This window comes from Pteropus alecto, unplaced genomic scaffold (genome assembly GCF_000325575.1).
Source record: "Pteropus alecto unplaced genomic scaffold, ASM32557v1 scaffold79, whole genome shotgun sequence".
In the NCBI taxonomy this organism is placed as follows: Eukaryota; Metazoa; Chordata; class Mammalia; order Chiroptera; family Pteropodidae; genus Pteropus; species Pteropus alecto.
The window spans coordinates 6177684-6249772 of NW_006494612.1; the positions used below are offsets into that span (position 1 = coordinate 6177684).

At 36.1% G+C, this 72089-nt stretch overlaps 3 protein-coding genes and 2 pseudogenes across 3 annotated transcripts in view; 4 read left to right on the forward strand and 1 right to left on the reverse strand.

Moving 5' to 3' along the window:
* Positions 1 to 3001: 3001 nt before the first annotated feature.
* Positions 3002 to 3233, reverse strand: LOC102894877 (annotated as a pseudogene).
* A 5821-nt stretch (positions 3234 to 9054) lies between these two features.
* On the forward strand, positions 9055 to 30836 carry AMD1 (adenosylmethionine decarboxylase 1). Its single transcript, XM_006926073.2, has 9 exons — positions 9055 to 9515; positions 23786 to 23872; positions 24850 to 24976; positions 26209 to 26311; positions 27417 to 27459; positions 27574 to 27718; positions 27831 to 27923; positions 28045 to 28200; positions 28638 to 30836. The coding sequence occupies exons 1-9, from the start codon at positions 9406 to 9408 to the stop codon at positions 28773 to 28775; spliced, it is 1002 nt and encodes a 333-aa protein (XP_006926135.1). The 5' UTR covers positions 9055 to 9405; the 3' UTR covers positions 28776 to 30836.
* Positions 30837 to 55175: 24339 nt separating this feature from the next.
* On the forward strand, positions 55176 to 62975 carry GTF3C6 (general transcription factor IIIC subunit 6). The gene is made up of 6 exons (XM_006926074.3): positions 55176 to 55324; positions 55693 to 55773; positions 56797 to 56860; positions 56958 to 57002; positions 58480 to 58593; positions 61340 to 62975. Exons 1-6 carry the CDS (start codon positions 55268 to 55270, stop codon positions 61639 to 61641), a joined length of 663 nt encoding a protein of 220 aa, XP_006926136.1. The 5' UTR covers positions 55176 to 55267; the 3' UTR covers positions 61642 to 62975.
* On the forward strand, positions 58777 to 58895 carry LOC112474432 (annotated as a pseudogene).
* A 3210-nt stretch (positions 62976 to 66185) lies between the features above and the next one.
* RPF2 (ribosome production factor 2 homolog) overlaps positions 66186 to 72089 on the forward strand; it is a 30930-nt gene continuing 25026 nt past the window's right edge. Inside the window, 3 exon segments of the mRNA XM_006927072.3 lie at positions 66186 to 66576; positions 68549 to 68681; positions 70860 to 70897. Coding sequence (XP_006927134.2) covers positions 68625 to 68681; positions 70860 to 70897 — 95 coding nt within the window. The 5' untranslated portion in view covers positions 66186 to 66576; positions 68549 to 68624.

Genomic DNA, 72089 nt, shown 5'->3' on the forward strand with positions numbered 1-72089 from the left:
GCTGAGTGAAAATAATGCTAGATGTAAAATAGGTTGTAGAAATAATAAAGTGAATGGAAAAGTGTCACATTTCGTTTAGGTATGAAACTAAATAAACAGTATTGGGACTTCACTATTCAGAGTAGATAAGAATTAGATTGTCGTATATAGTTAAACTCATAAAATATTCTAAATTTTAATTATCCAATGGTAGAGATAATTTCCTTTCACCTAGATTGATGATTTTCATTTTTAGTCTACCTCACTTTCATAAGAATTTAATGATGATAAACAGTGACTGACTTACAAATAAATATATGCTTTTCATTATCTCAGAATTTGAAAGTCATTTAAAGAGGAAGCAACTTAAAAAGTGCATGCTTTATGATATAACCAGATATCATGGTACCCATAATTATCTGATGTTTGCACATAAAAATAGTTATCTATTTTATTATTCTTAACAATAGAATTTCCCTTACTTCAAAGTTTTGTAATTCTTAAATTCTGTGGGATAAAATTCATTAGCTGAGTTTTTACTGAAATATATAAATTCCTAGTTTCATGCATTTTATGAATGGTCCTTTGAAGTGTTCTGATCTTAAGCTTTCACATATTAAGTACACATTAGGCAGAATAAACTTTTGCTAAGTTGAAAACTACAGTTGTGGATTTCAAATAAATAATACTAAACTGGTTCTGTAAACAAAAATGTGAAGGTTAGGTATGTTTATGAATGACGAGGTTCTCTCATTCTCTGAGTGCATGCTGAAAATTCTTTATTTTGATAATATCTCAGCAAAGGCTCTCTCAAATGAGATTTCAATACCATATAATTTGTTAAAGTTTCAACAAGGGACCAAGAAGAAAACTCCATTCCCACACACACACAAATGTAATCTTACATTAAAGAAAATAATAACAACAAAAACAAAATAATTTAAAGGAAATATTTTGAGTGTGATGTGGAACTATTTTCAACACCTGGTGGTGAGGAGCTGTGAGTATTGTCCAGTGAAACATTATCAGTCCCATTGATTATGTCAATGTATGAAGGAGAATTTTATCTTGTTTTTAGACTTTAATTTACTGAATGTAATAAGGTTATAATTTTAAATGACTTCATTCATTGCAAATTCCCCATTGTTGTTTTAGAATCTGTGCTCTTTAGCAGAAAAGGTCTGTCTAGGTCGATACCTTTATTTTGTTTTTTGCAAAATTCCTTTTTTCCCCAGATTTTTTAGAATCCTGAAAAATTTCTAAAAATTTCTAAAAATATTCCTGTATACTTAAAACACTATATGTATTAAATATACAGAGAAACTAATGGTTAAAAACCTGCAAGATTTAATAGACTTATTTTACAAAAGACTACAACAAACCATAATAGAGGTAATAACTATTACATTTACTCACAAATTGTAGCTTGATATAATTATAAATAAATGGCATAAAATTATATAGATTATTCATCAGATGGCTGATCATTTGGTTTCTTCTAACATCTACTAGAATTGCCAAAGAGCAAGCTAAATCTTGAAGGTAACTCTTAAAGCACCTCTGAATCTTTGTAACTATAAGAATTCAGATGTCTTTTCAGTAGGACATTGCAAAGAAATGTCTTCTCTCTGATATTTCCCTATTCACAACTAACTTAAAACAGATTACAGAGGTTCTGTAGGATGTGGGTGGTACAGAGAGGTATGAAAAGGTCTAAGCCTGTTGTACCAAAAATGATCTTTTAAAAACTCTTGAGTCAGGGATTCGTGATTACATGCAAAAGGTAGCTATACAAATTAACTCAAGTGAAAAAGGGGGTGATCAGAAGTCGAGGAGAATCTTATGGATCCCAAACACAAGTATAGAGATCGTCAAAGTTGTCAACCACTACTCTCTCCATTCTCTAGCGCTGCATGATTTCTTCCTTTGAAACATCTAGGTTATTATGGTTTATCTCTGAAGATATTTCTGTTTATTTGAATGCACACAGCAAAAACTGGCTGCCACTCTTGAGTTTATTTGACCTTACAGTTCTAGTGTCCTTCATGGAGTTACTCAGTGTCTAAGTCTCTAAGTTCGAATGATCAAGCAATAGAATCTGATGGTAGGTGTTCTGCCCTGGTCCAGTCAGCGATGGCTAGGGAGACATGGTCTTAACGCAAAGAGGGCTGCCCCTTCCAGAGACTGTGGGTAGGGCAGATTCTCGCAGAAGGGAATTTGAGTGGGGGTGGAGCAATAGTATCTCAAGTTCCCAAGTACCAGATAGATTGAGGTTGGACTTTTTTTTTTTTTTTTTTTTGTCTCTTTAAAGTTGGGAGTTCAGGCTGTGGTTGCCAGGAGAGACAAATATCAGCATATTCTCCTTATTCCAAAATGAGGCAGGATTTAGGTATGTGGCAGGTATAGCTTAGTTTATTAAAAATGAAACAAGGGATGTACTAGTTCTTGGTTCCCAACTACTTCTCTAGCTTTCAGGATGAATGGAAGCTTTGAATGACCAACTAAAACCTGTTTCCACATGTCAGAATAGCTGTTGTTTTTCAGCTCCCAATAAAGATATCCTAAGAGAGATAACATATTGATAATGGTAGTTTATTGTTCCAATTATTCCATTTATTATCTTTCTCAAAGAAGAATACAAAAGAATAAGCCATGAATAGAACTTAGATAATTCTTTAATACTTTAGTTCCATTGTCCTAATCGTATATTCTATGTGTAATAAAAACAGAATAATTACATTTTACTTATTTTTAATAGTTTGTAGAGGTCACTTACTATTATTATTATTATTATTACTATTATTATTATTTTACCAAGAATTCAACATGAATACTTTTATATAACCAGGGGTAAACAAGCCACAAATTTTGAAGATAAATCCACTGAGAAGATAATAGCAAATTTAAAAAGATTTCTATGATCATGTGACTTCCATTCACAATAAAACACTCATAATTGAAGTTTTTATTTTATATACAAAGAGCTAGCATTGTTTCTGCAGTAGATGTCTGGAATGACCCATTCATGGAAGTTCATCTAGTCCAACTTAATGAAGCCTATGTCCTTCGCGTACTGACAGAAACATTGGCGGCACATATTGAGGCCATATTTCCGGATCAGACCGTGCCGGTTTGAGCAGACATGGCAAGAACGAGACCCCTGGCCTAATTTTCTCGGATGGCTCCAGTACAGTTGCTGATGACCCATCTTGCTCTCTTGGAGGCAATGAGGCAAAAGATTAATTAATTTTTGTAGGTTGTAATAAGCCGTAGTGACAATTTGCTTTTAACTAACACTTTGTGTAAAACATGATATATTCAGTTTAGCACAGTGCTTATCAAGAAACCTAGGTACTAATGCACAGCACGGTGACTATAGTTAATAATACTGTATTGTATATTTGAAAATTGCTGAGAATAAATTTAAAAGTCCTTATCACATACACAAAAAATTGTAATTGTATATGCTGACAGATGGTAACAAGATTATTGTGGTGATCATTTCACAATGTATATATTTAATCATCATGTTGTACCCCTGAAACTATAATGTTATATGTCAAGTGTACTTCAATTTTTAAATGAATCAATAAATAGATGAGGAAAAAAAAGAAAGGAAAGAGAAGGAAGGGAAGAGAAGAAAGGGAGGAAGAAAAGAAGGAAAGAAGGTAGGAAGGAAGGAAGGAAGGAAGGAAAGAAAGAAAGAAAGGGAAGAGAGAGAGAAAGGGAGGAGAGACAAAGGAAGAAGAAACCTAGGTACTGCCTGACACTGGGTAGAGTTCTGTTAAGAATACTTTTTTCCCTCAAAATTTTGAAGATATTTTTCCTTTGTCTTTAAGCTTCCAATGTTGCTTCATAAGGTATCTAAATGTCTAATCATTATGTTGTACACCTGAAACTGATATAATATCGTATGTCAACTGTAATTAGAAAATAAATTTTTAAAAAGCTTCCAATGTTGATGAAAATTCCAGTGTTCTCTGACTCTATCCTTTGATTGTGATCCCCCTTCCCTGCCTTCTCTGTGGAAGCTTTTAAAAATCTTTATCCAAACTGTTCTGAAATTTAACAGTTTTATGCCTTGGTTTTTTTTCTTTCATCCATTGTGTAGGGCAACTGGTGAGCCCTATCAATTAATGTCCTTCAGTTCTGAAATATTTTATTATATATATTTATAATTACCTCCTCTATTCTTTCTTTCTAGAACTCATTATTTGGTTATGGGGACTCTTGGACTAATCGGCTAATTCCCTTTTTTCTCCTATCTTTAATATCTGGCATGTCCTACTTTCTCATAGACTTCTTCAAATTTATCTCCACCCATCCCTTTTTTTAATCTCTGCTATCCTATTTTTAATTTTTAAGCATTTTTTTTCTTTAAACGTCTCTTGTTTATATGGAATTGTTTTTGCTTTTTTTTTTTATGGATAGACTATCTTATTCCTGTGGACCATAATTATGGGTGTTTTTTCCTTGAAAGTTTACTTTCAGCTTCCTACATTATTTGTTTCCTCTGGTTTCCTTTCTTCCTATTTACTTTGATCTATCTTTAAATGTCGAAGCCTTTCTTCAAATAGCTAAAACTTGGCTATTAATTTTTAAGGATGAAGCACTTCAAACCAGATGGTAGGCACTTGGCTTCTGGACTTGTGGGCCTCACCATAGGAAGACTAAGTTGAGTTCTGTTTTGGTTTTTGGAAATGAGTCTCAAATGTCAGAATGTAGATAGAAGTCTTTAACTTGTAGCTACTCAGTTTCTACACAGTAGAAGCCTCCAAACTCTAGGTGATATAAACTTTATTCTACTTTGTGCAACAGACATTAGACCCGGGGGGAGAGGAAGTATAGGGCTAATTTTCCCTAAGAATTATAAATTAAATGTTCAGTAAAACTCACTTTCTGTAATACTTCACTTAAAAATTTACCATAAGCAATAAACACAATAACTGCATTTCTGTAAATATTTGTTCTCAGGGAATGTGGGCTTTTTAATTTCAATCTGACAAGTTTTTTTTTTGAAATAGAGTAGTTGGTGGGACCCAAAAGATTAAAAATCTCTAAGAAATTTATGTCTACCAGTGGCATGGGAAGACTAGGGAAGAGTTGGGGGTTTGGGCCTTTAAACCACAGCTGTGAAAGGTTGTTAGAAGCTACAGTTCAGAAATAACAATTCTGTGAACTCTCAGAAGGGCCCTGCCTTGTACCTTGCATGTCACAAACATAGCTCACACTACATTTATTAAATAACATATGGGCACCTCTGTCACTTGAAATCTAGTGCACATCCAGTGGACTCATAAACATCTACACCCAGAAATTACTTCTTCACATCTCTTGCCGAGTCCATAATACAAAAGGCAACTGAATACGAATGCCATAAAGGTTTATGGTTTAGGGTGCTGTTGACATAGGATAAAGTCCTTGCTTTGGAATGTGGGGAGAATTTGAATAGCAGAAACTATTAGATTTTTAAAAAAGACAAAATAAGTAGTCAAATTATTTTTCTCATTGTGAATGCAATAGCTTTTGACCTAACGAAGTATCTTTTCCTACTGTCAAATATCCATTTTCTTGCTTCTCAGGACATCAGAGATGCTCACAAATTAGTGTGAAATTTCAAACAGTTGCGCGTGGTGGCTGAGGAACATTTTGCAATACTGAAACTTTTATATTATTCTTAAATTTGTGTATATCTAGGTGTAGACATAACAATACATGAAGTGTGATACTCTTTACATTAGTAGCAAAATGGACATGTTATACTAGAATTGCAGATAAGTTAATTTTCATAAAACATTTAATAGGTTTCATTAAATTTTCAAAAATTAAATTAAAAATTTATCTTTATATTGTAAACTTAAGAGTTGTGATTATTAATTTATACATGGTCTTTAATTTTAACAGATAATTATACATTTTGAAAGAAAAAGCTTTTAAAGTATCTGAAAAGAATTTTGTGATTTTTTTATATTTACTCTATATTTTAGATACATTCAAAAGAATTCATTTTTTAATCCTTTAGATGACACCATGGCTACAAGTGGAGATCATGATAAAGAGAGAAAATAGTAAAAAAAGGTCTCAAAACAGAAATATGAAACCTTTAAAAAGGCTGTCTCTTAAATATGTAAAAACTGAAAATAAATGTTCATGAACCACATGAAATTTGCAAACAGCACATTATATTCTTTGCTTACTGAATATTTAGTGATGAAAACAAGTTAGAAAATTAAGTTTGCGTATTTTGCCAGGACAATAGTCAACTACGTTGTTTATAAATGGCATTGTCCTTTTCCATTTATTAAGTTCGTCTCTTTTCTTATTTTTAACTTTATATCTGCTATTAAATATTTAATCCATCCTAGGAAACACCAGTACTAAATTTGTCTTCTTCTGAGTTTCTTATTCTGTTTAGTTTCACTTTTTCTCTTACTTGTCTTTCCTCTACGTCTGATAGGTTGAAATACAATGTGGGACATTCATAGGAGTCATTCCAAAGAAAATTGCAGTTTCACTTTTGGCATATCTCCTCTCATCCACATTAGTCATACCAAAGAAGCCAACAGCTTTTAGGACAGATCATATCTGGGCACTTTCATTTCACAATTTAATGTAAAACATCTTTGGCATTTCAGTGATGTTCCTTTCTTCAGTACTTCTGTGTCTGCATTTTATAGTAATAATAACATATCTTTGTATGTGGTTTTATAGTTTCCAAACCACTTTTATCACTTATAGTTTCAATAAGGCCCACAACAAACTTGGGTGGTGGAACTCACATTTACGTTAGAGAAAATCATGTACCTGAAGAAGCTCTGGCACATCATCTAGTCATTTTATGTGAAATCCAAAAGCATATGAAAACTTACATATGTGCCTTGTTTTGACATCAAAAGATATGGATGTGCCAGTTGGCAGGGTAAACTGACAACGCAGCTATTAAGTGGTAGAATTAAGAAGATGAAGAGAAAAAGTATAGACATGTCTTTATGTCTTTCAGGGATTTTTGCTGTGAAGGAGAGCAGAAAATTTGGGGGACAACTGAAAGTAGCAGTGGGGTTAAGAAAGCATTTTTAAAAATTTAGGTAAGATCTCAATAGGAAGGATTATTAAAGAGAATAAGAGGGGGAGGGGTATAATTAGAGATGCCTTATGAAAGCCTAGGGAATCGGGAGTCCTTACGTCCTTTAAGCAATCTTTTATGTACAAAGTGTAGAATATTCAAAAACATTAAGAAAAAAACTGATACAGTGAAATATTTAAATAAGATTAACTGACCAACCTAGTAGTATGTACAAGAAAGTTTGAGCTTCAAGATAGTAATGATGCTTAAGAAAAACAATTTATATTACAAAGACCAGTCCAGTTGGTAGACACTTGTAAAATTACCCTGTATTAAATTAACAAGGCTTACCTTGCCAAGATTTTTGGCACTTTTATATTAACTTAAATTGGGAAAAAGCATAATAGTAATTGAAAAGCAACTAATTATAAGCAATTATAAACCAAATTATGTTTATACCACAATTAGTGTTTGAGGTGGTTTAGCAGACTGATTCCTTACTTCAATAAGCAACATCAAATAACTGAACAGCTTGTAAAACACAAATACTTCCTTTATCTTTATTCCAAGTATAACCACATTCACTTTGAATTATTATTATAATAAAATAAGGAACCTTTATTATCTTTTGTCTCAATCTCCAGTTTGAGTTGAATGCTTTTTAAAAACATGGGAATAGTAGTTTATGTACCCACTGCACAACATAGCTTCTTTCAACAGGTTTTATGAAAAAATGAAATGTGAACAAATAAACTTTTTTGTAAGACAAGTTCTACCCTGCAGAGAATCTAGAGTGCAAACTCAAACCGTCTTTTTCATTAGGTTTTTCACACTTACATTATCTTATTTCACTTTTAGTTGAGAAAAGTCTTTCTCTAAGGATAACGAAAAGTCTGTCTTGTTGACAAGGGTATGTCAGTTTGGCTTTTTTCTCCAATATTTCCGAGTACATAACTTTGTTACCACAATTTGTCACTTCAGGTTAAACTGACGACAGCTGTTTTACATTTTACGTTGATTAATGTAAATATTAGATTTATGGTTCTTTAAATCCCAACAAGTGATAGCTTGGAATCCCTGCTATATTAATTTCCATGTAAATTCTGATGCGCTGAGATGATAGCATTGTAAATTTTGGAGGCGGTGGAGAGCTCTTTCAATTAGTTCATCAACTTGAGACAATTCAAAGACAAATATTATCAATTTTAGATTATATTTAATAAATCGGTTTCTAGAAGTAGTTTTTTTGCAGAATAAATTCCCACCAGTTGACCTAATGGAGTACGGAGTTGCCAGCGCTTCATAGCAGCTGCTGCGCTGGGCCAACTCCGAGGCTTGGCGAGCCACATGGTGGGAGGTAGGTACAGCTGGAGTACTCCAGGGCTGGGCGCCACGTTGCTTTTCCTTTCTAAAATAGGGAGACAACGCTTCTGGCTATTGTATAAAAGAGTCGCGAACTGTGTTCATTCGCACATCAACTAAGGCGTAAAGAGATAGAGCGCCTTCTAATCCGACCTTTGGCAACTTGTTCATCACAAATGCTGAGTTTTAATGCCTCTGGCTTCGTTCGCCTTGGGGAAACACACTTGGGAGAATGGCCAAGTATCTCAGCAATCGCGGCGAACTGCACAGGATCAAAACCACCATGCCAGCCCAGCAGTACTCACCGCCCTCGCGGAACCCCGCTAACCCCACCATATTTTCAGCTACCCAGTTGTTTTACGCAGCGCTGTACAGCCTTTCCTCACTCCGTTCGCGCTCTCTTCATCCATTCTATATTCGACCCCAGGTTCCTAATCCCCACCGGACAACACAGCGCCATCTCCCGCCTAGGAGACAGCGCGAAACCAGACCGCACGGCGGCGGGCATCTCCCCGCGTTCCTTGCAGATCGTCGGCCAGCCAGCCGTAACTCCGCGGCTGGTGATTGACAGGCGGCTGTAGCTATGAGCCGCAGGGGCGGGACGCCGCGTCACTTCCTGGCCTTTTGGGGGAGATGGGATATATAAACTCGCTGCTCACGCAGCTCCCTCGCTTCCACAGTATGGCCGGCGACATTAGCTAGCGCTCGCTCTGGTCTCTCTAACGGGGAAACAGCGGACTACAAGAGACTGAACTGTATCTGCCTCTATTTCCAACAGACTCACGTTCAACTTTCGCTCACACACACACACAAAAAGCCGGGAAAATTTTATTAATCCTTTTTTTAAAAAAAGTTAATATAAAATTTTAGCAAAAAAAAAAAAAAAAAAGAGGAACCTGAACTTTAGTAACACAGCTGGAACAATCCGCAGCAGCGGCGGGAGAAGAGATTTAATTTAGTTGATTTTCTGTGGTTGTTGGTTGTTCGCTAGTCTCACGGTGATGGAAGCTGCACATTTTTTCGAAGGGACTGAGAAGCTGCTGGAGGTTTGGTTCTCCAGGCAGCAACCCGACGCAAACCAAGGATCTGGGGATCTTCGCACCATTCCAAGGTGGGTGCTCAGGACTCTCGCCCACAGTCGGGTTTGGGGTCTGTTGCCGCCTGGAAGGCATCAGCCATGGGCGGAGATCGGGGGGCCGGGTTTCCGCAGCCTGTTCAGGTGGAAGCAGGTCCGCGGTCGTAGGCCGTTTCGACGGCCGTAGAGGGGGCCCCGGTGCTGGGGGGAGCGGCCCCGTCCACGCGGGGGCTGAGCCGGTTTCTCTTGCCGCCGTTGCTGGGCCGGGTACTGCCCGGGGGGAGGGGAGGAGGCCAGCACCACCGCGTGCTCAGGTAACGTGCCCCGCGAGGCGTGCGGGGCGGCAGACTGCGCCGCTCCGGGTGATTTGGCGGCCCGCGCCTTCCGACTTTCCCCTTCGGAGTTGACTGTCAGAGATCCCGGGCGGGGGTGTCTCGGGGGGCCCACGCGGGCTCCTTCCCAGCAGGTGTGGCTCGGCGGGCTTAGTCAGGCGCTAATTCGGGCGTGCCCGCGTTGGGGAGTGGAGTCTGAGCTGGACTCGTTTTCGCTGTGTGTGGCGGATAGGAGGGGGGCCCCCTCTGTGTCCTGGGCTCAGGGGCTGGCGAGCAGGCCTCTAGCCAGCGGTCCGCGCTTGCAGCATGTGGCGCCCGGGCGGCGGGGATTGGGCGGGAGCAGTGGTGTCGCATTGGCTGGGCCCCACCGCCGCTCTAACGTGCTTTGCACCAAAGCCTTTTCGGGGCGGCCCCAGGAGCAAGCCGTGCAGCCCGCCGAAGCTTGCTCCCGAGTCTCCTGACCTTGGGTTGTGTAACCTGTTACCGAGTCGGTGGGATCCTGACGAGCTGCAGGGTGGAGTAAGGTTTGCCTACATTTATGGTCTAGAGGCCGGTCCAGCCCAGGACATAATACCTTTAATGCCTAAGCCAGCAAAGGAATCTGGGGCCCTGGGTTCCCACCCGAGCAGTGTCACGCGAGAGAGCTGGATTAGTCGCGCAGAAAAGGAGAGGTTTTCTAGTGGTCTTGGGAAATGCAAACGCAAGTAAAAGCGCAGGTGATTCCGAAGGTGCCCGGGCCTATACCCGGCGGTGCTCAGACCGCTAGCCACCCCTTGGCTTTCTAGACTCCTTCGAGCATGAGTGCGGCGTCTGTGGCGGTGCGGCGCAGGAACCGGCGTGGCTGCTTCATTGAGAGGCGACGACCAATGAGCTCCTGGGCCCGACCGAGAGCCTGGCCCCAGGGTGTGGGCCAATGGGCGTTTCAGGAATGTTGGCTACGCTCGCCGCTGTCCCTGACAAAAAGCAACTGGAGAAGGGATTCCAAGAGGACACGTGCTGCCGGGACTTTAAGGCATTATTAGGTCTTGAAGGATTCTCTTGGAGAAAAGCATCATGATAGCTAAAATGCCACAGGTCTCATTTGTCGTGCTGTGTGCGACACTTAAAGTGCTTACTATGTGCCAGGCTCAATACAAAAGCACTTTTGTATATATATCCATATATATATACGTATATGTGTGTGTATATATATATGGATATATATACATGGTATAGGAAGCAGTTAACGTTTCTTACAATATGGGGAAGCTTAGTATTTCCTCCATTTCACAGATGAGGAAAACTCCCGGGTGTTGATGACAAGTATTTGGTAAAACGATTGTGATCGGATTATCTCTAAAAATTCTAAAATAAAATAAATAACACTGTTTCGCTCTGGCTCATTGAATGTTTTGAAGCTTTGTAAGGACACCTTATTAAAGGGAAGGGAGTTTTTACTTCCTCGACTTCTTGGGCAGAAATGTCAGAATTTCAGCTCGTGTGTTTTGGTGGTTAAAGAGTTCCCTGGGTCGAGGAGGGGAGAAAGGCTTATAAAAGGGCAGCTTGCTTTCTTTAAATATTTGAGAATCATTTTTACTTTGTACTGTCATTAGTAGCAGTTACTTTATTTGCTTCAGTGTGGCTCTTAAAGTGAAGGCGGAAGTTAAATCCTCAAGGACAGAATATTCTTTTTTGTCAAGTTTATGATTTAGTGCTATACATTTGTAGATAAATAACATTCATTAAACCATTATTTTGAGAGTCTTTCTAAAAGCAGCACTTATCTCCTGTTGTCCATGGAACAACTTAGAACTAAAAAGTCTATTGGTTTTAACTGAGGAGTCCATTGGGGACATTTCTGAAAATATTTTTCAATGACCTTATCTGTCAAGCAAGAGTCACTTAGTTGGGTTATTTACTAGGTTAAAAAGTACCTGAAAAAAATATCAGATACTAGATAAATCACCTAAAGTCAATACCTCGCAAGAGGGAATCTTTGGAGCCTGGTCTCTGGGAAAGTGGCGTGGGCCCCCAGAGACCTTGGAAGGATAATGGGTTATCCAGAAGAGTATGCATAGTGAAATGGTGTATGGCCTCTGGAATGTCTGGATTTGAATTAAAACAACATTTAATAGCTGTGTGATGTTTATTCATCTGTAAAATGAGACAATAAAGGCACCTACTTCATGGGGTAGTTGTGAGGATTAAAGTGGGTTAATAAACATGTAGTACTTAAAAACTGACACACAGTAGCCACTATACAAGAGTTACTATATTTATCTTTGATTCTTTGTTCTTCTGGACAAAATCTTTTTTTCCCCCTTCTTTTTTTAGCAACCAAGTCTGGAGAATGAAGTTTATCAGATTGTAGTCTAAAAGGCTACACGTTGAAGGGTACCCTAGCAATGTGATGTAGTTATTTTTATTCAAGTAGAGAAGGCAGTATCACTGGGGAATTTTAGATTGCTTCATTATATTAATCTTCTTATAGAATAATTAACGTTTAATAACTTTGTTTTTATTTAATGATATAAAAATTTGGAAGCCAGAAAATCATTGCTTGTCCTTGCCTCACATCCCCACCCTCAGTAATTCCATTACAATGTAAACAGGACAAAAAACAACAAATGTCTGCTAGAATGCAGAGAAAAGAGAACCCTCATACATTGTTGGTTGGATTGCAAATTAGTACAGCTGCTATGGAAAACTGTATGGAGGTTTCGCAAAAATTAAAAATGAATAAACCTTTTGACCCAGCAATTGTTCTTCTGGGTATTTATCCAAGGAAAACCACAACAATAATTCATAAAGATCTATGCACCCCAATATTCATAGCAGCACAATTTACAGTAGTTAAGATATGGAAGCAACCTAAGTGCCCATCAACACGATTGGATAAAGAAATTATGGTTCATACGTTCAGTGGAATATTAGCCATTAAAAAAATGAAATCCTACTATTTGCAACGACGTGGATGGACCTAGAGGTTCTTATGCTGAGTGAAGTAAGTTTGACAGAGAAAGATAAATACTACATGATTTCACTTACATGAGGAATCTAAGGAACAAAAAGAACAAATTAAGCAAAAACAGACAAATATAGTGGACAAGTTTGGTGACGAACTTGTCACCAAAAGTACAAATTAGTAATTGACAAATGGTCATGGGGATGGAGGGGGAGCACTGCATAGGGAATGCAGTTAGCATTAATACGATGGCTAGGTGGGGGGCCAGGGGAGGGAGGGATTAATTGGGGGGATCATTTTATGAACTAAATAGATGTCTAACCAATGTACTGTATACTTGAAACTAATTAAAATTAACTTAAAATGTAAATAGATGAAAGGTCACAGTTAAAAGACATTTCACAGACTGGATTAAAATTAAAAAATACACACAGTATATATCAAACTTATAAAACCTAAAGACTAAGAGTGAGAAGGCACAAATATCGTAACTGGGCATCACTACACGTGCTATAAAGACATTAAAATGATAAGGATGTTTTGGGAAAAGTCAGAAAAATACCTTTCCAACATTGATGCAAGAGGAAATAGAAAATTTAAATAGTCCTATAACCATTATGTAAATTGTGTTAGGCATTAATCATCGTACAAAGAATAGTAGGTCCAAATGGCTTCACTGGAGTTTTTCCCTAACATTTAAGGAAGAAATAATTCTAACCTTTTTCACACATTCTTGTAAATAGAGGGGGAAGACATTTCCCAGCTAATTTTGAGATTAGCATAATTTTGATATCAAACCCTGACAAACTGAAGGAACCAGAATTCTCATAACTGCTGGTGTGAATGAAAACCGAACAAACTACTTTTGAAAATGGTTTGACTGTTTCTTAAAAAGTAGCATATACTGTAAGATTTAATTTCTGTAAACTCTGCATACTAATCTGACAGATGAATGGTTGTCTGAGGATAGAGTAAAGGAAGAGTGGCTTATAAAGAGGCTTGAGGGGCCTTTTGGGGGGTGATCAAGGTGTTCATTATCTTGTGATAGGTTGTAGGGTGTGCACATATCTAGCGCAAAGATTTGGTTGGTCTGTATCTTCATCTAACACTTGGTATTGTCTATTTAGTTTTAGCTATTGTGGGTGTGTAGTAGTTTGTATTCTCCATCAGACTAGTGGAGTTGAGCTTCCTTTTATATCTTTATTGGCCATTTGAATATCTTTTGTGAAATGCTTGTTCAAGTCTGTTTGCCTGTTTTTCTTTTGGGGATGACTTTTTTATTCGCAAGAGTTTTTAATATATTGTCGATGAATTCTCTGTCCAGTGTGTGTTACAGATATACCCTCTGTGGTGTTCCGTATTATATTGATAACTTTAAAAATAGAAGCTTATGCGTTAAATTGTCCAATTTATGATTATTTCCCGTTAATGGTTAGCAGTTTCTACGTACCACTTAAGATGTCTTTTGCTTATCCCAAAGTAACAAAGATGTTCCTCCCCTGCAAAGTTGTTTTACCTTTCATATGTAGATCTGGATTCTACTCTCAAGTCAAACTGGAACCCTCTCCCTGAATGTTCACCTTTTCTATTAAACATTTTCTACCCTCCTGTAGACCATTGCATAGAATTTACTTGAGTATAATCTAAACAAATTACATAATACTGAGAATATTTTTTTTTTTTACTGATTTCTCAAGGGAGACAAAAAGGACACATGTAAAAAAAAGTTGATTTGTGTGTGTGTGTTTTGTTTTGTTTTGTTTTTTGTCTTTAATAGGAAAATTTTGTCTGGTATGGCTTGGGTTGAAGAATACTGATTAACAGTGTGTTGGAGAAAAGCAGTAGTCCAGACATGTCCACGTAAATAAAGGAATGGATGATGTGTTCTAAAACGGACGTGTTTCATGTGATATTTAAAGTTGAAATGTAAAGAGAGGGTTTTATATCTTAGGTTTAACCTGAAGTTTGTCTATGAATTTTTCAGATTTCAAAAGGATGTTGAATAGAAATCCGTGACCATGTATAAGAATTTCTTATAAGAAATGGCAGCTTTGGGGGGAGGGTAGGAGTAGGGGAGGGGAAGTCTGATAGAAAATAAGAAATTTCGGTGAGAGGAAAAGATAGTTCAATTTGATCTTTCAGAACAATAAAATAGGCTTTCCTTTTTGCATTTGAATTCATCATAGACCTGAGCTATCCTTAGTAATGAGGCGGGTTCAGATGGGAAGTTCTAGTGGAGGTGAGGAGGATAAATATTGTGAGAAAGTTTGAGGCAGTTTATTTTGTTACATGGAAATGTAAAAATTAAAATCTCTAATGTTAGTGTTGGAAAAGACATTTAGGACTAGTGAGATGTTCTATTCTCTCTTTCACTCATTTTATTAGCTAAAATATAATTTGCATTAAGGATTGGGAGCAGTTGAAAAGATAGTAAATCATACTTCAGTATTAACTTTCCCAGAACTCATGCCTTACTTGACTATATCATTGCACAGTATTGCAGTATTGATAATTTACATTGAAGGAATTTACAACCCATTACCATAAAACCTTTTAGTGTAAATGTTTTGGAGTAGGAAAACTTCTATTGAATTAAACTCCTCATTGCATTCCTAACAGCAGTTTCAAAAAAAGTTTGAACTGTCTCCAAACTACCTTTTTTTTAAGAAGTACACCTTGAATTATAATCAGCCAAATGTAGCAATAATTTTACTGATAGCAATTGAAATTTGGGGTAAAAATTTGAGGTTGAGAATACTGTGATTATAATTAACAGTGCATTCTGGGTTGGTTTCTTTAAACAAAAAGAAATATCTGAATTAACTGCCCTAGGAAGGTATGCACAGAATTTAACTTCTCGTCAGCTTTGTTGAAGAATAATCTTTATGTTTTAAGATACTTTTAACCCAAAGACTTCTACTTTGTATAGAGGCCTGAAAGCAAGGAGAGTTAAGACATAGACAAACTGGCTGTTAGCTAAGGGCACAGTTGAGGGAAGTTCCTTTTCAATAGGCTTATTTGAGTACATTACTTGGTAACTCTGAAATCAGCAATTTTTACCCCTTAAGGAAGTAATCCATTAGGGGAATGTAATTACATGGAGGGCTTTTAAATGCAGATTTTCAGGCACCATCTGGTGGAATGTCTGACGTGGACATGAATAGGACCCAGCTCAACTCTTCCTGTGCGAACAGTTCTTCCACATGCCAGCAACCTTCTTCTGTTCCCTTAGTCATTAATTTTTCAAATTGTGGTAAGATTTACCATTTTAAACACTTTTTAAGTGTACAGTTCAGTATTGAGTAAATGTACATTGTTGTGGAATAGGTCTCTGGAACATTTTTCATCTTACAAAACTGAAACTACCCATTAAATAATTTCCCCTCCCCCCATTGACAGCCACCTTTCTACTTTCTCTGTGATTTTGACTAGATATTTCATAGGGAACGTTTGATAAGTAGAATCATGCAGTATTTGTCCTTTTGTGACTGACTTATTTGTTTAGCATAATGTCCTCAAGATTCATGTTAAAAGCATTTGATAAATTTTCCTTTAAGCTGAATAATCCATTATATGTATACAGCACATTATCCATTAATCCCTTGATGGACATTTGGGTTGCTTCCACCTTTTGACAGTTATGCATAACAATGAACATGGGTGTGTAAATGTATCTTCCAGGTCCTGTTTTTAATTCTTTTGGCTATATACCCAGAAGAGGGATTGCTGGATCACGTGGTAATTTTCACCAAAGATGCACTATTACAGTTTCTCCACATCCTTGCCAACACTTTTTAGTTCGTTTCCTCTATTTTTCTTTTTCTTTTTTCTTTCTTTTTTTTTGGACATCTTAACGGGTGTGAGGTGGTATCTCCTGATTTTGATTAGCGTTTCTTTTATGAATAGTGACATAGAGCATCTTTTCATGTGCTTGTTGGCCATTTGCATATCTTTTTTAGAGAATTGTCTCTTCAAGTTCTTTGCCCATTTTTTGATTGGGTTTTTGTTGTTGGAGTTCCTTATTATATTCTGGATATTAACCTCTTACCAGATACACAATTTACAGATATTTCCTCCCATTCTAAAAGTTGTCTTTTCACTCTGTCAGGTATTTCCTTACTGTGCACAGAAGTTACTAAGTTTGTAGTTTTGTTGCCTGTGGTCTTTGTGTCATAACCAAGAAAATATTGCCAAATCAGGCGTCAAGCTTTTCCTATATTTTCTCCTAAGAGATTTGTAGTTTTAAGTCTTTAATATAAGTCTTTAATCCATTTTGAGCTAGTTTTTATATATGACATAATGTAAGGGTCCAACTTCATTCTTTTGTATGGATTTCCGTTTTTCCCAACATCATTTGATTGATACACTATTCTTTCCAAATTGTGTAGCCTTGGACCTTTGTCATAAGGTCATTTGACCTGAGGCATTTACTTTTTATATTAAAAAATGTAGTCATTTGGCCATTTCAGGTCTTAAGGAATCAGATGATGCCGAAGTCTTTCTTGTCATTTTAATTGTATGTTTTCCCTTGTAAGCACCCCAATTTGTTCTGTTTTTATTAGACCACAGACTCTTAAAGAAAGCTTTAAATATAAAATATGGTTTGCCATTAATATTTTGTTTTTCAAACCTACTGACTAAAATCTTCAGTTCATGTACTATAATTAATAGTAAAGAGCATATAATTTCTCTGGGATCATTTATCATGACCTAACTTAGGTTTAAGTTAATTAAGTTTTCTCAGCCTCTGCTTTGTTGACATTCGGGCTAGATAACTTTTTATCGTAGGTAACAGTACTATATGGAATAGCAGCATCCCTGGTGTCTATACCCACTGCATGCCAGCAACAATACCCTTTCCCCAGTGTGACAACCAAAAATGTCTCTAAATATTGCCAAATGTTTTCTGGGTGTCAAAGTCATCCCCAGTTGAGAACCACTGAGTTAGACCAGTGAGGAGATGGCGGCATTTAAGTAAAGAAAGTATACTTCAAGTTGGAATATTTTGGCGTATCTGTGAATTTTGTTGTGTTTTATAACGCCTTGCAATTGTGTAACACTTTGAGTACTTTTTGCATATTTTCCAACACTAAATCAGTAGTATGTAATACACTCCAAAATTGTCTGCTTTATCAGTTTATCATTTACTGAACTCATCTGTATTTTAAACTGAAGTAAAATATCAGTGAGTGACAAAAAGACCAATTTTATAAAATAGTTTATATTATTGACTAGTAATTCTCAGTCTAGGTGTTAGTGTGTTTAGCAACAAATAACAGACACTTTCCACCATACCGAGCCCTCCTGTGACATTCTAAATTGATACTATCTCACTTTGAAATCACAGATAAGTGACTTAGAAAATGTCTTTTTTTTTTTTTTTTTTTTAATCATTAAATTTGGACATAAAGCAGGGTACTGAAAACCTTTAAAACAGGAGTCAGCAAACATTCTGTAAAGGGCTAGAGAGTAAATTTTAAATTTTGCAAGGCAGACAGTCTGTTGCAACTACTCAGGTCTCCCCTTATAGGGAGAAAGCAACCACAGACAATATATAGATAAATGGGTGTGGCTAGGATCCAGTAAAGCTTTATTTACAAAAGGAGACTTATTTTCCCCACAGAAATGTGATAGAATGATTGGTTGGAATTCTTAGCTGGTTTGGTGTTGGTTTTTCACCATTCCATTTATGCACATGTATAGTATTCATTGTATTAACTTCTTTGGTTATGTCTCTCATGTCTTTCTTGCCCCTTTATGTTGTTGCGTCTAGCAGCTCTCCTAGGATTGTCTTTATAACCACTTGGTTGGTAGACCATCCAACTGTTTGTCCTAGGGTGTTTTAAAGCAATTGCTTTCTTTTATACTGTGACTTTGGAAAAATACAGACTGCTTGAGGGCTTCTATTCGGTAAGGAAGTTTGGTTGCGGAGTTTATTAACTAATGATGAATGGAGTTACAAGAGCATTGTGGTTTCCATAAAGGTGAAAAAAGCACACTCTGCTGTGATGCTTGCTAAATGCAACTAAAAGCTCTGGACAGAATGCATGGTGCAGCTGAGGATTCTGAAAAGTAAATGTTAGCAAGTGAATGGGAGAAGGAAACCAGAACTCAAAATACCACTGAAACACCTTGATTTCCTGTTTCTTTTTATCCTCTGACATCTCCTGAGGTGGTCTCAAAGGCTGCACACCAGGTGCAAACAAAAAGAGCTCTAAGGGGTCCTCTTTTTCTGGTCTGCAAAGACAGAAGAGAGCCCCTTTGGGGGAGGGGGAGAGAGAGAGAGGGAGTGTGTGTGTGTGTGTGTGTGTGTGTGTGTGAGAGAGAGTGTGTGTGTGTGTTGGAGGGGAGGATCCGTTTTTGTTTTTCTGGTGCTTTGCTTTTTTCCCCTTCCTGCCACAGTATTTATCTACAGTAGTTATGACCCGGCAGATACCTAAACTCTAAAGGAAAGGGAGGGGAGATCTTTTCTGACCAAAGGAACTGTGATCGTAAGAGGGATATATCCCTGTTGCTGCTTTTTCCCTTTGTCATTGCCCCATTTGGCCCGAGAGAGACAGTCAGTCACAGGCAACTTGCTGCAGAGCGGAGGAAATAAAGCCTTGGCTTTTCTAGCCAGAGGACCAAGAAGCTTCGCGGCTCTGCTGCTCCTGCCCCTGAGTTAGAAATTGTCAGGGCAGTTATGGAGAGGAGTAGGAGTGAGATGAGAAAGTGATTCTATAAAGATTTATATGAACATCCTCAGCTGGTCTTGTATGGGTCTGACCCTAGACAGCATATCAAAGGCCTTGAAAACTGATAGCTCACTTCCCAGTCTTAGATTGGGCACTGAGTGGCATATAAAGCAGGACAAATTTGAATACCAGTGCATGCATAGTCTTTCCTGACTAAACTGAAAACGCAACATAACCCATACAGAAGTTGGATAAGAACCTGAAGACTGAACCTTAACCATTTCAATTGCCTGCTAAAACAATTTTTAAAAATTGACATGCTCCAATTTTATAACATCAAAGTATTCGAGATACCATTATAAATTACTCAGTTATTCAAATGACCAGGGAATTCTCAGCATCTCTCAAAGGAAAAGACAGCAAGCACCAGCCTTGTGATGCAGATCAAGATTTAAAGGCAGCTATCATAACCATTCTCTAAGAGTGAATACTCTTAAAATGTAAAGAAAGAATAAAGTATTAGAGAAATAGAAGGTGCAACTTAAAAATATAACAAATAATATAACTACTGGAATAAAAAGTTAACTGTATGGGCCTTAGTAGAATGGAGATGACAGAAGAGTGAGTGAGGTCAGTCAGAATTATCCAGTCAGAACAACAGAAAAGACTGGGGGCGTGGGCAAGAATGAACAGAACCCGAGGGGCTTATGGTTCAAACCAGAAAGTTCAACATTTTGTATCAGAAGATTCTGAGAAAGAAAAGTGTATTGTATAAAAAATATTTGAGAAAATAATCCACATTTAGGTTCCTTATAATGAATGGGTTCTATAGCAACTAAGTTATTCAGCAGTGAAAAGAGTAAGCTTCATTTATATAGATTAAAATAGAATTCAGGTAGAATATATAATATCTAGTTAGTTGACAGGATAATTCTGTCAAATGAATCTTTAAGTCTATTCAAGAACGTGCCCTCTAAATACCTAAACTATTATGGTACCCATTTTACCAAAACAAACAGTAGTTTTAGATTTTTAAAATTTAAGATTGTTTATAGGTTTCCAGCAAGTCCATAGATCTAATTAGAATAATTACTTATTGCCAGATTCATATATTTGAAGGCCTGTTATGAACTAGGCTAGGCACTGAGGAAAGAAAAAATAAAAACAGTTCCTAACTACATGGAATGATTGATGTAAATACCAAAATAGTTGCACAAATAAAACATTTCGGCAAGTCTTATGAGTTTTAAAACCTTTTCATGACAGGTTTGATCTAGTGGGGATAGTGGAATAACTTGAACTGGAAGAAGGGGGCTGAGGACAAGGTTGAAATCCATTCCAACAGTACCCAGAACAGTCAAACATTGTTGTCTCAGTATAATTATAATGTTCTCTTTCACCCTCAAATGCCTTGATTTGAGTAAACAAGTTTATGGCACCTAAGTTTTAGGGAGAGAGAATAGTTTGTGGGAAAGTGTAGCTTGACTGAAGTACAGAGATTAGGGATAGATTTAGTTATCTATATATTTTTCAATATAGGTTTCATTTTATTATTAGATTCCTTTAATTTATATTATAAAATTTGTCAAGTCGGATGAAAAGGGGGATGCTGGGTGATCTGAAGATTAGATAATAGTTTATTCTCTGGAGAGAGTAAAACATGATCTTTCTGAAATCGGAGATCCTATTATTATTGTGGAGGAATACAGTCACCATCCCGAAAACAAAGTCAAAGCTTATACTGAGCGTGAGATCCCTAGCCTTTTATCCTCTTTTGTCTACCACAAATCCTAACGTTCTTCAGCCAAGAGAATGGAATATTTGGTGATCTTAGATGGAAAATGATGACGTTAGTTCCCCAGTGATAGCAGCCCAGTCAGAGGACTCTGTCCCGTATAGAGGCCCATAGTAAAACAAGCCCCATTCATGTGCATAAGACCTGATGAGCTAATTCTTAGTATCCTATTCTTGGCCTAGACTCACATTAAAGAAATGTTGAAAGACAGTTGGGGGAACACTTGAGGATAAATTCGGATAAGTGCATAGAAAACAGAAGCAAGTGAAAAGGCAAGACAGCTTTTAAATCCAGACAAAACAAAGTTATACAAGAAAGAAAAAGTTTGTTATCCTATCTATCTAGCTCAGCCAATGGAGCATATTTAAAAGTGCTAACATACCATAGTTAACACTGTTGTCTTGTCTGATGTATATGAATGTTAAGAGTAAATCTTAAGAGTTTTCACCACAAGGAAAAAGTTTTTCTTTTTTTTTTTTTTGCTCTTTATTGAATCTGTATGAGATGATGGATGCTAACTAAGCTTGTAATCATTTCACAATATATGTAAGTCAAACTATTATGCCATATATCTTGAATTTATACAACACTTGATATATATCAATTAGATCGCAATAAAACTGGGAGGAGAGAGTCTTATAAATAGTGAATATAACTGAGAAGGTGTGATAGGAAAGGATTCATTAGAATATCCAGTGGGTGGAATAAAGTATTTGCAAGAGTGCTGAATTTTAATGGAAAGTCAGTAGGTAATGGCATTAGCAGGTAGCGTTATTGGAAAATCTTCAGTATTTGAATTCTTATTATTAGTAGGTAAATTTGATACACATTATGTGATTTAATCTTGTTAGTCTTGTGAAGTGGGTTTTATTACCCACCAGGTAAAGAAACCAAGCCCAGGAATAATTGCAAGGACTGTCACAAAGCAAAAAAGTCAATAGCTTCTATAAAAGCCCCATGTTGTGAACATGCCTGACCTCGTCTGATCTCAGAAGCTAAGCAGAGTTGGGCCTCGTTAGTACTTGAATGGGAGACCACCTAGGAAGACCAGGTGCTGTAGGCGTTAAAAAAAAGCCCCATGTTTTACTTCAGGTCTGATTATTCCTTTTTGCATTAAAGCATACTATTCGTGGAATTGAAATACTGGTGGTTCTGAAAGTTGTTTGTACATTAGTGAACTTTGAGTCTTAGAAATATGAAACGCAAAGCGATTGCTTGGCTATCTAAATAAACTAAGAGGATTAAAACAATCTATGTTTGTGTTACTCAGAACTCGGTCTTAATTATAACTTTTCTTCCTTAAACAAGTAATTTTACCATTTTTAAAATTCAAAACTGCAAAAACATAGCCTAGTCTAATATGTATTTTTTTTCAAGCAATTGTTGGCACCTTTTAAAAAGAAATAATTGTTAGCTCTTTTTAAAAAATTGGTTAAGTTATGGGCAAATAGGCTCTATAATCATTAGCAAGCCAAACTCATACAAATTTTTCAGATGGGTCTCAGTACTATTCAGTTTAACTGATGTACCCATCTTAGGAATTAACTGCCTTCTGTGATTGTGCATGCAGTTGCCCATTGGGCCAGTATCAGTTCCTTTTGGCAAAATGATGAAACACAGTTCCACAGGATTGATTGGTACTATGTTTGCTTTTTAATATATCTGTTTTTATGCTGGCTATGCTGTTGAGGATGTCTTATAAAGGTCTTAACTGGAAAAGAAAACTTAAACCATAATATGTCATTTTCTTGGGTATAGAAGAATGACCTACCAAGTAATAAGAGCTTTAAAACATTTTTAGCCTTTAATCTGATTATTTTAAGATGTCTTGTGGAACTGTTCTATGTTTTTTTCGTTTATAGTGGGCACACTACAGAGGAAATACTTCCTTAGGTCTCAGTCAAGTAAATTAAGACCAGCTTACTGAGTTATGCCCATATAACTTTTCATATTGCTATCTATTGCCTGTACTATAGACTTTTCACTTTGTTGAAATAGGCATTTCCCATCTTACTAAAGGGCTGGGCGCATTGTGTTCCCAAGATCTTATGTGTATGCTTACACTGTTGAATTGCCTTCCAAAGGCATTTTTCATTTTTTTTGACCATGTTTCTTGACTCTTAGACACCACTGGGTATTGTGCTTAGCTGCCAATTTGATAGCAGAAAAAAGGTATCTCATTTTAACTTACCTTTCTTTAATCACTTAACTAGCAAGAGGTAATGTTTTTCTTTGGTTTATGAGCCTTCTGAATTTCCTTTGTATGTGGCTTATTCATATTATTTTGTCTACTTGTCTTTTCTTAGTAAATTATAAATATAATTTCTAATTTTCTGGTTTGCTTTTTTATAGTTTTTCAGATATAGCAAAACATTGTCTTATTTGTTGGACATGTCAGTATAGACAATTTTGAAACAAAACTAAATATTGGTATTCGTAAGAGAAGCTAGAACAAGAAAGCACCGATAAATATAAAATATGCAGTGTTAATTATTGGAAAACTCTAATGAGAGGAGGCAAGTACTGTTATAAATTAATCACCTTTTTTGGTTAAATAATAGATCCGAGTGGGACATACTTTTGAAGGATGTGCAATGTTCAATCATAAGTGTGACAAAAACTGACAAGCAGGAAGCTTATGTACTCAGGTAAGTCCTATAAAACAAATGTTAGCTAACCGATTTCAGTTTGAATCATTACTTTACATAGAATAGCAAATTGTTCTTTTGGACCTTAGTTCTATGATCATTTTTACCTTATTTTTTAAAATATGGTATAAAATAAAATGTTTACTTCAGGTGTCCCTTGGCAGTAGGTTTGAAGTCTTACCTAAAAGCTCTTCGTGGTGGTTGCCGTCTTTACTTCCTTGTAGTTAGCAGGGAGTGTCTGTAAAGGAGAATAGCATTGTACTTTTATCTTCAACCTCAGGTCTTCGTTTTAGTATATGTCTCTAAATACTGGAACTTTAGGCAAGGGGGAAATTGGCTCCACCATACAAATAGGATTGCTGTACATAACAGAAGAAAACCATTCAACCTTTTTATAGGTAGAAAGTTAATTTATTCTAGAAAAACAATGAAATTTTCTAATACATATTATAATAGGACTTGGATTGAACAAGGTCCTTAAGGTGCTTGCTTGCTTCTTACTAAGCTTGCGTTTGGCACATAGATGTTTATCAAATGTTTATATGCCAGGCCCTAGGGATATAAAGGTAAATAAAAACACATTCCTTTCTTCATGGAGTTTATTACCTAATGTAAGAAGTACAGAGATGACTACAGAATACATGTGAGTGGGTAGTGCAAGATGAGGTAAAGTATGAATTTAGTAAATAATGTCCTAGGATAGGTGAGGTGAGGAGGACAATTTTAGTAAAAGAGGGTTTACATAATGAGTTAATGGTGCTTTATACCTAATTTAAGGCCCGTTTCTGTGGATTCTAGAACATTAAACTGATTTTTATATAACAAGAGGAAGGATACTATAGTGGATTATTTGCTTCCTTGAGATCTTAACATTTAAAATTACTAGCCAAAACTTGAATGATCGTTTAATAATAGATTAATTGCATCTCAGTGGTACATAAACAGCATTACGATATTGTGACTTTTTTCAATTGCAGTGAGAGTAGCATGTTTGTCTCCAAGAGACGTTTCATTTTGAAGACATGTGGTACCACCCTCTTGCTGAAAGCACTGGTTCCCCTGTTGAAACTTGCTAGGGATTACAGTGGGTTTGACTCAATTCAAGTAAGTAATCAGAAAATATTTAATCTTTTTTCCCCCTAGGCACAAATTAAGGGTTCTGAATAAATTTGTAAATAAATTTTTCTGCTTACTGCTTCAGTTATAATAGGTAAGGGCGGGCACACCACGAGAAAAGATCATTCTTCCTGCTAATCAAGAACAGCAGAGTATGGAGGAGGCAGAAAATGAGTCGAGATATAATCCAAATGAGAGAAAGAAATGAAGAAACCAAACATGTTTAATAGTTAACTCCTTGATATGTTAATATGAATGGTAAAGAAACGAAGAAGGGAAAGCAAGTAAAACTATTCAGTCTTCATAATGAAGAATTGATTATGTTAAAAAGCAACAGACAGTATTGAGTTAAATTCTGATAACATTCAAGAATTAAGGTGTTTATACTTATGCCTTATATTGTTTGACGAACAGATGTTAGATTTTAATATTTCACTTGATTAGGGTAAAGGATATCTTGTTAGTAGAACCTAAAACAGTTTTTAATTTATTGATTCTTATAAGGAATCTAAAGCAATAAATTCTTAATTTTTGAATCACTGACTCTTGAAAATTAATGTACATATGTTCTCCCATGAAATGTTTGATTACATGCCTATTTAAAAACTCAGATTAGAAACCACTGCTCTAGAAATATTGTACCTTGTCTCTATAGTTGTCATGACCCATCATCAGTAGATTGGGCATTTTTTAGTTTCTAGAAACTCATTGACTCACTCTACATTATTAATGCTCTATTGAGATTGCTCCACTGCTTAAAAACGGAGTTGCTCTGTATAATACTAACTCATGGATATTGGTGTGAAACTTTGCTCTCTGACACAGTGGCCTTCATTTTTGTCAGCCAGATTAGAAACCACTGCTCTAGAAATATTGTACCTTGTCTCTATAGTTGTCATGACCCATCATCAGTAGATTGGGCATTTTTTAGTTTCTAGAAACTCATTGACTCACTCTACATTATTAATGCTCTATTGAGATTGCTCCACTGCTTAAAAACGGAGTTGCTCTGTATAATACTAACTCATGGATATTGGTGTGAAACTTTGCTCTCTGACACAGTGGCCTTCATTTTTGTCAGCCAGCACAAGATTGCATATCCATTAAGCATATTAAAAGGAAAACATTGTTAAATATTAAGGAAAATATTTGTAGAGATAGAGCTTTGATTTTGACATATATACGTAGAAAATGGTTGATTAAGTTATCTTATCTTTTAGAGCTTCTTTTATTCTCGTAAGAATTTCATGAAGCCGTCTCACCAAGGGTACCCACACCGGAATTTCCAGGAAGAAATAGAGTTTCTTAATGCAATTTTCCCAAGTAAGTTTAGATAAATAGAATTGAAACTTGTTTTATTAAAGTTAGAGTTTATATCCTTTCGGAGATCTTTTTTATATATAAAGGCATATACATGTAAATATAGTACATTATGCAATTTAGATAAATGTTTTAATAATAGCTGATTACAAATTTTAAAGTATGCGTGTGTGTGTACCTCAGATCAGTGTCAAAATGATGAAAAAAGTTAAGGAATTGGTCACCTGCTAGAGGTAGTATTTATCTTCATCTAGCCACTTGCTCTGATTTATATCTAACTTAGTGGTTATGAAGGCTATGATCGATCCCCTTCATCCAGAAAAATGTCTAGTGGCTTCATAATCCTGTGCTGAGACACTGGTCCAGTATTCTATACAGGAATTGAGCTGACTTATAAATGACCAACACAGTGAGATCAGAACGTGACTTAAACAAAACTGGCAAGATTTTCTTCCACCCATTTACTAAGCTTTTATTTATAGACCTTCCTTTTTGAGCTTCAAGGTTAGGACACTAAAGGTTCTCTAACATTCTCATATCCTAGGTGAGGCTGAAAAGCTAGGATGATGATTTTAATAACTTGACAAAGTCTCTCACAGGCATCATTTTAAAGGAAAATCAGATTTCTGTTCTTATCTATTTATATGAAAGTATACTGGGCTATCTTAGAGAGTGCTGAGTATAATTTAGTGTAAATATCTACCAATTGTTAATTTACCATGTTGAGTGAGGCTTTGAAAAAATATGGAAAAGGAAGTGTTTTACATAAAATGACTTGTATTTACTTGGGAGAGTAGATTAAGTGGGTGACCAAATTCCATTTCTTAATGGAGTTTTAGGGAAAAACGAGCCATAGTTTTCTCAGCATCCTTTAGGCTGACTCATGGCTGAAGTATATCTCTAAATGACAGCTAGTAAAATATATAATTTTAAGGGTGATAGAGGGAATCCTGCCTACTTGCGAATTCACCCATTTACTTATATTTCCCTTCACTGATATTTCTGATAGGAGGCAAGTAGTATCATCCTAACTATTAGAAGAATGAGAAAAAGCCATTCTATTAAATGGATCTTGTTGCATTTATTTTACATTCTTCTCCCCCAACAGATGGAGCAGCATATTGTATGGGACGTATGAATTCTGACTGTTGGTATGTTGGACACAATTTCATGGATTTTTTTTTTCCCCCCTCTTTTTTCTGTATAAGATTTACTTTAAACTTCCAGTTGTCATTTTTGGAAACAACTCCTTTACTTTTATATAGGTACTTATATACTTTGGATTTCCCAGAGAGTAGGGTAATCAGTCAGCCAGATCAAACCCTGGAAATTCTGATGAGTGAGCTTGACCCAGCAGTTATGGACCAGTTCTACATGAAAGATGGTGTTACTGCAAAGGATGTCACTCGTGTAAGCATTTTTAATAATTCTGGATTCTGCTTGGGGACTAAAGTCGATTATTTAACTCACTTGGTTTAACTTTTAAATTTGTATTTAATTCAGTCTTTTGCCTTCTTTCCAGGAGAGTGGAATTCGTGACCTGATACCAGGTTCTGTCATTGATGCCACAATGTTCAATCCTTGTGGGTATTCGATGAATGGCATGAAATCGGATGTAAGTAATAATGCACAAATTAAATATTTAACTTAAAATAATGTACAGATTAAATAATTAAATAATACTTAAATATGTAAATGTGTCCTTTCCATTATTAACACAAAACTATTTCTCTAAGGGAACTTATTGGACTATTCACATCACTCCAGAACCAGAATTTTCTTATGTTAGCTTTGAAACAAACTTAAGTCAGACCTCCTATGATGACCTGATCAGGAAAGTTGTGGAAGTCTTCAAGCCAGGAAAATTTGTGACCACCTTGTTTGTAAATCAGGTAATTTGTTTTATTATTGACAGACAATAAAATCTTCCAGGAAATAAGGATAGAGAGGCATGTCGTAAAATATATTCTAAAATGGCACATAGATACCCAGAGGTATGACTCGTTGAGGTTATTAGGATGAGAAACTTTACATGTTTCATTAGACTTCTGTTGTCTTGTTTTATATCTAGCCTAATTGATGGGCTCCTCCTGTCCTCCTTATTTTCTCTGTTGACAGGCCTGGGGTTGGGGTGGGTAGAGGCTGGGAGTGGAGGAGGAGAGTACATAAGATGTCACTCTTTATTCGGCCCATAAGAAAGCAACTAAAATATTCAAGTGCCACAGTTTTATTAAAATTGTAGTTTTAAATATTTATGGCATGACTATTTTGTTTGCAAAAACTTCTGCAGTTTGGAAGCACTAATAGTTTATTTAATTTTTTTGCCCAGAGTTCTAAATGTCGCACAGTGCTTTCTTCGCCCCAGAAGATTGAAGGTTTTAAACGTCTTGATTGCCAGAGTGCTATGTTCAATGATTACAACTTTGTTTTTACCAGTTTTGCTAAAAAGCAGCAACAGCAGAGTTGATTAAGAAAAATGAAGAAAAAACGCAAAAAGAGAACACACATAGAAGAAGGTGGTGGCTGCTTTTTAGATATTGGTACCAGGGGCCATGCTTTCCATAACCACCACCTTGTAGTTGCAGAAAGCCCTAGATGTAATGATAGTGTAATCATTTTGAATTGTATGCATTATTATATCAAGGAGTTAGATATCTTGCATGAATGCTCTCTTCTGTGTTTAGATATCCTATGCCACTCTTGCTGTGAAATTGAAGTGCATGTAGAAAAAAACTTTTACTATATGAAACTTTACAACACTTGTGACAACAATTCAATTTGGTTTATGCACAGTGTAATATCCCTCCAGGTATCCTCCAAAATTCCCCACAGACAAGGCTTTCGTCCTCCTTAGGTGTTGGCCTCAGCCTAACCATCCGGGACTGTTTATTAAATTGCTGCCAAGATATTGCATCCAGTTACCTCCAGTTTCTAGAACAAATTCTCTACTAATGTTACTGAAATCAATTTCTACTTCATACAGGTGTTTTTTGCAACAGCAATTAAAGTTTTTCTTCCACGAGTCAAGTCCTCTTAAGAAAATGATTGAGTTATCCATTTTGTGTATTACTGTTTTAACATTATTGCTTCCTGTGCTTGTATTCTTTTAATTGATTTCACTCCTCACCATGGTGTCTCCCTTCCTCCAATAAAGCAATACACTGTTACACTGGGTTTATACTGATATTATACCCCAGAAGGGAAAGGGGGGTAGTCCCTAGTCTTAATTTTCTTTTAAGGTCAAAGAAGTTTGGCTTTTTTTTAATTGGCATTGGCTCTTTTGGAAGATAGTGACAAACTATTGTTTAGCAAGGAAGACACAGATGAATATTAAGATATACTGGCATTACTATATGGGAACTACATGCCATTCTGTGCTCCCCAGTAAATAAGAATTAGCTTCACATGAGTCCCATGTCTTTACTACTTGCTAAGTAGTAGTACAAAAATTTTTATCACAATTTTTTAGCAAAGAGATTTCAGATACAGGTACTGGATTCAGTAAGTCAAATCAGCTTAGATCATTCACCTTAATTTTTACTTTAGCAGCCATTTCCTCTAATTTCCATTAATAATATGCTATAAAATTTAGTTCAAAGCAGAATCAATGTCTGCCATCTTGTGACTTGAAGTTCTGTGACTTCGTGATGCATGTGATAATGTTCGGACTTCATCTGTTCCTCTTACTGGTGATATTTCTTTTACCATGGTTTCACAGGATCCAAGTGAATGACTGCCCAGAATGAGAGCTGTTCAGGTTATTCAGACATACACAGTGAAACAGAATGCTGTCCATGAAACATAAAATTCCAAAGTGGCCAGTGGGAAATGACTAGAAATACAGGCTTTCAAGAGTTGGCATCTTTTAGCTATATTTGCAAATACTGTAAGATTTAAGCAGCCTAGAAAACAGCAAAGTTGACTAAATTTTGTATTCTCGTCCTCAAAAATTTTTTTGATGCTTTCTGGATTGATGCAGTGATGTTTTTGTTCCTTCCGTATTTATAAACGAAACACTTTTTTTTTAGTGTTTCTAAGCAAAATCTACTTGGTTTGAAATCAAGTGGTTGGAACACTTTTGACTTTTATTTTAAGCATGTTCTTGATTCAAAGTTTCATTGAAGAAACTTTCAATCAATGGATCAGTTTGATTCTGTAATTAGCGTACACAGTACCTAATGTTTTGGTGCTGTTTAGAGGACTAGTGCTCAAAGTGGATTTTGTTCTTGAACAGTGCCCCAGTAGATTTGATGACATTTTTTGGCTTGAGGTCTAATTTTCTTTTCCCTAATAGATTCAATATTTCTAATGTTGAAAAACTGCAAAAATTTGTATGGAACAAAGCCTAGAAAAATGTAGATTAAACAGTAATTTAAATTAATCTTAGCGTGTATGACAGAGGAGGGAAAATTCTGGTGCCATAATTTCTCTCTTCGTGGTGTTGGACTTAAATCAGTTGAAATGTATTTCTGTACCACAATTTAAGCTTCAATAAAAGTTTGCTTAATTGATTGTCTAGTAACATTCAGAAAGCTTTCTGTTGATGTATTTTTTTAAATAGTATACATGATCAAATACTAGATAACCTAAAGGTTTTATAGTTAGTTGATGAAATCTACATTTTAGTAGTAAGGGTGTTTGAGATGAACCCTGGAAGTTAAAAAAGCCTCCTTCATAAACACTTTGATGTCCTTGACTCCTGGTGCTCTAAGCAGATTCATGATATCTCCCACTTACCCATTTTCCCTGACCAGCTCTGATTGGGATTCAAAGCCTACAAAATAAGGAGAAATAATGCTTGTGAGGCTTTATGGAAATAAGTACACTAATTAAATGCTGGTAGCCTTGGAAATAGTTCCTAAGAAAGAAAATCTGGCAAAATGCATTTTTAGCCTGAAGTTTTTCAAATCGTTGCCATATACAAAGTTTGCACGTAGAAACAACCTAGATGTCAGAAATAACGGTGCTATGGTTATAACGTCTATGCAATTAAATTTCTAAAGGAAATGCGTTAACTAATTAAAGTATGTAAAACTAAATGTTGAGTTAAAAATGCTGAGTATGGATTAAATGCAGGTCATGGTACTAGATACTGAGAATATAAAAATAAATGAGTCTTAATCACAGCCCCTTCTAGGTTCTCATTCTAGCAGAGGAAGTAGACAGTGATAGAGGAATATGCTGCAAGATCAAGAGAGCAGTCTTCCTCTTGGCCTAGGGCGGTTGGGAAATGTTTAATAGAAGAGGTCATCTGAGCTGACAGATTGGAACCCACTAAATAGCAAGCAAGAGTGTGGCATTGTAAGGCAGATACATTTTCAAAGAGAGCGGTGAATTGCTTGCTCTAGAAATTTCAAGAATCTCCATTTAGGTGGAGGTGCTGAGAGAAGAGAGGTGGGGAAGTGGTTAAGTTAAGATGGTGGGTGCTAAACTTCCCCCTTGACTTCTGCCCCAGGGCCAATGCATTGATTTCTTTCCCAGGAGTATTGGCTACTGGCAGCTCGGTTTCTTCCTAGAAATTATTCTCAGCTAAACATTTGCGTATAATAACCTAAAAAAAAGATTAGCAGGAGATTTAAAGGAGCAAAAACAATAACCCTAGAGGGAGCTTTAGAATGGATTTCAGAAAGATAGGCCGATGCCAGGGGACCACTACTGTAAGGAGAGGTGAGAAATGTTAGCATGATGAAGTTGCAGGAACAATGATAAATGAGACATAAACAGGTGAAAAAACAGATTTCTGACTTGGTTCTACTGACTACACAGGCAAGGGAGGGGGATTGGATAGAATAGGTTTGATTTTTGGTTATGTTGAGTTTAATGAGCCAAAAGATGGATAAACCCAAACTTGATATGAGTGTATTGTGAGATTATGGGCACTATAAAGAATGTTTAACCATTTCTGCAAACTTCTTAAATTTATTTAAATTTATTTAAATTTAAAAGAATTGCTTAATATAAGTGAAAAACCTGTGCACCACTAAGAGATTAGTTAAATAATGCTGAGGTACGTTGAAGCTATCAAAGCTACATCTATGTTGGCATAACATTTTTATAACATGTTAAGTGAGAAAAGCAAGTTCTCAAACACTATTAAATGGTCACCTTTTTGTTTTAAATACACATAATAGGCATTCATAGATCGCACAGAAATATGGAAGTTCAGTCATCTTGATGGCTTTATGGGCATGCTTTTAACTCATATCTGCAATGTACGTGAACTATTTGAGTAGTAAATATCTAATAACTTCCTGCTGTTGCTTTCTGGTTCCCTTGACCCACGTACCATAATCTACCACGCAGAGATAGTAGTGTGTGAATTAGAGCTCTTGTCAACTGCAATAAATCAATAACTATGAAAATGAATTTTTAAAAGAAACCTGATTTTTAAAATTCAGCAGGCAGAATTACTCTGCCAAATAGTTACAAAAACTTACCCTCAGTTTCTGTACTGACCTGGTTGTAAACTGGTTAACTGGAGCTTACGTCAGTCAGCAGACACTTTGTGTCCTGATCTAGAGCTTTATGTACCTCAGAATGTACAACTGGGGGATGGCAGAGGGGGAACATGACATGCAGATCACTTTCCTGTCTTTGTGGAAGTCATGCAGTCCTGATAAAAGAAGCAGGGATTCAAATGGCATTTGAGACCAGATGCTACCCCCACCACATAACTCAACTGTGCATTAGGTTGGTTCAAAAAACATTTGTGTGCTGGTACTACCTGTCCTGAGGAGATGAATTCTTTGATAAGGCAGAAGAGTTCTGGGTAATTTTTAGAAGTTTTTATTAGAAAATAGAACATTAAAATACATGTGAAATAAGGAAGTATGGCAACACCCACATCTTGAAGAACAAAAAGTTCTTTGAGCGGAAAAGTGGATCCCATTTAAAATCATTGCTAAGACTGCTCAATGCTCAAGGACATTGTAGAACCTGATTAGAATAGTTGCTTCACAGTCTAACTTTGCACCCAACAATTAGGATCAATAAATCCCTAACCTAGTAACTAGCTGGTCTATGTCCTAAATTGTTTTTAGCTGTGTGGTGTAGTCAGCAGTTTCCACTATGTTTTTTGTCTGCCTCAAAACATCTTCCCCTCTGGCTGGGGCTACCCAAAAGTTGTCACTATTAGTACATAACTCTTTAAGTCGGCATAAGTATATATGGTTCTCACTGAAACCAATCCACAAATATTTACTCAACAACTACAAGACATAGAGGGAATGGAAAAATGTAAAATGGTGTGCTCAAATCTTCAATAGTTCCCCATCTCAATTTCAAGCCGAAGTCATAGTATCCTACAGGGCCTTGTAAGATCTCTTTCCTCCTTCCCCTTAACATCATCTATTTTCTCCTTGCTCACTTCTCTCCAGGAACACTGGCTCCTTAACTGTCAGGCATGATTCTGTCTCAGGACATTTGCACTGTTCCTTGGAATTCTCTTCCTTTAATTATCTACTTAGCTCACTCCCTCACCAAGCTAACGCTTTAAATACCATTTCAGGACATCCTGTTTCCTATTATAAATTGCAACCCGACACCAAAGCAATCCTAATGTTCCTTAATTTTTTTTTTCATTAGATGCTAAGTAATTTATTGTCTAGCAGCTTCTACTAGAATAAACTTTGAGGGCAGGGATTTACTTTTATTTCCCAAGTATGGAGGTCAGCTTCCAAGATGGCCCCATGATTCCCACAGTAATAGGGCTGATAGTAGCCAATAGGGTATTGCAGAAAATAATAAAAGTATGACTTCCAAAGATAGGTCATAAAAGGCATCTCAGAAATAAAACCTATACACCCAGTCAAGACTTTAGATGACTGCAGTCCCGGCTAATGTATTGCCTGCACCCTCATGACACCTTGGTCCAGAATCACCTGGTTAAGCTGCTTCCACATCAGAGAAATTGTGAAGAGGTTTATTTTAAGCTAAATTTGGGGGTAGTTACATAGAGATAGCTAATATACCGAGTGTCTGGAACTATATACCTGGCACATAGTAGGCATTTAATAAATATTAGAAGGAACAAAATGCCCGAAGTAACCTGACTTTCATCAACATTAGCCAAGATTATTGCCACTTAGCAGAAAACAACATAGGCTTTCAGGCAAGTAGACATACCATGGGTAAATTTAGGAAGAGGAGCTGAGGATGGAATGGAGCATGAAGTACTTATTGGTGAGAGAAAATTTATTCTGATCCCCCATAATTCCTCCCATCGTTTATTGCCAGTCATGTCTTAAACACCCAAGAGCACATTGTGGAGCATGAAGATCAAATATGTATAGGCACATTTCTTTAAAAGCTGGAGATAAACTTCTTTTCCTGGTCAAGCTAGAGTGATAGGAAAAGGATTTATCTTCTCACCAGAAACAACTAAAAACCTGAGCAATGTATATAAAATAGTTTTTAAGGTCAACAACAGGCAATGAAGGAAAGTGAACTCCAAGAGAAGGGAAATGAACAAGGTAAACAATTATCCTAATGTACTGCATGAAAAGGATGGAACCTGGTCAGAGTTTAGTAGTGCCCTGGCTTGAGAACTTGGAGCTATGTGTTCAGGGGACCAATACAGCTAAAGTTCACAGGATAGAGTACAACAGAGGAAGGATACACAAAAAATTTGAAGATTGATAGAGGGTTCTTAAATAGCAATATACTTATCAGTACCTGTGTGTGATGAAACTATCCGAGGCTGAGGAAAGGGAACGATCCTTGGAACTTACACAGGGCTAGTATTAATAGTTCCTGTTCTTAAGCACCCAGACTCAAGCCCCTCATAACTCACAGGACATTGGGTAGAGTAGTCAAAAAGCTTTTGTCTCAACAATGAGGTAAATTTAGCCCTAGATCAAATGCTTTCTTGCTTCTGCAAAGTGAGAATCAGATGGGTTAAATTGTTTATAAGTACGTCTGATCTCAGAAGCTAAGCAGGATTGGGCCTAGTTAGTACTTGGATGGGAGACCACCTAGGAAGACCAAGTGCTGCAGGCCTAAAAAATTAAGTCTTGTAAGCTGACAAGTTCCTTGCAATCTTGTGAGGTCAAGGTTTGCCTCGCTATATACATACATACATATATATATATATATATATACACACACACACACACACACACATATACATATATATATATTTTTAAGTAATACTTTTAAGTAATTTAACTGCATCCCTGAACAGCTCAAGAAATTAACACGGTGAAATTTGCAATTTCATCCTATACAAAATTACCTGGCATGAAAAGAAACGGGAAAATACAGCCCGTGCTGAGGAGAAAAATCAATCAAAATGAACCTAGAAATAATTCAGATGATAGAATTTTTGAAGACAACAGGAGAAGCTATCCAAAAATGAAACAAAAAGAGTGAGGAAAAAAGACTAGCATCAGTGAGCCATAGGACAACTTCAAGAGGCTAATGTAAATGTAATTGGAGTTTCTGAAGGACAGAAATATTTGAAGAGAGAATGAAAGTTTACCAAATTTCATAAAAACTAAAAACAGTTCCAAGAATTTCAATAAACCCCAAGCACAAGAAACATGAAACATCAAATTGTTTAAAACTAATGATAAAAAGTTCTTAAAAACAGCCAGGGGAAAAAAGACACATTACCTACAAAGGAACAAAGATAAAGATGGTAGCAGATGCAATGAACAATGGAAGCAACATTTATAGAAATAAAAAGTTCTAAACCTAGAATTTTCTGAAAATATCTTTCAAAAACTTAGGTGAGATAAAGATTTTCAGCCACATAGCATTATTGATCTTTAGGAAAATGCAAACTAAAATAAGGTGTCATTATATAAGGATGGCCACAATTTAAAAGGCTGGAGGAATGTCCATCAACTGGTACACATATATGTGGTCCATACAATAGAATATTATTCAGACATAAGCAAGAATGGAGTACTGATACATGGTAGAACATGATGAACCTTGAAAATGCAATGTGTAAGAAGCCGGTCACAAAACTCCACATGTCGTATGATTCCATTTATGTAAAATGTCGAGAATAGGCAAATCTATTGTAGATTAATCCAGAAAGTAGATTAGCGGTTGCATAGGACTGGAGCTGAGGGTTGAGGGGAGAATGAGGAGTAACCACTAATGGATACAAGAGTTTCTTTTGGGGGTGATTAAAATGTTAATAAAATTGATTGTAGTGATAGATGTCCATCTCTGTGAATGCACTAAAAACAATGTAATTGCATACTTCAAATGGGTAAATTGTGTGGAACAAGCATTATATCTCAAAGCTGTTGTTTAAAAAATGGTTAAAGTGTTGGAGAGAATGTGTAATAACTAGAACTCCCAGACTGCTGGTGGGCACAACCACATTGAAAAGAGTTTGTCATGTTCAGAACACATTGCCATATGATCAACCATTCCACTCTTTATTCACAAAAGAGAAGTGAAAGCATATGTTCACACAAAGACTTGTACATGAATCTTTATAGCAGATTTATTTATAATAGTCCAAATCTGGAAACAACCCAAATGTCCATCGATATGTAAATGAATAAACAAATTATGGTATATTCACACAATGGAATACTACTCAGCAATAAAAAAGAATTCACTGATGTGGGAGTTGTGGTTGGGAAGTTGGTGAGGTTAAAGGAGGGCAACATGAGAACCTTGCAGTGATAAAACTGTTCTGTATCTTGAAGGTGGTGGTAAATACAGGAACCTACATGTGATAAAACTATATAGAACTACACTCAAAAGACTGAGATTAGTAGATTATATCAATGTCACTATCCTGTTTGTGATATTGTACTATAGATTTACAAGATGTTACCATTAGGGGAAAACAGTAAAGGGTACATAAGATCTCTCTGTATTATTTCTCAAAAATGTATATGGACATATAATCTCAATAAAAATTTTAATGAAAAAAAATTCTTGGTACATATAATATGGATGAATCTCCAAATAATTATGCTGAGTGTAAGAAGCTACAGAAATGAGTACATACTGTATGATTCCTTTATATAAAATTCTAGAAAATACAGACTATTTTATCGTGATAGGAAGCAGATCAGTGGTTGCCTAGGGAGGGGAGTTCTGGAGGGGCAGGAGGGAGAAACTATAAAAGGGCACCAGGCAGTGTTTAGAGTTATGGATATGTTCATTATCTTGATTGTGTTCTTAGCTGTACACATACCAAAATTTGTAAGGTTATTCACTCTCTAGTAAGAGCAATTTATTGTATGTCCATTATACTTCACTAAATCTTTTTAAAACCCTGAGTTAAAATATATGCAATAAAACTAAAATTTCTAATGGTTTCACCTATTGTGAAAAAATTAGGGGTTTCATGATGCAAATATTGTTTGGGACTGAGTGGATCAATTCAGATTTAAAACACAGTACAAGCTATCGTGTCGGGGTTAGTTAGTTCTACAAGAAAGCACAAAAACCCTGAAGCCTATGGGTGGAGATTGGCCACCACCTGAACCTGTTTCAACAGAGTATCTATTGTATAAAGTGAAACTGCCTTAGGTGGTTTTTGAAACCTTATCTAGAGAATTTTGATAACTGAACTTTTTCCACATTAGCCAAAAGCCAAAATACTCAATCCTCTTATTTTCACAAAAAAAAACACTGCATGTATGCACATACATGCACACTTTTTCTTTGAACAGCAAATTTGATAAAAGTTACAACTTGGAAAAAGCACACTAGTAAATAAAACATTAAAAACTTGTGGGATTTTTCTGTGCAAAACCTATATTCCTATGTTTCTGCTTATTATTTTCAAAACTCAGTCAATTTTTAAATTAATGCTTCTGCTCTGCATAATATATTAAATAACTGAATTCATAAAAATGAAAATGGCACAAAAGGGCATAGAGTGAGAAGACACTCTCCTACCTTTATTCCCCACCCACTCAATTCCTCTCCTCAGAGGCATTTCAGTTTTGCCAGTTTCTTACCTGAACTTGCAGAAAGCCTATGCATATACAGGCAAATATGTGTGTTTGCACATACAGCTAAATATACACAGACATAAACACACATGTAATATATCTTAGTGTATGGCCAACAGTTTTATTACTCAGCTTTAAAAAAATTATTATAACTTTTAAACAGATAACACATCCATGTGTTAAAATTTAACAGGCATAAAATTTGAGGTTTCCCTTCTATCCATGCCCCTGCTTCCATCTTGTTCCCCTCCTAATCAACCAGTGTTGCCAAATTGTTGTGTTTCCTTCTAGACATAGTTTATGCATATATAACTTTTTAATTTTTTTTACGAGTAACACAATCTTGCTCCGTAAGTGCATGACTTTGCCTATTTGGTTCACTGTTTCTTTCCCAGCATATAACAGCTTCTGCCACATAGCAAGTATTCAATAAATATTTTGGGGATGAAATGATATAAACAGGTAACATCCTTCTCTCCCTAACCTCTCTCATCTCCATTTTCAAATATATCTAGCAAGTCTGATTAGTTCTCCAATGGAAATTTTTCTCAGTTTCATCCCTTCCTTGCTTTTTCTATGATCATAGTCCAAGCTCATGGTCTAATCACTATATGCTTCAGACTACTGCAACCTCCTAAGGAATCTCCTAGCTCTCTCTCATACAGGTATATAGCTCTAGGAAAAGAGAGGCCATGTCACATGTCACCAAGTAGCATCATATATCAGACTGCTCGAGTTCACATCCAGGTCTGCTATTAAGAAGCAATGGGACCTTGGTGAAATATATTAATTTTACAGATATTTGCCTTAATTTCCTTGCCTGTATAATAGAGACAAACTTCATAGGGTCGTTTTAAGATTAAACGGGAACCTGGCATATAGTTAGTGTTCGATAATTGTTAGCTGTGATTATTATAGCACAATTCCTCTTCCTCAAGCACTGTTTTGAATACATAAGTCCTTTTTCATACATTTTTAAAGTAGCTCCTCATAGAATTGTACTTTATTTACATTGAGCCTTAAGGCCCCTTATTACTTTACATCTTCTTCCTACTAAGCCAGTTTCTTAACCTGTTGTGGAGTGTGAGCTCCACTTAGTAACCCAGACAACTAAATATACCACTCAAAGGTTATCCACACTCTCCCCAAAAGCTTCACTTAGTACCACTCATCCTCCCTAATACCCACTTTAATTTTGCCTTTTCTTCCTTTTTCCTTCCTCTTTCTTCTTTTTTGCCTCTCTCCTTCCCTCAGGCCTTCTTTGACTAGTTCTGGCTCTGAGTATAGAAACACAAAGTGTTTATATATTATACATTATTACATGTTTTCAATTGTGTGCATCTGGATTATTCCATTAGATATAATATCCTCAGAACCTTCTTGTCTATTCTTTGGTTACCCTTTCTACAATATGTTCACAGTTAACTCCTGTAAAAACATTTTGATTTTCTTTTCTTTTCTTTCTTTTTTAACATTTGATCTTCCCTCAAATCCCCTGAATTCCTGGTAAACTAAGACAATAAAATATAGAGAAGGCTATGCCTGTGTTTAAGCTGAGACAGGCTGCAGGCTCCTGGAAGGGAGGCCAGGACAAAGGAACACAGGAGCAAAGCTGCCACTACCAAAGCACCTTCCTCATAGAAAACATAATTTGAGGTCTGCTATAAATTGATCTTAAAAGTAAATCACATGTTAGTTGATCATTATAATCACTGTGATCATCATATATTAATTATATATAAATATTTATTTAGCACCTTTGTTGTGAAGGCACTATGCTTACAGGATACAAGGAAACATTGAACTCTTCTTCCCTATGATAAACTAAAAACCTAATGTGATATAGACCCAATACGTCACCCAATATGCTAAGCCCCTGAGTGGTACAAAAACCAAGAAGCCATCATCAAGGGCTTGTAATAACCAATTAGTGCTCCATTGAGAAGGATGAACCTGGTCTGATCCCTAAAGAAAGAGTTTAATGAGTTAAGGAAAGCAAATATTTTAAGTGGTAGATACTATACGAATATTATATTCTTTAATGTGAAATGCCATTTAAAAATTGGCATTTCGTTATTATTTTATAAACCAAGAGAACATTCAAATGACATTTATTGAGTACTTACTATCTGCAAAGCACTGTGCAAAGTAGAATGGATTATGGACAAGAATAGGGTTATCCCTGCCCTGCAAGAGATTACAATATAGTGGAGAACTCTGCTAGGTAAATACTTGACTCATAACTTGCAGAATGAAAGGAGCTCAGAGAGCCAGAACCCCAAGACTGAAACGAAGACTTCCTGACTGCCACACTGTTGTGCAGTTTACCTCTAAAACACAGCAAACCCCTTTAATTAATGGCAACTTTGAGCAAAATGTTATAATTGTGTCTGACATCTGGTGAATAACAGAATGCCCAGTACAGTGCTACAGAAATGTACTAATTTGCATTACTGAATAGTGATACTATATATTATTCTATCATCATCCTTACCATTATTCTCACAGTAACTGGTTTTTGTCGGTTTCTTGTTTCAGCCATGAGACCTTTTGTTCCTGAAAAAGTTTTAAGCAAGCTGTGTGGAAAGGACCCAGTATTATGTAATCCAACTTTCTCATTTTATAAATGAGGCAGCTGGGGCTTATTAAAGAGCTTGCTTAAAGATCATGAGGCTTTTTCTTTTATTCATTTCTTTAATAAGAAAGGCACTTATATTTAAGTTTTATATTATAGTTTGTCATTTTGGGACATTTCTTAAACTTCTTATCTCATGACTAATCCATGATGCGACATCTGTGACAGAAATTTAGCATCAATAAAATAAACTTCTCTGAGACACTTCTGCTACCCCGTCTCCATTAGTAGTGCAACACTCTGTCTATGCCAGATAAAAAAGAACCTGTATTATTTTTCCAAAGAGAACGTAAGAGAACGTGTACTATCAAACACAATAGTACCTAAGAAAGTCAAAATTACTTTTTATTAGTATATTTTTTTTTCCCAAGCTTCGACTCTAAATGACACACTATTGGATTTGGTGATATACTTTTGAATAGAAATATATGAAGTTTTAATGTTATGAACATTAGAATAACTGAGGCTTCTTTGTTTCCCTAAGTCAATTTTTTTTTGCCCTAATATACTAAATTTTTATCTGCGAACTTGAATTTTGCAATGAATTGCCCCAATTCATCCAATACATGTTAATCTCCTACAATGTGTACTGTTTTATGCTTAACATCAAAGGACAGAATAAGTCACACATGGTTTCATACTCTCAAATTGTTTATCAGATACTGGGCAATGTTTCTTTGAACACAAGTTCATGAAAGATGAATAGATGCTGTTAATTTAACATAATGTGAGTAAAATATTTTTTATTCTTCGTACAATGTATCTAAAGTTATTGGGGTTTATGAAAAGCCACTGGTGCTGCCCATTTGTGTTCCTCACCTACCAGAGTAACTTCCACATAGAAAACTGTGATGAATCATTACAGCAGTTCTGTGCCACTGAAGCAAGCGCCTCCCTCTTTAAAACAAAATAAAATAAAACAAAACGAGAATTTAAAAAACTCAAGTGTATGTGTTAATACCTGAGAAAATAACTGTAAACTAAAAAACAGCATGAGAGAATTCAGTTAAGATGATACACAGTGGTGTTCATTGCTTATAGTAAAGATGTCATTTTAAACAAAGAATGAAGTGAAGCAGAATAAGAGAAAGACACAATGACAGCTACTTAATCACATTCATTTTTAAAAAGAATACTGGAACATTTTTGTTTAATGTTGGCTGTTTTTATCCTTAACTACTTGCTATCCTGCATCACTCAAAATATGAAAAGAAACATTATCTTGTGGAAAAATCGCAGTCTAATAAATCATAGTGCAATCTAATCAAATTGCATCATCAACTTTTAAATTTATTTCCACATTCATGAATACATAAAAGAGTATCATGTATCAGAAAAGCTTGATAAATATTTACTGACTACATTTCTACAGCAGGCAATAGGTTAGTTGGGATTTTTTTGTTTTTCACCTTTTTTATGTTTTTATTATCAATCAGCACAACAAAAATAAAGTGAATTTTACTTGTGTTCACATTATAAAGTATTTTTCTTCAAACCTTAATTAACCAAAGCCACGTTGGCAGTACCCTCACAATATTAGATATCCTTAAATCAGTAAGTCATGTTCTTTTCATCTGGTAGGAAACTGTTTCACTTTGAGGAGCACAGAATATTGAGGTAGTAAAGTTGATCTCTTTCACAAATTTGTCCTCTTAAATATGAGAAATAAGTGTGTTACAAACACACGTGCTGAAAACGTGTTTTAAGGAATAAAGGTCTGATTATTGCTTAAAAATTGTTGCTATAAAACTCTTGCTCGTTGAGATGAGCTTGGCTTATGGCAGGCCATTTTACTCTCTGATTATTTCTGATCTATACAGTGATGATAACTAAATTCCTACACAAGGGTGCTTTGTTTACGAAGGATAGCACTGGAAATCCAGCGTGCTTAACTAAATGCCAAGCATTATTACTGACCCTCTGTCCCCTGCTTTTGCTACTCAGAACTCCTGTGGTAGCATTAGTATAAGAGCACGTGGGTTAATTGCCCACTGTACTCTTAATATGATCTCACAACATCTATGGCTATTGATGTCTCTGTAATCAGGATTCATGTGGAGATCTAGACAGAACGTGTATTCAAGGTGACAAATTAAAGAGTTTCTTTAGTACTGCAAACATCCCCTGAATGTTAACATCATGTGGAGGACAATGCAAATAGAAGCAAGAAAGAGAAACTTCTTAAAGACCTATTTGATGCTCTCCCATTTCATTCCAACAGCAACAAAAACGAAACAGCTAACATGGTAAAGAAACTACAGAAAACAAAACCAAATCCTTGGAGAGTTCAGAACTGGTCATTTCATATCTCTAATTTGATTATTTGATCCTTCATTTATGAGCAAACGCAATTTTACTTTAAGTCTTCCTCTCAGAAAGAAAATGTTTTGGTGTAGAAGGGATAAATGGGGGCAGGGGTGAGAGAGAGAGAGAGAGAGAGAACTTTGTTGAATTCAGCAACTCTCAAATGAGCAAAATATGGATGTTTTATTCTTCCATACACTAGGGCACCGACTTATGCTTTAGTAAATATCTATTTAATGAAAAGACTATACTAATTGTTCTTAGAGCTAGATTTTTATCTACCATTGTTCAAGTCAGAAGATGCTACAATTTAAAAATAATGGTATCAACCATGATTATTATCTATTTGAGTGGGTGTTGCTGAAAAGACCGATACTGGATTACTCTACAGTTACTGGGTGTGGTATTTTTTTCCAGTTAAGAATTAAGGTTAGAAGGGCATCATGTCTGTAACTTACTCTTAAACAGTTCAGAAAAAAAGTATACATAGAAATATGTATATTTGTATATATAATGAATGGTTCAGGAAAAAAAGTATACATAGAAATATGTATATTTGTATATATAATGTTATAATGTGAAGACTAAGGATGGATTCTTTATACTATTCTTGCAACTTTAAAAGAATCAGTTCACTAATATATTTATTTAAATTATGATCCCAAATTATAATAAAACTTTAAAAATTCTATACCTTATGTTTAATAGCAAAGTTTCTATTGTCATTAGATGAAATACTAGAAAATAATTCTTTATGTTTTTATTCAATAGCTAGATTGTCAGAAATAATGCGAAAAAGTAAAATACCAATGGCATTTAAATTTTGATTAAGCAAAATTCCCCAATTTTAGAATTTTGTTAGTAGCAAAATTAACTAAATTCCATGAATTTTATTTCTGACCCAGCTCTGACCTTAAGTAAGTTCCTCAAACTCTTGGATATAGCCTCTTTATAAAAATTTAAGGAGTTATATTAAATCGTCTTAGAAGTTCTTTTTAGCACTAACATTTATTGCATGTTCCTTTTTACCAGTAGGGAAATAGAAATTCTAGTCTTAAGTCACATAGTAAGAAGAAAGCCTAATTTTAAGAGTCAATTAATCATATCTAGTCTGGATACATGTACCAACAAGGAGCCCATTGTAGAAAAACTGCCCTTAAACTTCCCAGGCACACCTGCTGTCAAGGATCTGTCCTCGAGGGAGCAGTTGCCAAAGCTCATCCTGCTGGAGAGTGGGAGGGAAATGGGAGGGGAATGGGAGTTTGGTCTTGGGCACGTTTTCCATCTATCAGAGGCTAGCAAACCTCCTGGAGACAGAGTAGGAAGGAAGAAGAGTCCCTGCAGTCAACATGATCTCCACAGAGACTTGGGACAGGAGATGACTTGGCTGTCGGATTGTTGCTACAATAGGCTTTGTGTTTTGTTACCTTTTATAGCTACACAAACGCTTTCTGGTAAGTAAGAAAACACGTTAGACTCATTTGAATCCTTGCCCTTTTTATGTGATTTTAATTATGGAGAAGCTATACAAAGGATTGAGTACTGATCTCTGGCTCATTGGCATGTGGTAAATGGTCTAAGCTTTCTTTATGCTGGTTTACCCTGCAGTCAGGCAATATCCTGGTTTGAAGTGTCTACATTTATAAAACAAAAAAAGAGAAAGGAAGAAAGGACAAACTCTGTGGGTTAGGTTTTATATAATAAGACAGGTTTTATACAGAAATGTACTATTTTTTTGGGAAGTGGATACTTAAAATTCTGATAATGGCAAACATACACATAGTGTTTAAATTGTCAGGCTCTGTTCCAAGCACCTTACATGTACTGACTCATTTAATTCTCACAACAACCTTATGAGACGGTTATAGTGTTATTTCCATTTTGTAGATGAGGAAACTGAGGCACAAGGAAGTTGAGTAGCATGCCCAGAACATACGTTTAGTAAGTGGTAGAGTTTGATCAACCCAGGTAGTCTGGCTTCAAGGTCCATGCTCTTCCTGCTCCCTTTATGAGCCTTATTTGTTGGTCCTACCTTGTACTTAGGACAATGGTGCCCCAACTTTCAAGAGCATCAGAATCATCTGAGGCACTTGTTAAAAGTCCATCTTTCTGACCCTTATATCAACCCACCCAACCTCACCCCCACAAGATTCTAATTCCAGCAGGTCTGGCATGGCTGAAGAATCTGTATTTTTAACAAGCAACCCAAGTTATTCCAAAATAGGGGGTCCTGAGAAATACTGACTCCTAAGAAAGGTTCTTTCTTCTGAAGGAAAAGCATTTCTCTTTGCAAACTTATTCATCTACTCAAGAAGCATTTATTAAGTACCTACTGTAAACTCAAATTGTATTAATTCTAAAGTCTATGTATATGAGACTACTTAAAATATTGGATCCTGAACATGAAGGAACTTTTATTTTTATTGCAAAGGCTAAACATAATACACATTAATTCATTTTAAAAACTGAACAAGAATTTTCAGAACAATTAACATGTCAGTCATTGGGTCAGCTCACATGTATCGATAAGAAATAATGTAAACAGTGAAAGAGTAAGGGTCAACAATGAGTGATCCCAATCAAAATATTTAAGGAGGAATGCACAGTGCAGAGAGAAGCCACTCAATTGAATTATCTACAACATAATCTATAACCCTCAAATCTGTTTGGACTTAGAATAACTTTTAAATTCTAGGTAAGTGTTCCCCTCAATTTCCTCTGAGTTAAACCAGTTTCACATTATTTATATAACATTTCTTCAATTACGTTAATGAACTCACAACACTGTATTAAGAAACCCAAAACATTAACTCATGGCACTTAAAGTCACTGTGAAAAAAAAAGTACACAAACGCAAACTAATAAATACACAGCAGAAAACTGAATAGGATTTAAAGTTGCATACAGAAATTTATAGGAAAATACAGGGAGGACTTGGCAAATATTAAGTGCTCAGTTAATGTGGGTTTAATGAATGAGTGTAAGATTAGAGTAAGTTACTCAGGACAAGTTTCTTGGTGTAAGAGAAGTAATGGGCATGAACTGAGAAGAAGTAAAGGCCAGCCCGGTAGAGCAAATGACATTAGCAAAGGCCCAGTGACAAAAAAGGAAAAAAAAAGGCAGGATATAGAGTTTCAACAGATTGGCTTGGTTAGAACAAAAGGGTTAGTTGTTGGGGAGGAAGAGTGTGAGGTTTGATAAGGTATGGTACGTTCTGATACAAGACACTGTCATAACAAATTAAAACATTTGTAACACCCGAAGTATAACAGTTTTGTTCCTAGAACATTAACTTCCTTTCTTGAAATGTATCAGTAATAGAATGTTAATTCAACAAGATTTAGCTATATAAATTATAAATAAGTAATATTTTGTAAATAGATGAAAGGGAAATGCCATCAAGATGATAAAGTAAGGTATAATTGTATTGGTAATGTCAGGGATGCAAAAAATTTAGAGACTATCTCTTCTAGCTCAATCCCCCTTTTACCAGATGAGGGGTCAGGGATCCAGGCAGGGTACGGTCCTGTCTAAGGTATTGACGAGGCCAGGTGAGGCTGCTGCCTCTCTTACCAACAGTTGATGGAATTTAATGTTTACAACTCTACCTGAATTGCATGGTTGTAATTATTGGATGATCAATATGAAAAAGTTGAAACATACAAAAATTAGAAAAAGAAAAGATAAAGACACCATATGTAGAAGATGTTGAAATCCAAGGGTGGGAGATTTAGAGCTGAATTAGGATAGTAGCTGAGGGAAATGAGAGGAGAGTTCAAGAGACATTCCAGTTGAAAGAGTAACTGCTTTTTCGGAGTGACTGCCTGCATAAGGAAACCAACAAGTAAACAAACAACCCTCCCTCCGCCCCCGCCCCGCAAAAAACAACCTCTTAAGTGGGAACCTGAGCATCAGACCTGACGGTTAAGTTTGGAAGTTGTTTGGTTGGTTGTACAGGGGCAAAGGTGATAGCATTAACATACATTTAATCAAAAAGTAATTCTTAAAAAGTAATTCTTTACAAAATTAAAACGTTCTGGAGATTGGTTGCACAACAACGTGAATATACTTTACTGAACTGTACACTTTATGATGGTTAAGTGTTCATAATTTTTTTAATGGAATTCTTTTTAACAGTGCAGAGAGAAGCCACTCAATTGAATTATCTACAACATAATCTATAACCCTCAAATCTGTTTGGACTTAGAATAACTTTTAAATTCTAGGTAAGTGTTCCCCTCAATTTCCTCTGAGTTAAACCAGTTTCACATTATTTATATAACATTTCTTCAATTACGTTAATGAACTCACAACACTGTATTAAGAAACCCAAAACATTAACTCATGGCACTTAAAGTCACTGTGAAAAAAAAAGTACACAAACGCAAACTAATAAATACACAGCAGAAAACTGAATAGGATTTAAAGTTGCATACAGAAATTTATAGGAAAATACAGGGAGGACTTGGCAAATATTAAGTGCTCAGTTAATGTGGGTTTAATGAATGAGTGTAAGATTAGAGTAAGTTACTCAGGACAAGTTTCTTGGTGTAAGAGAAGTAATGGGCATGAACTGAGAAGAAGTAAAGGCCAGCCCGGTAGAGCAAATGACATTAGCAAAGGCCCAGTGACAAAAAAGGAAAAAAAAAGGCAGGATATAGAGTTTCAACAGATTGGCTTGGTTAGAACAAAAGGGTTAGTTGTTGGGGAGGAAGAGTGTGAGGTTTGATAAGGTATGGTACGTTCTGATACAAGACACTGTCATAACAAATTAAAACATTTGTAACACCCGAAGTATAACAGTTTTGTTCCTAGAACATTAACTTCCTTTCTTGAAATGTATCAGTAATAGAATGTTAATTCAACAAGATTTAGCTATATAAATTATAAATAAGTAATATTTTGTAAATAGATGAAAGGGAAATGCCATCAAGATGATAAAGTAAGGTATAATTGTATTGGTAATGTCAGGGATGCAAAAAATTTAGAGACTATCTCTTCTAGCTCAATCCCCCTTTTACCAGATGAGGGGTCAGGGATCCAGGCAGGGTACGGTCCTGTCTAAGGTATTGACGAGGCCAGGTGAGGCTGCTGCCTCTCTTACCAACAGTTGATGGAATTTAATGTTTACAACTCTACCTGAATTGCATGGTTGTAATTATTGGATGATCAATATGAAAAAGTTGAAACATACAAAAATTAGAAAAAGAAAAGATAAAGACACCATATGTAGAAGATGTTGAAATCCAAGGGTGGGAGATTTAGAGCTGAATTAGGATAGTAGCTGAGGGAAATGAGAGGAGAGTTCAAGAGACATTCCAGTTGAAAGAGTAACTGCTTTTTCGGAGTGACTGCCTGCATAAGGAAACCAACAAGTAAACAAACAACCCTCCCTCCGCCCCCGCCCCGCAAAAAACAACCTCTTAAGTGGGAACCTGAGCATCAGACCTGACGGTTAAGTTTGGAAGTTGTTTGGTTGGTTGTACAGGGGCAAAGGTGATAGCATTAACATACATTTAATCAAAAAGTAATTCTTAAAAAGTAATTCTTTACAAAATTAAAACGTTCTGGAGATTGGTTGCACAACAACGTGAATATACTTTACTGAACTGTACACTTTATGATGGTTAAGTGTTCATAATTTTTTTAATGGAATTCTTTTTAGTAATTTAAACTTTTGTTCCATCTATTTTGGAGCTTTATCAGCTTTTTATGTTTTAGGAACACAGATTCACTCAGGACACCTCAGTTAATGGGAAGTCTATGTTAAGGATACATGTAACCATATAACAGATAAGAATATCATATGAACCTAAGAATAGCAATATGATTGGGCTTCATTTGGGAACTAAAACGAACATGGAACTAGACCAATTTCATGCACACGGAAAGACTGGGTTAACTTGTCACTCTTAGCTGCAGCGGAAAAGCAGTACTCCCCAATCATAGGGTGTCACCATTCCTCTCTGTCTCTATGATTACCAGCCAATGACTTCATTTAGTTATAGTTTCTGCTTACTCATAATTCCGGTTTACTCATAGTTTCTCTATAACCAACTTTTAGCTTCTCTACCCACAGTCAACAGACTAATTCTCTTTGAATATCCCACTTCATTCAAATTCTTGGAAGGAAGAAAAGAAATCTAACTGGTCTAGTTCAATTTTCAACTTAATTGTGCATCAGAATCACCTGGAGAGTTTGTTAAACCACAGCTTGTTGGGCCACATTCCCACAGTTTCTGATTTAGTAGTCTGGGGTAAGGCCTGAGAATTGGCATTGTAACAGAATCCCAGGCAATGCTGACTACGCGGATCTGAGGACCACACTTGAGGATCACTTGCCTGCTTAATAAACTCATGGCACTTAAAATCACTGCTGACTACCCACATTTACTGAGCACTTAATATTTGCCAAGTCCTCCCTGTATTTTTCTATAAATTTCTGAATGCAACTTTAAATCCTATTCAGTTTTCTGCTGTGTATTTATTAGTTTGCGTTTGTGTACTTTTTTGTCTGTTTGGATAGAGCAGCTGGGGTTCTACCTCATGTCACCAATAGCATGCTTCTAAACTGACTTTCAGGCTTATAATTGCCTGATTTTTAAAAACTTCCTTCTCTTTTTGGCCTCAAAAAGATTTGCAAGATTAAATGCAGTCACCCAAGTTCTATTGCTTTTTCAACTAAATGTCTCTGACTTCTCTTATTTTCCTCAGTCACTGGCCTAATCCAGGGTCTCATCTCCCCATACCCAAATATCTAGAGAAAATCTCCCTGTTCTGAGCCACCCCCACCACACACATGCCAAATTACCTTTCTCACTGTCCAAAGCCAACCTCAACATTTATCTCCGTCATTCTATTCCTCCTCATGTTTTTCTTATTCCTTTAAAACAAAACAAAACAAACAACAAATGAAACTGAACCCTTTAATTTAACCAGTCATCCAGGCTCTTAACTGTAGTAATTTGGGTTATTTTCTTATCTGCTACTCTTCTCTCTCTTCTCCTCATCTTACTCCATTTAATTAGAAGCCCAGTCCTACAGATTCTATCACGTTATCATAGGGGCTGCTGAAACCCGGTGTTTCTCTAACTACAAATGTCATCATGTTGTTCTAAGTTGTCATTTACTTTTGATCTATATCAGTATTTTCCAAATTTTTCCATGAAAGTACCTCTAACAGCAGATAAAATGTAGACGGTGAGGAGAAGGCTACCCTTAGGGAATGTAGCTCTAGGCGACTTTTTTCTACCCATTGCAGAGAAATTTCTTGGTAGACTCCTGTAATTACTAAAAAGTTATGCAGACTTTTCAACCTCCTCCATCTATTTTTTTTGTGTTAACATTAAAGAAATACTTTTAGTGACTTATCAGTGAGCCAAAATGATGCTTTGGGGACATTTTCTATGTTTATCAGGGGCTTCATATAGGGTATCTGTGCCTTGGGTTGAGAAGGACACTGTAGACCCCACCTGGTCTCTCTACCCTCAGTCTCTCTCTCAGACATCTATGTCATATGTCTGAGAGAGGGACTATTTGACTTCACCATTATCAACAAAACACTCTTTTAGTTTCCAATAGTGCTGCACTGCTACCAAATTCCATTTTAACTGCTTTTTTTTGGTTTCCAAGCCCTCCAAAAATGATCATTGAAATCTTATTTCCAATATTGTTACCTTCTAACAAACTGAAATACTTTGGTTAGTATGTTGTCAATATTGAATTGAATCTGGTTGTTGGCAAATGGTTTACTTCTACAGTCATCCTGCACAATGTTTCTCAAAGTATGTTCCTTAGACCAGAAGCATCAGCATTACCTGGGAACTTGTTAGAAATGCAGATTTTCTGTCCTATTCTATACCAGACCTGCTGAATCAGAAACTCTGAGTTTGAGGCTGAGCAATCTGGCTTCCAGGTCATTTTGATGCATCCAAAGTTTGAGGGCTACCGCTCTAGCATTCAGTTTTCAGATCTGAAACAGAGTAAGATATGAATTAAAAAGAAAAAAAAAAAAGACTTTAATGACTGTATACTATTATTTAAGGGTAAGAGTTTCATTTAAAAAAATGTTAATATTCACTAAGGTTCTTTTACTAGAATTCTCCTACTAAATATATTTGTCATGAGACTTCTTTATTTAGAAAATGTTCTAAAAGAAAGGATTAAACAATTTTTAAGTCATTTGTCTCCTCCTAGTGGCAAGCTTTTAAATATTGAGCACAACATGCCATTTATATTTCTCAGAAATCATATTTCTGAATTTTTTCATAATATTCTTATTAACTACAATTAAAATAAATTGCCTCTCCCCACCAAATTAGATTTTTCTTGATTAGTTCCAACTGTGCCTGCAGAAAACCATGTAATTTGTCTCTTACATGGCTTTTTAAAATCAGACTTATAAATTTTCCCTTCTTTTGTTATGCATAATATTTAAGCAGAACTTCACTACTTAGAACACTCTGAAATAAGTTTTCTTCCTTTATAGAATTGCAACAACACCCTTTACTTCTCTCACTTCCTTTCTTGCAATGCCCCAGGAACCACACAGGATCTCCAGGGTACTGTAATAGCCACTGCCACCAAATTTCTTTTCAATGGGCAAGCTAGTGACACTTGACCCTTACTAACTTCTCTCCCTCAGACATGGGTCCTTAAACAATCTTTTTGAATCCAGGACCAAATTATATTTCTGCTATGCAGCTGCCATGGTATCTGGTCCTAATCTGGCCTTCAAAGATTTTTCCGTAATCACCCAAGCAATTTTCTCTTCTCTGTTCAGTTTAAAACTAGCTGCTTCTATTGTTGTTGTTGTTTTAAATAACAATTTTACTAAGACATAATTCACATATCGTAAAATTCACTCTTAAAATATACAATTCAGTGTTTTTTAGTATATTCAGACCTGTGCAACCATCACCACTAATTCCTGAACATTTTTATCACCCCCAAAAGAAACTCTACATCCAGTAGCAGTCAGTCCTTCATCCTCCTTCTCCCCAGGCTTTGGTTAACTCCTAATCTACTTTCTCTATATATAGGCTTGCCTATTCTGGACATCTCATATAAATAGAATCTTTCAATGTGTGGCCTTTTGTGTCTGTCTTCTTGGAGGAATGTTTTCAAGTTCATTCATGCTATAGCTTGTATCTATACTTTATTCCTTTTTATTGCTGAATAAGATTCCATTACATAGATATACCACATTTTGTTTATTTGCTTCTATTTTTAAGTGGAGATAATGAAGATAACATAGTCTTTTTAAACTGGCACTTGGGCCTAATTTTTTTTTTAGGATCGAGAATAAAAGGTATTAAGAATGAATTCTGATTTTAGGCCATGGAAATCCTCCCAATCACCAAAAGGCTTCTTTTTCTCTCTCTTTGAAAGCCGATACTGATGGATGGGTTATTTTGTCCAATAAGTTCCTATTTTCTGAGAGCAGTTTCAACGTTTAAGCTAATTTTCAAAGGGCATGTGCTCTAGGCCATGGAGCCAATACTATAATGTCTTCTTCCCTCCCAAGAGAATGGTTTTCTAGAAGTATGAGGTGTTTATTTGAAAGGGACACCTTGAGTTATTACAATGACCTTCCAAATACCCTTCTTCCCTCCCAAGAGGTCTATGTGCTATGAGATAATATTAAAATTACTTTACAGATTTTTGTATACACACATTTTTGTATATACATAGAATATCTCTGAAAGGATACATAAGACATGTAAAAAATGGTTGCCTATAAAAAGAGAAACAAGAGGACAGGAATAGAAGGCTTATTTTTTACACTATATCCTTTTGTAAGTCATTCAAAATAAATAAAAATAATAAATTCATAAATAGAAAAAAATAATAATATCAACTAGAAGTATGAGGTGTTTATTTGAAAAGGACACCTTGAGTTATTACAATGACCTTCCAAATACATATCTTTTCATTCCCCAAGCCTTTGTATCATCTGTTTCCTCAGCTTGGATCATTCTTTTCCTCTTTATCCTCCCTTTGCTCCAATAAAATCTGACATTTTATGTAATTTTTTCATTTTCAAAGCACTTTTAGATACATGATCTAATATTTGAATTAAAAATATAGTATGAATAAATATTTTTACCCTCAATTAATAAGAACACTGAGTTGAGAAAGAGTAGCAGCTTGACCCAGATCACAGCTATTATGATTGTCAACATAAAGAAACATCCAAAGTTTATTTTGACTTTATTTGAGCCAAACTGATAACAGTTGCCAGGAAGCAAAATTTCAACAGATTGACAAAATGCTATGGAAAATGGCAGTTTTGTACCCTACTTTATATGTTAAAATCAGAGGAGATGTAAGGAGGGTTACATGAAATCCATTGGTGATAGATTAAGGGGTGAGAGAAAGCAAGGTGGGGTGTGTGTGGGGGGGTCCCTGGGATTGGATAAAAAGTAAAACAGACACATACTTCTTTTACATTCATGGGTACAGGGTAGTTAATAACATTTACAGCACATAGCAATGGTATTCAGGGAACAACAAGATAATGAGGGGTTCTGTGCTCTAGTGTGGTGAGTGTACCCTGAGAGATCGGGGAAAAAGGGGATCACTCTGACATTCCAAGGGTATGTTATCTTAGATGCAAAAAGACAATAGCCAGGCTTACTTAAGGTAAAGATTGACCTTTGTCAAGGAAGCTATAGGCCTAGGATGTGACTACCCATCATGACACCCCACCCTTTTAGTTAGGAATCTTTAGGTTTGGATCAGCCTATGTGGGTACTTTAGGTCTCTGAGTTTTTAAGGCCCACCATGCTGGCCTTCCCTCACTTCCTCATGTTTAGTATGTGGCCCCTTTTCTGTCCACATGATTCAGCCCTGGAATTCAAATCTAGGACTTCTAATAGGTCAAGGACTCTACTTTTTTTAAACGAAAATCCTATTCATTTAATGAGACAACTGGGTGAAAATGTAAAGATGTTTACTAAAGTGTTTTGTAATATCAGTACTATGCAATGAATACTATGTATGCACTAACTAAAAATTATGACATAGATCTATATTTATCGTGGAAAACATGGAAGAACACCCATGATACTGTATATTATGAGAAAAGGAAACTAAAAACAGATGTACAATTCGAACATTTTTGTTTAAAAAAGTGTGTATGTAGAAAGAGCCTGGAAAGATATATATGAAAATGTTTATTTTAGAACTCATAATACTCTCAAATTTTGTATATTATTACTAATAAACTAAAGGCACATTAAATACTTCACATGTGCCAAACACTGGGCTAAATCTATCTTATATGTATTATCTCATTTAATCCTCACAACAGCCAACTTGCTTAAGCTCTTGCTGCTAATTATGCAGCAGAACAGGACATTAGACCGCAAAGCTCATGCTCTTTGGAGCTAGATCATCATGTCTCACGTACAAAGATCATTTACTTTATAATCAGAAAAATCTAGGTTACTTTAAGAAAATACTGTCCAAAATTTTACTTCCAGGGGGTCTCCTTGTAATGCCACAACAATTTGTATCTCTTATAGAACCTAGGGCAATTCGATTAGCGTTTAACTGGTTGGGTCCCTTTATCCCTCTTCTAGATCCTAGCCCTAGCAGGCCTGACACCCAAGCTCACTTTTAGCCCTCAGCTTTTTGTGTAGTGGGCGCCAGTTAATCTGAAATGTACCCTTAATATGACTGGGGGAAAACTTGAATAGAGGATTAGTGAGCACATAATATTAAGAATATCTTCCCAAGAAACGTAGGCTGGGGCCAACACAAGGCCTCTCCATTCCCTTTGCACATGGTGGTTTCCTTGCTTGCACTTTCTTTACCGCTTCTCCCTCGCCAGTCTTCTCCTCCCACCAAGGCCAGAGCTTGAGGGATCTCTAGGTCGCAGTACCTATCAGGCCAACGGCAGGGGCTGGCTCCTGTTCTCAGGTAAGTAACAAGGAGTGGGCCTCCACGTGCGCGCGGGGGGCGGCCATCTCGCATCCTGGCAGGAGCCGTTTGAGCAGAAGATCCGGGAGCGAGTGCCCACACTCAAGATGGCGGCCTTGGGAGGGCGTGACTAGCGACTCCGGTGCGGAGAGGAGTAGGGTCATGGCGGCGGCCGAAGCGCGGAGTCCGGGGAACTGGGAAGAGGAGGAAGAGGAGGCAGTAAGTGTTACAGGAGAAAGGAAACCTGCGCAACGGGCGGGGGTGGCCGCGTCGTCTGTGTGTGAGGAAGGAATCGAAGTGCTGCCGGCGGGACGGAGGCCGCACTGGGACTTCGCTCGCTTTTGCCCATGGGCGCGCGGAGCTGGGGCAGGGTGGGGGTGGGGCGGCAGCTGCCCTCAGCCCTAATTGTCACACGCTAGTCGAAATGGGGACGTAGGACTGTCTTAGGTAACGTCGCTTGCTTCCTCTCGTGGAAAGCAGAGCTTGGTTTTCACGGTGGTGGGATCGTTGCAATGGGGATTTGGGGCTTCTCTGTTGACTCTTCTTGCACACTCTCATGCTAGCATGTTAACTCCTCTTTCTTTCAGGAGCAGTTGGTTCTAGTAGAATTGTCAGGAATTATTGATTCAGACTTTCTCTCAAAATGTGAAAATAAATGCAAGATTTTGGTGAGTCTTCTGGAATTGGGAGATTTAGAACAAGTGTGAATGGTGAAATACCTGGCCGCAAAATATATGTAATTTCACGTGACAAAGCAGTAGACTCTAAGCACAGTCGTAGAAGTACAGGAAGAGTGTGGGAACAGATGGGAGAAAATGTCTAACTCTGCTTGAGTATCTGCTGGAGAGAGTTAAAGATTTGGAGGAGGTAGCATTTTGATGTAGAACAATATACTTTGAAAAAATACATTGTTTTAGATAGTGAGGTGGGAGAGATAAACAGTGAAGGGAGAATAATCAATCACATCTGCACAGACAGGTTAAACTGTGGAGGAGAGAGAGAAGATATCTATTCAGACTTCAAAGACCTCATACTGTGCTGTTGACTTGAACTGTGGAAACCTAATTGACCATCTGTTTTATATCACTGTAAAAATCTTTGAGCTACAGTTCACAAAACTTCCTGTTTTTTATCTTAACTTGAAGAGGACATTGACTGAAATAGACCTCACTACTTGGGTATGAATTAACTAGTCTTCAGGTTGTACTTACAGTTACTAGAGCAGTTTTAGCTTATCTTGCGTTTGCTAGGACAAGAAGCTAGCGAGGTTCCCCAGTTTTGGAAATTCATCTCCTTGGTAGCAAGGTTACATGTGGAAGGCTTTTTTTCCCTTTTTTTTTTTAAACTGAAGTATAATTAATATATTACATTATATTTCAGGTATATGACATAATGATTTAGTATTTGTACATATTGCGTGCAACATGATCACCCCAATAAGTCTAGTTAATCTGTCACCACACAGTTATTAATTTTTTTGTGTGATGAGAGCTTTTAAGATTTGTTCTTAGCAATTTTCAAATATACAGTACATGTTAACTATACTCACTGTGTGCTCTACATTACAACCTCAGACTTATTTTATAATTGGAAGTTTGTATCTTTTGACCACCTTCACCCATTTCACCTACCCCTCACCCTCAAGGCTTTTTTCTAGTAATATTTTTTTATGATTTTGTGTTCTGATGTAGGGAATTGACACTGAGAGGCCCATTCTGCAAGTGGACAGCTATGTCTTTGCTGGAGAGTACGAAGGTAGGATGATGTCAGATAGATGACACTTTTTTTTAATATGCTTTTCAGAGAAGGTAGTTCTTATTTCTCAACACGTTGTCTTTAAATTTTTCTGTAGACACTCTTGGAACCTGTGTTATATTTGAAGAAAATATTGATCATGGTAAGTGATTGCTATGCTCTTTTTACTATGAAGTATGTCAAACATACTTATGTACAGTGAATATTAAATATTTCATGTACCCACTGTCTAGCTGTATCAAATCCTACTATTTTTCCAGATAGTTAAAAAACATTCCAGATACATTTGAAGCCCCTCATATACCCCTCTCCAAACTTATTTCCTTCCTTCTGTTTCCAGAGGTAGTCATTCACCTGAATTTGATGTTTTTCTTTCCTATACTGAATTTTATATATGAATACATATACATATATATGTATTCACGAAAAGTAAATTGCATTCTTTGTATATATTCAAATTTGACAAAAATTATACCATATTATATATATCATTTTATAAGCTTTTTTCAACTAGAGAGATATTTTGAGATTTATACATGTTGATATATATATTTTCTCTGTTTCTTAGTATTCTATTTGTAATTATACCATAATTCTCCAGTTAATGGATGTGTTGTTTGCTTCCATTTTTACCAGTAATTATTAATAACTCCTAAAACTTATTGAATGCCTTATGTATGTCAGGCACTATTCTAAATTCTACACGTATTAACTAATTTATTCCTTACTATAAGTCTACAAGGTAGATACTATTACCTTCATCTTCTATTTGAATAAACTGAAGTATAGTGAGGGAAATAACATTCCCAAGGTCTTACACAAAGTAAGAGGCAGAGTCAGGATTGAACTCAGGTGGTCTGCCCCTGTTCTTAATTATGCTTATTAACTCACCACAAAAATGCTGCTATGAATATTTTTTATGTCTCCTTGTGCATGTATGTAAAAATGTCTAAGGTATACACTTAGAAATGGAATTGCTAGTTTGATGAGTGTGTGTGTTAGGTTCAACAATGTGAAATGACCGATTTGGACTGAATATTGACAGTTTCATGTAGTTCCACTTAACGATGTTGCTTTCTAACTTGTAGTATTGGTTACGCTCACAGCAGTAGTGTATAGAAGTTTTTAGTGTGCTTCATGTCTTTAGCTTCGATAGAGCCTCCTCCTCCCTCCTGCCTGTGCTCACAGTTTTCTGTAAAGCTGTAACAGCAGGCAGTGGATTGGCAGCAGTTTTTTTCTCAGCCTTCTTTCATGACTGGGAATGTCTTCAAGTAGTAAAGTAAGTCTGACTTTGGTCCTTCATTACCCTAGGGCTGGAGCCTAGCAAGCGCATAGCTTTTATCTCACTCATAGATTTGTGTCACTGTCCACTGGAAATATTTGTTGTTTTTGAGTCCAGTTGTGCTTTCAGTTGTTATGTATTTTATCTGTCATTTCTCTGTGCTTGGAGCAGAAGAGATGAGTTAAATGTTGACTTACTCCACTATCTTGACAGCTAGTAGTTTGGTCTAACACCTCAAATTGGAACTATTATGGCTTACCATGATTATTTTTTTTTGCATTATGTTTTATTATATTGTATCAAGCATTATAATAATTGAGTTCATTTTATGTTCTAGTGGATGCAGAAGGCAATAATAAAACAGTGCTAAAATATAAATGCCATACAATGAAGAAGCTCAGCATGACAAGAACTCTTCTGACAGAAAAGAAGGAAGGAGAAGAAAACATAGGTTAGCTCACTTAGTTCTCTGAAAATAGTAATTTAATATTGGCTTTGACATTTACACATTGCTGCCAGGACAATTTTTGTACTTTGTAGTAATAACTATATGTAATACATTAATTATATTATTGAAGGTACTTCATGAAAAGTACCAAATATAGATTTAAAATTCATTTGGGGGAAAAAAAAAGTCTATGGCCATGCTACCTTGAAAACTCCCGATCCTGTCTGATCTCAGAAGCTAAGCAGGGTCGGGCCTGGTTACTACTCGGCTGGGAGACCACCTAGGAAGACCAGGTGCTATAGGCATAAAAAAAATAAAATAAAAAATAAAATTCAGTTGAACTCAAACATAGCAGAGAGCCCTGGGGACATATAAGAAATCTTTATCTGCTTTGCATTAAAAACAATTGTGAGGGGTTTTTTAAGAAACTTGACATGATTTTCAACCCCTAGGGAAGTCAGCAGTCTTGTTTTTGTTATTATTTTTAATTCTTTGTAAGTCGAGAAGATATGATGATAGCAGTGTTCTGGATTCCCAAGATGTAATCCCAGAAGATCTGGAAACCTTCCCCAAGAAGCTCACAGCTGGAAGAAGCTGGCCTTTAAGTGAGGGAGGGACTGACTCTAGGACCACAGTTGTTAGTCTTGAGTCTAGTTCTTAATTAGCATTCATTTAGCCTTCTCTAGTTGTTGATTGTTCCAGACTGCACCCATACCAGGCGCATATTTGTGGAAATGAACAAATAATCACTTGATGGTTTAAAAGCTCATTGCTCAAAGTCATGTTCGAAATTCTTGTCAATAAGACTCTAGTGATGAATGTTCATGGTTTGATAGATTTATTGTCCTTTAAGGAAAAACCATTTGGAAGGTACCTTAATCATGTAGAAATTAATTACATCCACTATACATAACTACATAACATCTTTGTTCTTATCATGTATATCCCAAAACTCCCTCTTTTTAGGCAGTCTGTGAAAATAACAGGAAGAAAGAGGTACTAGAAGTTCTAAGATAAACTCGAAAGGCAGGTATCAGCTATCATTTGGATACTCTGATCAATGGAAGTTACAGAATTTCCTTTCCTATAGTCTTTAATAATCTGATAGATCTTTGGGAACATTCGGGAGTTTTTGTTAATCAAATAAATTAGTAACCAGTTATTCAAGCCTGTATTAATTATCTATTACTGCATAAAAAATTACCCCTAAAGTTAATGACTTGAAACAACAGCAAAAACACTGTCTTCTTTCACAGTTTCTGTGAATCCACAATTTGGGAGCAACTTAACTAGATGGTTCTGGCTTGAGATCTCTAATGAGGTTGTAGTCAATGTTAGTATATGCTGCTGAAGCGAGCACAGAGGTTGCAGTCAGTATGTTGCTGGGCTGCAGTCATCTGAAGACATGAGAAAGGCTGGAAGAACTAATTGTAAGATGGCTCACTCACATGGCTAGCTAGTTTGTTTTGGCTGTTAGCAGGAGGTCTCAGTTCCTTGACTCCCCATAGTACTGTGTGAGTGCCCTCCTGACATAGCAGCTGGCTTCTCCCACATCAAATGATCCATGAGAACAAAGTAGAAGCCATGATGTCTTTTATGAACTGGCCTTAGAAGTCATTTCTGCAGTATCCTATTCAATATGAGAGGCGACTACACAGGGGCTTGAATACCAGGAAGGTGAGGATCATTGGGGACCATTTGGAAGCTGGCTGCCAAGCAGGGCAATATGCTAGAGGCAAAACAGAATAGATAGGAGATGTGGCCCTTACCTTCTAGGAACTTGCAGTCTAAATTAAATCACATTGAAACAAATGGATGAATTTAACAACACTCATTTCATTCAACTTATTTTAAGTATGTGTTGTGTGGCAAGTATTATGCTAAGTAAGAGTAGAGGATAGCTTCAAGATTTTGAACCTGGATGACTAGGAGAATGGTGCTATCGTAGGAAAAAAGTATGAAAGAAAAATAGAAACTTAACTGGAGAGAGAACTAACCAATTTTTGATGGCGTTCCAAAAGAATAACATGAGAAGACATGGGATCATTGATTAGGAAGTTTTAGCAAATAGCTGTATAGAAGAATTAGTTTATGGTGGGGAATAGGAGCAGCTGGATGTGTGAACAGGGTGGCATGATAGGTGGAGGTGTTTTAATATCTAATGGAGACTGAACAGGCTGGGCTTGCTATAGAAATTAGTGAAGATCCATTGAAAATGTTTGGCTGAAAGGGTAGTAAGTATAAAAGAAAAAAAACACGAGTAGTATTGGAGCAGTTCTTGATTATTGGGGTTCATTGAGGTGTTAGGGCTTTGACTATAAGTATGGAATGGAACAAACATTTTTCTCAAGTTTTTTTTTTTAAGAGGTGTGTTATTGGATATTTCAGTTCAAAATGACATGTAAGTGTTGATTTAAGATGCTAGATTAGTATCATCCATGGTATGAAAACTAAGTGGGTAAGGAGAAAATTGTAGAAAAGTGACAAAGTTTTCTTTAAGGCATGAGATGGCAGCGAGAGCTCAAATTATCTCAAAATGAGTTGGGAATTGAACTGTGGAAAAAAGGCTTGGAATAATACTGAAGTAGATTACTTTTAGTGATTTTGAGTTTTATTTTGACATAGTCATAGAATGATAATTTAAAGAAAAAATTTAAAATTTAAAGAAAAATATACTTAAGTAAAATTCCTTTTTCATTGTTTCTTGGTTTGTCTCCCCACCCCTTCACCCCAACCCTCTGCCCATTAGGTGGTGTGGAATGGCTGCAAATCAAGGATAATGATTTCTCTTATAGACCCAATATGATTTGTAGCTTCCTACATGAAAATGAAGATGAAGAAATTGTAGCTCCAGCCCCAGATAAGCCTTTGGAGTTGGAAGAGCAAGAGATTCAAATGAAAGATAATTCTAACCTGAGTTATGAACAGGAGAAACCACTGCATTTGGAAATAGAAGATTCTGGTCCTCTTATTGATATTCCTTCTTCTGAAACAGAATGTTCTGTTTTTATGGAAACTCAAGATGCTGCCTTTGAAACAACTCCTAGATGAAATGTTTTTTGTAATGATTAGTCATGAACTTTTAAGAGCTTTTATATAAAATAATTGACTTTTTAGCTTTCAGTTCGCTATTTTATTATTTTCGTTGGCTATACACATATTTCCAATTATAGCTACAACTTAATATGCCAGAATCATGAAGGACCAGATATAAATTAAATTTTAAAAAATATGGTTTAAATGACTATAGGAACCTTTCTCTGATGAGTTTTTTAAATTGGAGGTTTTACTAAGGTAAGTGTATAAGTTTTCTATTGCAGCCATCAAAAATTACCACAAACTTAGTGGCTCAAAACAACAAAATATATTTTCTTGCAGTTTTATAAGTCAGCAGTCTGACATGGGTCTCACCTGGGCTAAAATCAGATGTTGGTAGGACTTCATTCTTTTCTGAAGGGGGCTGGTGGATAGAGATGACATTTTCTTGTTCATTCAGTTGTTGGCAGAATTCAGTTCCTTGCAATTGAAGAGTCAAGGTCCTTTTTCATTGCTGTCAGCTAAGGGCCATTCCCAGCTTCTAGAGGCCACCTGTATTCCTTGGCTCATGGTTCCCTTCTCCACAAAGCCAGAAGTGGTGGGTCAGGTTCCTCTCTCACATAAAATCTATTATGCTTCTTCCATTATCCTATTTCTGACTAACCTTTCTTGCCTTCCATCTTTAAAGGTTCATTCGAATGCATTGGGCCCACTTCACTATTTTAAGGTCTATAACAATTCTATCTTCAAAGTCCTTTTTGCTATGAAACTTAAACAGGTGTAAAACAGGAGTAGGGCATGAGGATCTTTGGGTGTGGGGCATTATCCAGTCAACCACAGTAAATATTATATGTCTAGGAACAGAAAAATACTTCAGGATAAAGGTAATGTTCCTGATATTCCAGCTATAAATCCATTTCTTTCCCACCTGAGAAAGATTGGAATTCAGCTGTGTGTAGCAGTCATTCTATTATGATAACCTAGATCTGCTCTAATTTGTATGTTTTTATGTAAATTATTCATAAACATACCTCGTTACAGGTTGAACTGTATAAAATTGCCAATATTTGATTGTTTATAGAAAAACAGGTAATTTCATATGGTTTAACCTGGTACTAAGTTAAAACACTTCATATTAATTATATCTCGTATAATATATAACTATGTTCTGACATTAAATAATGTTCTAGGATGAGTTTTTTTTCTTCAGTAAGTTTTGTACTTTACAAAATAACAATTTACTTTGATTAAAAATATTTCCAAATCATAAGCATGCATATCTTCCCAATTTTTATATGACTTTTTAGTCTTAGCTTTTGTTTAATAAAAAGCTTATTTTTCCCACCATATGTATGTATAGGAAAGACTGCTAATTACCTGACTCAGTATCTGTTCTTCCTTTTTTTTTTCTTTGCAATAGAACCTCCGAATTTATTCAAGTTATCAATGTGCCCTGCTTTCCTTGCATATATACATGGCGATGTGACTAATTTCTGGGTGGCAACATGGAATTAGAAGTGTCGAGTGATGGATGATTCTGGGAAGTTACCTTAAATTTTAAGGTGTAAAAGGAAATGGGCCAGCTCATCTTCTCTTCCTGTTGGAACAAGAATGTGGTGGCTAGAGCTCTAGCAGGCTTCTTGGGTTATAAAGTAACCTAGGAAATAGAAGCCATGAGTGGCAGAGAAACAATATAGAAGATTGAGTCCTGATTTTATGATGCTGTCTTGGACTGCTATGAGTAGAGTTAATAAAACCCTTTCTCTCTCCCTGGTAAAATGACCTCAAGTTTACCTTTCAGTACTGTTCTCTGAAAATCTATTAGACAAGGTAATAATAGTACATCAGCTGTGATGCCAGGCAATATTGTTTATGATTAAAAATTATTTACTGGTAAACTATTTCTGGACCAGGAAGACTGACAAGAACTATACGTACCATTGGAAAATATGGGCTTTGGGCTCTCTTAAGTGCTATGTTTCTTACTACAAAGATCCCTGGAAGCTACACTCTGGCCGTTTCAAGAGATACTGATTCTTAGGGAGCCTAAAGCTTCTAAGCTAGTGTGGCTTCTGCACCCACCCAAATGATCTTGTTCCCTTACACCTGATCTGACACTGGGCCACTGGAATAAAGACAAGCCTCATGCTGCTGTGCCATTTCTCATAAAGTGAGTCTAGTGCCAGACTGGGTGCAACAAACTTATTTGGTCTTGTGAATATAAATGTCATTCTAAACCTGTGACTACTGCTACTGTTCATTGCAACTACCCACCTTTGGCCTTTACCTGAGAGAGAAATAACTTGCCTTGTTTAAGTCACTCTAATAGCCACACTTAATCCTAATGATACATTATGCATTTCAGCAAACTTGACAATTTTAGAAAAGTATCAAGAAATTGAGTGGAAGATTCTTGAGATTTGTAATCTTGAAAAATAAACTGACCTAGACTATAAGGTAAGTTATACCTTAAATTGAAGAGGAAAATAAAGTCATAAATTATGAAGAGAACACGATGTGTTTTAACTCCTTACCTGTTAAATGTTTGGAATTTGGTAAAATAAAATCTTATTTTTTAACTATAAAATATTTTGTAAAACTAGAATTTTTCCACCATAGATCTGCCTTACTAACTAGGATTACTTATAAGCTAATCTTGGAACCAATCTCAATGTAGCACTTCTGACACTAAATGCAATGGGTGGCTTTTGCTTACAAATAATGACATTCTGCTCATAAGGATCATATATTTAAGGTGCCTCAAGAAGAATAATTCCTTAAGGCCATTATAGAAATGTTTGAAAATCCTATTTATTCATTACATAATACATAGCTGATAATAACAAATTTATTGACAGGCCAGTTTAGTGAAACGATATGTGCCTTTCTATTCATGAAGCAGCAGTTTGTAATTTTTTAGAATCCACCATTTTCGTTTTCTTTTGTTCCAGCAGCTTATGAGAAACTGAACAAGCTTCTTAATATGTCAGGCTTGCATAAAGTAATCTTCCAGAAATGTTTTCATTGATTCTGGAAATGGATTTGCTATCTGTCTTTTATGACTTACACCATTATTTCCTTGCGGAATAGGAAAATCCTGTTTATAAAATTGTCTAGAAGTACTCAACGTTATTCAATACAGAGTGAATATACCTTTTTAGTGATGATTTGTAGTTTCTAGGTACTTGTATTTTGTGTTTTTTTAAATTTTTTCTAAAATTTGTATATATTTTGTAAAGGCAGGGTTACTGGTATTTTGTTTCTGGGTTTAATGTGTTCATACTTGAATATCATTAATAAGAATGTCAAGGTAGCAGAGGTCCTAGTTTTCTCATCCAAAAAGATTTCTTTCACTCTCATGTCTTAACAAACTCTTATTTCCTACTTGTGTTCCATGCTCCCACTTTGTGATTGTATTAGTGTCCTACTGCTGCTGTAACAAATTTCCACAAACTTAGTGACTTAACACTCACATTGCTAATGGAAATGTTAAACGGTGCAGGCAAAAGATAGTTTGACAGTTCCTCAGAATGTTAAGCATAGAGTTACCATATGATCCAGCAATTCTGTTCTTAGAGAATTGAGAAGTCTACACAAAAACTTGTACCCGAATGTTCAAAGCTGCATAATTTATAATAGTCAAAAAGTAGAAATGTCCCTAAGTTTTTAAATGGATAAACAAATATGATAGAATGGAATGTTATTTACCTAAAAAAGGAAATGAATTTCTGGTACATTTCTACAACATGTCTAAACCTTAAACATGAACATGTGATCATAGAAAATGAAACAAGCCAGACACAAAAGGCCTCATATTTTATGGATTCATTTATATATTCAGAATAGGCAAATCCATGGAGATTAATGGTTGCCAGAGGTATGGCGGGTGCAGGAATGGAGAATGACAGCTACTGGTCTGGAAAGGGTTTCTTTTGGGGGAGATAAAATATTCTGAGATAGTTGTGATGCTTGCACATCCCTGCAAATATACTAAAAACCACTTAACAGGGACAAATTTAATGATGTGTTAAGTATATGGTGATTTAAAAATTGGCGATATAAGGCACAGCAGTGTGATTTTCTGCACACCTTCTTATGTGCTAGGCATTGTGGTAGTTATAAACTGATTTCAGTTGTCAATAGTGTACATTTCACATTGACATTTTTAGAGACTACACGAGTAGACCTACAACCTTTCTAGCATCCTGGGGATTCCCAGACTAACACCTGGTCCCTGAATACCTGATTCAGGTTATACACACAGGTGGGTACATGAAGCTGCTAAAGGGGATGTTAGAGTGGTAATTTCCGGGACAGCCTCAGCAAAAACCCATAACCAAGGGAAAAGAACAAGATTCTACCCAAAATGGCCGCGACCGCCCCTGGGCGTCCTCGGAGAGGCGGTCCCAGGAAGTGACGTCACGTTCGAGTTCCGGTTCCGCCTGTTCGGGAGTACAATCCTGTCTCGCGGTAACCGCGTGGTGCACGTGTGTTCACTAAGTTCCGGTTGCAGTAGCGATGGACGCTTTGGATCGGGTTATGTAAGTTCGTTGGCTTCCTACCCGGGGGAACGTTAGGAGAGGGGCTTCTATGGAGGGATGGAGTGATGTAGCCTCTGTCTCGCTCCTGGTTACCACTCTCCTTTCTCACACCCTTTGCCGGTCGGACCCGTGTAGGGTCCAATCAATCCACTAGCTGGGTTTCCCTGGGTTGGTGCCGCCTGCGAGGAGACCGCCAGCTGGGAATCCCACAGTGGTGGCGGCGGGGTGGAGGTGGCACAGAGGTATTGGCCGCTTTTTGTCTTAGCCAATTAGAAACGTCCTGGTTTCCGAAGAAGTGTGAGGGAGGTGGGAGAGTGGGGGTTTAGGAGCACAGGCCTCGGAGTCTGATCTAGGTGACAATTCGGAGGCGTCCACTTAAAGTTTTGTGACATTGGACCATTTAATCTCCGTAAGTCTCACTTTACTCTGTAAAATAACACTCATAATTGTACCTCATAGAACTGTGAGAATTATTTGTGAGAATGTATGTAAAGCCTTGGTACGCACGTTAGCTTTTTCTTTTCCTCCCAGCCTTGTACACTTCGCGTAATCCTTGAGCGATGTCTGTTGTAAATTCGTTCGAAAAATATTTGTTAATCTCGTAAATGTTCCTGAAGTTATTTGCTGTGGTTTTCTTACGATTTACCTGGGTTAACAGTAAACAACAAAACCTTTTAGTCATTAATTCAGAGGTTTTTGCACATTTGCTATATATTCTTCTGGATGTGGGAAGCAGAGATGACAGTTCTAGAGTCTAATTGGGGGACAAATAGCTAATAAAACATATAAGGTGTTATTTGCATTCGTTGCTGATTAGTGAGAAGTAACAAACCACATGGGAGTATAGAGCATATAGCATTTACATTGCTGTGTAGATAAACTAAATATCTCTTGATTTGATTTAATAATGTCTGTATCAGCCAGTAAATGATTAGAAGCTTTATATGTGCTTGACATTTTATCTGGTGAAATTTTAAATATAAATGGTAAACTAAAGTGTGTGTATATTTTGTTTTGTTTTGTTTTTTCCATCCCAGTTTCCATAGGACTGGAAGAAGGAGAGGGAGGGTCATAGTTATTTAAGAGAGAAGGAATTCTTTCAGTAGATGGCAGAGAACTTGCAAAAGCACGATGCTCACTAATAATGGAAGCAGAGGTGAAGCCCTTTTTCTGAACAGAAATGTAATAAAACATTCTACTCCTGCTGTCACATCATAAAATCAGAATAGTGGATTTGTTTTCCCTTCATATTTTGCAGGGCGATTGGTCTAAATGAGTTTTTAAATCTAGCTCATTGAAGATTTGTATGATCTTGGGCAAACTAACTCTGGCCTCAGTTGCCTCATCTATAAAATGAAGATAATAATTGTACTTGTCTCATAGGTCATGGTGAAGATTAAACCTTAATGGAGTGACTCTGTAAAAGTGCCAATCGTTATAATTCCCCTTTGGTGGCAGTAATGTTTGACTTTCTCAGCAGTGATGTTGGAGTGTGATAGTGTATACTTCCGGGCAGGCATTGTGATCTTAAACCTGGAGGAAGGATAAGCAATAATTAGCCTCCCTATGTTTAGAGTTTGATCAGCAGTTATTGTGCAGTTCTTTGTGTTGGATTATGGGTTACAATTTGACTACTTTAACATTGAAGAAAACAATAATGGAGTAAAAATAGCAACAGTATTCACTTGAGCCCTTTTTTTGTTTAATAAAAAAGGATTTAGAAAGAAGCAGTAATAAAAGAATGCTGGGAATATTAAAATGCAAACTTTTTTAGAAAACCAGAAGCTAATAAAATTAACGCTTCCCCCCCCAGTTATCTATAGCTCCTTTATTTTATTTATTATTAGCTTAAGGTATATAGCACAATAGTTAGGCATTTATATAATTAATGAAGTGATTCCCCTGATTACTCTAGTGCCCATCTCGCACTACATAGCCATTACAGTGTTGTTGACTACATTCCCTATAATCAGCATAGTACCCTCTAGGTCCATCCAGGTGGTTGCAAATGGTAAAGTTTCATTTTTTTAATGGCTGAGTAATACTCCATTATATGTATGTAGTGTAATTTCTTTACCCAATTGTCTGTTGATGGGCTCTTTGGTTGCTTCTGTATCTTGGCTCTTGTAAATAGTGCTGCAGTGAACAAGGGGTGCATAAATCTTTACAAATTAGAATTAACATTTATAGTAATAATTGAATATCTTTTGCTAATTATCTCCCTAAAAAGTGAGATTTTGTTTAATGGTGGAATCCTAACTGATAAATGCTATATAATATTTCTGTTGATTTTTAAGATTTTGCACATTACTCAAGGTATGGTTTTATAATATGAGGAAAATATTTTAAATTGTTATAAATTGTGATTTTTTTATGAACAGAAAGCCCAAAACGAAAAGGGCCAAGAGATTCCTTGAGAAGAGAGAACCAAAACTCAGTGAAAATATTAAAAATGCCATGCTTATTAAAGGGGGAAATGCAAATTCAACAGTGACAGAAGTACTTAGAGATGTGGTATGTATATATACTTATTTTTAAAAAGGTATTGAAATCATTTTAAGGAAATTTTCAGCATACAAGTTTGGGCTTCTGGACAAACATATACATAGATAAGTTTTCTTTGCCTTAGGAACTGCTAGCCTTAGAGAAAAGTAAAGTTGGAGATTATTTGCCTTGTCAAGGCACTGATTATTGGTTTTCCTTAAAGCAGTTGGTTTCCTTAGTAAATTTCAACTGGTTCCAATTACTAGAATTTGGTTTACTCACATTTAAGGAACATATCTAATTTGTAAAGTGAAATAGCGGTATATTACTATATACTTATTCCTTCACTGACACCAGTTACTGTCTTAGGTGCTGGGGATTAATAGATGAAACATATTCTCTCTCTTCAGTGAGCTTAGTGAGGGAGAGAGACAAGTGAAAAACTATCGCATTGTAAACAAAGTGCTGTGCTAGAGGCATGCACAGGATGGGATGGGAGTCAGAATTGGAGCAAGACTGGAGAGAAGAGGAGAAGAGTTTTCAAGGCTGAGGAAGAAGCTTGTTCAGAGGAAACAGTGAAGGAGCATGATGCATTTGGGGAACTGCAAATAATTAGGGATGGCTAAAGGAGAGTGGGCTAGATGAAGCTAGAAGAACAAGCAGGGGTCAGATAGTAACATGGAGTTTGAGTTTTATTCTGAAAGCTCAGTGGAACCAATGAAGATTTTAAGTGAGATGTGATCCTTTTAATCATCTTGACTAGAAAAGGTTGAAGTAAATATAGGAAACTTTAATTTAAATCTTTGCTGTCAGCCAAGTAAAGAGCATCTGGAGTCCAGTGATGGCAATGAAAATGAGATGATCAGAGAGACTAGATGTTGAGGGTAGAAGAGTTTGGGCATGAGTAAGAAGTATGACTTACCAGATTTCTGGTTTTGTTGCCTGATGAACAATAATGCCAGATAATATATCATGTGGAGCAGTTCTGTTCAGGCCATGTGGTTTAAGTGATGAAGGTAAAAAACTTTGTTTTTTTCTTCTATAGCCTGGTGTCTAGTCCATTTTCTAGAACATAGTATATGCTCAATAAATGTTAAATCAGTGAATTTAAAAGGCACAGTCTCTAGGGTTACCTGGTAGGTTGTTGACTATTTAGACCTCAAGTAAAATGGATAGAGTCTTTGAGTTAAATCAACTAAGTAAGTAACTGAATAAATTTTTAAACTGGACTAAACATGCTTGTTAAGCGCAATAGTTCATATATCTGAATGTCTAACATGCTCATCCTTTTTGTTTGTCTAAGTGTTATTGTGTTAATGGGATACTGCTCCTGTCCTTCCAGTACCCCATCAACACAATAACCCTGCATATTTAAGTAAGCTCTAAGAGCAGCACAATATTACAGATTATTACAGTAGTTGATACTTATTGATAACTCTTGAATTGTCAAGGAAAGGTGGTAATGTCTATTCCACGGAGGCAGGGAAACATTTAATCAAGAATCATTATGAGTTTTCATACTTAAAAAAATAGTTATTATTGGTGAATTTCTTTTGTTCACCAGCTCTGATAATGAATGATCACTTTATCTTATTTTTTATTTCCCTTCATTTACCCCTTTCTCTAAGGCAAGATAATGCCTTAAATCTTAATTATTCCCTATGGTAGAGCAGTACAGACTGTATACATAATAAACGATTATTATTGGGTGGGTAGAAAGAAGTAGGAAAAAAAATGAAAAGAGGGTTGAATAACAAGAATTTTTTAAAGGGCTATATTTAAACTGGCTAGTACTCTGTCATCGTGACTGTTTCTCAGTTCTCATATCTCCAGATGACATTATTTCACTTCTCTCAGTCTTTCCTGTTAGGGTTAATTCTTTCTTTTTTTTTTTCTGCTCTTCTACTCTCAAATTATTTGCCTGTAAAGAATGGAATAGGTAGAATTTAAAGAAATAAAGGGAAGCATTTAAGTTGGATAGACTATTGAAAGGGCATAGAAAATTTTAATTAGGGAAATCCAGTCTAAGTTAGAATATGAAGCTTATATTGCAAGTTGTTATAAGTGGTCAGAAGGGAGCCAAGCAGAAGATATCAGAATAGGATTTAAGGACCAGAGTAATCTTATATAATAACTGTTATAATGCTTTATATTTACCTCTGCTTTTCACAATGTTTTGTTTTAAAAGCTATGAATTATGTCTTACAGTATGCACTGAAAAAACCATATGGTGTTCTGTATAAAAAGTAAGTCATAATTTCTTTTACTTTAAATTATATTGTTCCATTATAAAAGTAACAACCATTTTATGCAAGATTTCAAAAAATATTAAAAAAAAATACAACAGTTCCTTACATACAGCTATTTGTATTTTTAAATTTATTTCTTTTTAGTCTGTTTTCATTCATATTTAATATTCTTACATAATTGTAATCGTAGCAAGTTTGTTATTTTAAAATAATTATAGACTTAGAGAAAAGTTGCAAGAAATAATAGAATTCCCATGTATCCTTCACCTAGCTTCTCTAAATGTTATATCTTGCATAACCATACTACATTTGTCAAAACTGAGAAATTAACATTGGTACAATTGGTACAAATTAACTAAATTACATACTTGATTTGGTTTGGACCAGTTTTCCCATTAATGTCCTTTTTCTCTTCCAAGATCCCACATTGCATTTAGTTGTCATGTCTCCATAGTTTCTTCCAGTTTGTGACAGTTCCTCAATCTTTTCTTGTCTTTCACGACCTTGATACTTTTGATGAGTACTTGTCAGTTATTTTGTAAAATATCCTGAATTTTGGATTTGTCTCAGGTTTCTCATGAATAAATTGAAGTTATGCATTTTTGGTAAGAATACTACAAAAGTGATGTGCTTTTCTTAGTAAATTATTGGGAGTACATGATGTCTTATGTTGGTGACATTGACCTTGGTTATAGTGGTGTCTGCTGGGTTTCTCCACTATAAAGTTACTGTTTTTCTCTTTGTAATTAGTAAATGTTTGGAGGAGATACTTTGAGACTACGCAAAGACTGCAAATAATTCTTTTTCTCCCCACCATTATCCCTTTGCTTGCTAAGTTCCAATGACACTTGCCTTTTTTGTTTCTTGAATAGTCTAAACTTTTTTCCATCTCAGAATCTTTGTTTATTCTATTCTTCAATTTTCTGTGGCTAACCCTTCATTTATGAGGTCTCAGCCCAATTATTTTCCACTCTTCACATTGACACTATACCCTATTTTATTTTTGTCACAACAGTTACTACTTTTTGAGGTTGTTTATTTTTTCCACTTTAAGCTCCAAGAAAGTAAGGCTCTTGTTTGACATGGTATAGTATACTATACCATGGTATAGTATTCCTAGCTTCTAGCACAGGGCCTAGCACATAATAGGCACTAAATAAATATTTGAATGAATAAATATCTTTCCAAC

Excerpts from the sequence above, each read along its gene's own strand:
- AMD1 (XM_006926073.2), top strand. The coding sequence starts at position 9,406 with ATGGAAGCTGCACATTTTTTCGAAGGGACTGAGAAGCTGCTGGAGGTT. Across the intron at positions 23,873-24,849 it reads CAGGAAGCTTATGTACTCAG|TGAGAGTAGCATGTTTGTCT; the intron begins GTAAGTCCTATA and ends TTTCAATTGCAG. Across the intron at positions 27,924-28,044 it reads TGAATGGCATGAAATCGGAT|GGAACTTATTGGACTATTCA; the intron begins GTAAGTAATAAT and ends TATTTCTCTAAG.
- GTF3C6 (XM_006926074.3), top strand. The coding sequence starts at position 55,268 with ATGGCGGCGGCCGAAGCGCGGAGTCCGGGGAACTGGGAAGAGGAGGAA. Across the intron at positions 55,774-56,796 it reads AAAATAAATGCAAGATTTTG|GGAATTGACACTGAGAGGCC; the intron begins GTGAGTCTTCTG and ends GTTCTGATGTAG. Across the intron at positions 57,003-58,479 it reads TGAAGAAAATATTGATCATG|TGGATGCAGAAGGCAATAAT; the intron begins GTAAGTGATTGC and ends TTTATGTTCTAG.